Source organism: Pogona vitticeps, chromosome 3, assembly GCF_051106095.1.
Source record: "Pogona vitticeps strain Pit_001003342236 chromosome 3, PviZW2.1, whole genome shotgun sequence".
NCBI lineage: Eukaryota > Metazoa > Chordata > Lepidosauria > Squamata > Agamidae > Pogona > Pogona vitticeps.
Window position 1 is genome coordinate 96662930 of NC_135785.1, and position 72089 is coordinate 96735018.

Consider the following 72089-nt stretch of genomic DNA (forward strand, 5'->3'; position numbering starts at 1 on the left):
GATCCGCAGCAGTTTATTTGGAGGATTCACACCAGCTCAGGGTGCGTGTGGCGCAGCTGTTAGGTCCAATGGTTGTTGGCGCTTCGATCTCCCCCCCCCCACTGCACCATTCTGCTTACTCCAGGGATCGGAGTTTCTAACATCTGGGTGGTGCTTCATGCGAATAGCGCCACCGGTGTGGGAGATCATGGAACAAAGAAAGGCTAATTGCCTTAGAGAAAGAACAAAGGAGTTGACAACTGATGTCCAAGGCAGCGGAGCCCACAGACAACGGCCCGAGAGCTCTTTTATTTACTTAGCATGATTTACATAGTATGTTGTGTGTGAGAGAGATAGGATACTGATAGGACCAACAGTTAACAAGGAGAAGCTGGCTTGAGGTCCGTGGGTGGTCAAATTGCGGCCAGCCGGGTTCTTGCTGTCTTTTAAGACCGCAAGAACTTGGGGCCAGGGAGTCGCTCATTTGTTGCTTAAGGGGGCTTTTGAGACCCCTACAGTTTAACCTGATTCCGCACTACGGCAGGCCCTCCTTTGCCAAAGGATGGCAACATTGATTATGACTAATAAAGTGTGGTCCGTGTTTTAATCCATAATTCTTGTCTCGCGTCTTTATTCCTGGGTTGGGAGGGCAATGTGCTGTGTTTTAAACAGTTCTATTGATCTAGATCCAGGCAAGGAAGCCTGTGCCCTTCCAAATGTTGTAAAAGTATGAGTCCCACCCCTCCTGCCTGTCAGTTATACTGTCTGAGGCCGATGGAAAATTAACTCCAGTAGCACCCGAAGGGGCACAGTTTTCCCTCTCCTGATCTGGAAGCTAGTTCTGAAAAATCACATATGGAATTCACCACAGAAAAGAGGAGTGTTTTACATTTGGATGCGTTTTTTTTTTTTTTTTCTTCAATTCTACACTCTGTAAGACAATCATCTTCTTGTGGGAGTTCTTAAATAAACTCTTCAAAGAAATATTTTATTAAGCCCTTTCTTCTAGCAATTAATCTGTGGCAACTTGGTTGTAATACGTATCCTGCCTTATCACCAGAAATAATATTTCTTGACTCTCACTCGAGTTTTGTTGATTCTTACTAACCTGGCAAATCTAATTAATTTTGCAATCGGCATTTTGTTAAGCAGATGCCAGATTTGAACATATTTTTAGCTTAATGAACCTGCTCCAGCCAGACGAAATAGCTGTAATGAAAGCTCGGCTATTATCAAAGCTAGACTTCCAAGTGATCCATCCAAATTAGTAGCTTTATATTTTTTTAAGGATATCAAAGCATTTTCAAAGCACTACTGGGACAGTTCTTACTAAGATGAATAAAAATGGTACTGAAAGTTCAGTGTATCTGACTGAAATAAAGAAATTCACATGGGGTTGAAAATGACCTTGTTTCATGAGCTTCTCTGCCCCATTCTGCTTTGAAGACTTTAAGTGTCTGCTTTAAAATATTTGGGTTGGGGAGTTGTCATTTAGCTTTACAAGCTTTACAAACACCTCAGCCCTGTGAAGTAATGTAACAAAGTAACTTTTTCAAGCCCTAATCCAGACAGCAACAAGTATTTTCAGAGCTGATTGATTTTAATGGGACAGAATGGTACTCTCTCGCACTGAATTCAACGGAGTTTAAGCATCCTTCATTTCGTCTTCCTTGTATATATAGCTGTGAGTGAAATACTAAAGTTGAAAGAAGTGAGGAGTCTTTTTCTGTGTCAGATACCATTCCACATTTATGTTATTTATTTTATGAAGAATATTTGAACCCAGTTTGCTAATGATGCAAAACAGGAAAGGATGGCAAGAAGAAAGAAAAACAAAGCTCAAAGTGACCTCAATAAATTAGAGTAATAGGCTGGGAACTCAAAAGTGGACATATGTAAGGGATCACACAAAGCTAATGCATACACTAAAATGGGGAATTAGGTCTGTAAAGCAGCTAGAAGCTATAATGGATCAGAAGCTGAACAAAAGAGCACCATGGTGCTGCAAAAATAAAGGAGGGGTGATGCCATCTCACAGTGAACTGACCTGAATTTTATGTTTCACAATGATGATGATGGTGGTGGTGGTGATGATGATGATGATGATGTGGTGCTGTCAAGTCAATTCTGACTTCCCAGGGTCTTCTAGGTAAGAAATACACAGAAGTAGTACACCATTTCATTCTTGGGGGGGGGGAGTCTTGGGGCCGTGCAACTTGCCCAAAGCAACACAGGCTGGCTTTTCTCCCAGAGGGCACAATGGAGAATCAAACTCTCCACCTCTGACTCAACACTGAGCATTGGACAGGCATTTCCATTCTGATCACATGTTAATGAAATGAGTGTTCAGAAAAGGGTGAAAACAATGGATAAGGGAGAAACCACTGGATACCAATCTGGGTGAGTCACCAGCAAGGTGTTGGAATGCCTGAGGTTGGTACTGAGAAAGTGAAAAATTAAGAACATTGTTCTGATCACTATGTCCTGCCATTGCCCCACTAAGAGGCTTCGGGCAGTGTAGGATTAATCGTTGTTGTTTTTCCTTTCAAAGTGTCTTGTGTGCCACAAACCAGGCAGCATGTTCTGTCTTGTGGCCATAATACTGCATTCTAAGCACTAAGACACACAAAAGCTGCAGTTCTTGCTTCACAGCTAGGCTTTATTTCGACGGCCATGTTGGTACCATCATAGCATGAGGTCAGATGGCCTTCTCACTGAGGTACTTGGTGGGCTTTTTCTCGCGAAATGTATCATCCTGGGCAGTTCTCCAAATCTTTCCATACAATCATTTCTCAATGGAATTTCCTGCTACCTCAGCAACGTTTCATGGCTTCCCATGAAAATGAGAAGCCATGTATTGTTCGTTAGTTTTTCAGCTGTTTTTTGTGGAAGAAACTGCCAACTTCTGTACAGCTTAAAGCCCTTTCATGGGAATCTAGTACAGGAAAGCTACTGTTCCATACAGGAATTGTAGTAATTCTGCAGAGATTGATGTTTCCTCTGGGAGAAAGGATTTTTATAATGATAAAGAAATTCCACATGATTTTTCAGGTGGGAAAAAAATCTCATGCAGCAAAATATTGCTGCAAGAAGGAAAGAAGAATATGTTTCTCACTAAGAGCAAGGGGCTGCAAAATTCATACTCCTAGTTTTAGCCTCCTTGGTTAGAGATTTTTTTAAAATTATTTTGACAGTAATGTTTGGGCCTAATGAGAGGTTCTGATCTTATGGGCCACCAGTGGTCTACAGGAGATAAACATATGCTGGTCTTTCACAACTATGTTGTTGTCTGCTTTATTTCCTGGGCAAATTTGAAGGAGCATGGGTGGCTTTTGCAGCCTTGATTGTGCTAGCAGAGGAATCAGTCAAGAAATGCAAAAATACAGTGTAGAGAGTTTGGGGTTTTTATCTGGCTCATCCGAACATTGCATAGAGCCACGAGGAGCTATTTAAAGGTGACAAAGTTCATCTATGGTGTCTCAATTCTATTTGTTGAGGCATTGATTCATATGAATATGAATTAATAAATGAGTGATTTTTGAATGAATTTGCTGATTCGTTTTTTAATTCATGCCCATCTCTAGTCATTTTCTGTTAAACAAAGATTTGCAACCTTTCCCCACCATCATATCTCTTCTCTCTTGAATCCAAAAGAAGCTACACCACCCAAGAAGGACACTCCCGTCATCAGCTTATACCTCTAAGGGTGACAATAATTAAGTTGTTTTTTAAAAGTCTCTCCAAATTTAGTGCCGCTTTAGCTAAATGATTCAGCACTACCTCTGGGAATCTTCAGCAGCCATCTTTGCTTCCAGTCTGTTGAGTGTGCAGCCTTCCCATAGCAACTGCTGGGACTCTACCCACAGAAACTCATCTTCTTCCAGTGTTGTGGCTTTAAAAAAATCAGACACAGTGAATGAAAGTTAGTTAGAAAGCAGGAGATCAGTGATGGAGAGAAGACACCCCTTCTCTCCCTCTCCTTCCCTTAACATTTCCCTCTGCTGTCCAGTGAATAAGCCTTATCCCTTATTTAAATTAAATTCAAATGGAATATGTCTTAAAGGTCTGGGGTGGGTGCAGACAAAGAGGCAAGCCAATGAAACAAAAGAGGGAGGAATATCTTGCCTGGGCTCAGATACTATTTCACTCCTGGCTGGGGAATGAGTGAAACTGCATAAAGGGGGCAGGGAAGAAGGTGGTAACAGGGTTAATGGGTAATAGGAGACATACATGAGAAATGTTGCTAATTTCAGCTTTACGTGTGGATAATCGACACACCAATTCCTGTGGTAAATAAACATTTGCATGTAAACAATATCAGCAAATACAACAGGTTCAAGCTGCATAGGAACTGTGCATAAACTTGGGATATATGTATCTTTCTGCCTGATCCTGGTATGAAACTTGTCTGGTTCAATAATACATATTGGGCGGGGGAGCTATTCTCCCATTTTACACAAACTGATGCCATTGTCACAGCATCTAACATCTGTCATGGCCAGTTTTCTATTGATTCCTTTTCACTTCCTATTTCAAACAGTTATCTACCAGAAACCATTTTATAACAGGCTTTTTGAATGGGCAGAAACCTGAAGAAAGAAAGAGAAAAAGAGAATTGTTCGATGGACAGATCTATATCTGAATTGAGAGTATTATAGTGCCAGCACACCTGAGAGAAAGAGACAGTGCTTCCTCGTTTTATTGCATTTTACTAAATGAAGAAAAACATTTGAAGCACAATCCAACAAGAAGTTCCACATCAGTCTCTCTGAGTTGTGCAAAAGCACTTAACATCACTTCATGGATCTAGCGTTTAGCTAGATCAGTTGATAATGTACATATAGATAGATACAGACCTACAGAAATGCTATATTCTGGAACACAATACTGTATTTGGTAAACCAGACGAAAAGAAAGCTTCCTGATGAGATGTACCCGAAGAGTAGAGCTATCCAGAAACCATTTCAGACAGAATGCTTAGTTCCAACACAGAATGGCATATGATGTCTCACGTCACTAAACAAATGTAACTGTAAATGCAAATGAGAATTTTATGGCATGATCTAGACCGGAGATGTGTGCTGCCTTTGGGGAAGAAGTGTCAAAATGGAGTGAGGTTGTGATATTTGTTCTTTATTGGCGCAGATAGAGGGTGATTCAAGAACCCACAGCCATGCTCAGCTCGGTTAGAACACCGCTAGAAATAATGGAAATTTGTTCCAGTGTTTTGGGGCTTTTAAATGCTAATATTTGAACAAAAAAAATACTTGGTGCCAGTTGCTATAGCAAAAGAAGGAAGTACCAGAGTACTTGAAATATGGCATTGTCTCCAATTACTGAGCTTTGTTACACACCTAGGAATGGCAAGGATTGAACCTTGCTTCTTTGACTGACAGTATTCTACAATTGTCTTGCCACCACCATTTTCTGTTTTCTTTTAATTATAAGGTTTGCGGCTGGGTTCTATTTGAAGAACTATTTTTCTCTTGTTGTAGGTGTCTGTGTCACTCCAGTTCTGGCTCATCTCCACCTGTTGCCCATGGTGTCCCAGATCAGGTTCAAGGTTTTGACACTCACATACAAAGCCCTCCACGGCATGTTGCTTGTCTGAGCATCACTCTTTAATATCATCTGCCCGACCCACAAGATCATCCCAGTTGAGGCTCCTCCTGGTGGCCACCCCAAGGGAGGCCCATAAATCCTCAACACGACCTACAGCCTTCTTTGTGGTGGCTCCAACTTTATGGAACCAGCTTCCGGAGGAGCTCCAACTAGCCCCCCCATGGGCTTTCGGGAAGCAAGTAAAGACATTGCTTTTCAGGGAGGCTTTCCACACCAACCCCAGCTGACCACCTTCTCCCCTTTTTTCTTTCCCCTCTCTTCTTCCCTCTCCTCTTTTCCTCCATCTACTCTGGGATTTGTCAGTGCTATCTGTGTTTTTTAAGGGTTATTGCTGTTTGCTGTTAGACATCCTTCAGTCTCAAGAGACTATGGTAATGTGCTCTGAATAGAGGACTTGGAACAGAGCCTAGTGTGGCTGAGAAGGCAAACTTGAGAGTGACAATCCCTTCCACACTGAAGACAAATACAATCTATCCCCTGTCCAGCTCCCTGATTTTCTGGTTTAAGGACTGCCTCTTTGCCTTGGCCTGCTGGACAAGTGTCTCTTCAAAATGGGAAAGGCCATGATGCACCACCTGCCTCCAGGCTAAACAAAGTTTCCCATCTGCTCAGGTCCATTCCTAAGGCCTTCAGATCCCACTTGCAAATATCCTTGTATCGCAGCTGTGGGCTCCCTCTGGGGCGATTTCCCTGCACTAATTCTCCATACAGGAGATCTTTTGGAATCCGACCATCAGCCATTCTCATGACATGCCCGAGCCAACGTAGATGTCACTGTTTCAGTAATGTATACAGTGGTGCCTCAACTTACGAACTGAATCCGTTCCAGAAGATGGGATGTAACTCGAATTGGTCGTAAGTCAAAGCACCATTTCCCATAGGAATGCACTGAAACCCCATTAATCCATTCCAGCTGGGAAAAAACCCCAAAAAACAAAACAACACTGCAAGCCCCATTGGAACACGCTGGGGCCAAATAAAAAAATCACCAAAACCCCCACAAAACAAAGCAAAAAGCGTGCTGCTTATATACCGCCCCATAGCGCTTCAAGCACTTTCTGGGCGGTTTACAAGTTAATTATGCAGGCAACACATTGCCCCCCCAGCGAGCTGTGTACTCATTTTACTGACCTCGACGGCTGCAAAAAACACACACACACACAAAGTATGTACTCACTCAGAAGCAGAAACCAAGGCAGTCTGAAGCCTCCCTGCAAACGCACACTCTCTAACCGTTGGGGCAAAAGAGCTACAAAGCAGCAGCCTCTTCGCCACCGACAGTTAGCACTTTGAATTCCCTGCTTTTTTCCCTGCCTTTATTCCAGTCGGAACTCGAAACTCCAGTCGCAAGTTCAAGCAAAATCGTGCGGCCGGAGCTGGTCGTAACACAAAATGGTTGTAAGTAGGGACCTTCATAAGTCGAGGCACCACTGTACATGCTACAAATTCCAGCTCGTTCTAGGACTACAGTACTCTGTTTGGAACTTTGTCCTGCCAGGTGATATCAAAAATGCATCGGAGACAACGCATATGGAACATGTTCAACTTCCTCTCCTGCTGTGCACAGAGGGTCCAGGACCCCCTGCAGTACAGAAGTGTACTCAGAACACAGGCTCTATAGACCTGGATCTTGGTATATGCTGTCAGCTTCTTGTTAAGCCATACTCTCTTTGTGCGTCTAGAGAACATGTACCTGCTTTGCCAATGCATTTGTCCAGCTTGAGAAGAAGGAAAACTCCGATTTCAAACCTCCACTGCCTTGTGGCTATATCCACTGATAAAAAAGTATTCAGGAGTTAACCTCAAGGCAAAATCCAGAGCTGGGGTCCTAGAGGCAGCTCGTGCCATTCTGGCAACTCCTGTGGTGTCACTGGAACCAGTTGTACTGGCTCTTGTGTTTGCATTGGTCTATTTCAGTGACGTGGAGTGGGAGGATTTGCTGCTTGGGTAACAGCCTATCCTCCATATTATTTTACCCAGGCTTCGTGCTCTGCAGAGGACACTCCAGCTTTACATATAGCATTGAAATAACAAGAATAACAAGAAGTATCAGTTACTGGTTATAAGTCTTTGCTCGATTGGTGTAGAGCATGATGACAGGGGCTACTTCCAATGGTGGGAGAGGTCATTGCACCTCACTAGGTAGCTGCCACCCACTTTAAGCTGGGCAGCCCCCAGCCAGTAAGGTTTAGGGTGAAAGCCGACAAACAGATAGATAATCCTCCAACAATCATAAGAAAACTTCTGCCCTAAAGTTGGGCACCTGGAATGTTCAGAGAATGACCCCTGGCTTTTCTGACGAACTGCAGGAAATAGATGATGCATGCAAGACAGCTGTCATCGACATGGCTTATTGCTATTCGTTCTAATATTTCTTTTTTATTTTTGTTTTCTATTTTACAAGTTGTAACCTGCCCAGAGTAATGCTGTGACACTAATGGGAGCGGGATACAAATTGAAGGAAGGAAGGAAGGAAGGAAGGAAGGAAGGAAGGAAGGAAGGAAGGAAGGAAGGAAGGAAGGAAGGAAGGAAGGAAGGAACCGACCGACCGACCGACCGACCAAATAAATAAATAAATAAATAAATAACTAAATAAATAAATAAATAAATAAACAAACAAACAAACAAACAAACAAACAAACAAACAAATAAATAAATAAATAAATATTCAACTACAAATTGGATCAGATGGGATTCACTCACCCCAATCTAGACAGTCTTAGTGATACTAGAAAACAAAACCATTTGAGAAGCTAATGAAAGCTAGATACAGTATTTCATTGACGTAATCGTATACAAACAAGCTATCTCAAAACAGAAACAACTAGTTAATGTATTGAAGCTACATTTATACTAATGCAACAAAATTATTTCCTGTAATTTTATTTTCAAAAGCTACTTTTAAATGACACTCAAAGAAAAACTGGAGGCATTTTGACTGGGCATTTTGAAATGCTGTGGTATTATTTTATCAGCTCTTCCTGCCAAGGGGGAGCATTGTTTGTTTGGTCTTTCTTATTTTAATTAAATGTTTTCAAGATGCTGACAGGATGGGTCGATGAACTGAAGCCCTAAGGGCTGGAGTTCAAAAATGAGACAGCCTGTCTAGCCTTGAGCAAGCTGCACAGTCCCCAGATCACCTCCAGAAGAAGGGAATGGGAAACTACTTCTAAGTACTCTGTATCCTGAAATCCTTGGAAAGCTTTATCATGTGTTGGAATTGACAGTACATAATTATAACAGCACAAAATGGAAACTTGCCGTGTGTGTGTGTGTGTGTGTGTGTGTGTGTGTGTGTGTGTGTGTCTTTGTGTGTGTGTGTCTGTGTCTGTGTCTGTGTGTGTGTGTCACTGGTAAAACCTCTACTTGACTATCTCAAATATCTTGAAATCCTGACTGGATTCCATCAAGTCATGTGTAACTTGATGGAATATAACAACAATAACAGTTTAAAAGGGAGCACACATATGTTGTATCATGTTTTCAGTAGAAGGACCTCTGCAAATAAGCAATTGGCATGATAGTTTTCACTGTTAGAAAGTTTTTATGAAGGTTACATTCTAGATGAATAAAGAAGTAAAGGCCAGCAAAAATAGTGAGCCCTAAAATCATTAAAAGCCAAACTATTTCTGTTTTTGAATGAGTAGACAGAGTATTGGAAAAAGATCAGGATGTAGGGTTGTTACCATACTCTACTAGATATATCTGCCATGTGGTTATCTCACACAATGCAAACTTTCATCCCATTACATATAGCACAGGAGAAGAATTCTGACTGTGAATGCAGTGGGAACAAAAGGTTTAATCCCCCTTCTGCCCATGCCATTGCTTTGATCCAACTTGTTGCCTTTCACAGGAGAAGCAACTGTGGATGCTGACTGTGGAACAAATGTCTCATCTGCTTGGAAGACAGAGTAGGGAGTCTGGAGTCAAGGTGGTTGAAGGGAGGTCTTAGCGGATCGCGCAGGGGACAGAGGGAAGGAAATCTCAAAGAAATGGTGAGTAGAGAAAAATAAAGCACATTCAAGGGAAGGACAAAGATGTCCTTGTGAAGACTTTCCGCAATCCTTCAAGTCACAACTGTCATGGATTACATCACGAGCTAATGATATTCCATTCATTTCAAAAGGCTGAAAATATACAGTATATCCACAATTCTGCCATGTATTGTGATTATTGTTATATCTTGAATTATGTTCTAATAATTTTTTGTGGTTTTAGTCAGCTTCTTCTTTTTTCAATAACCGATGAGCCACCTTGAGTCCCTTAACTGGGAGAAATTTGGTGGTTTACAAATGATAATAATAAATCAAGAATAAATAATAGCCACTTCAACTGAAAAGGGAATTAAAAGGAGAGCAGCCAGATACAACTGAGCAATGAGCAGAAAATCCACCAAATGATATGTCCTACCTCTGTCCCTGTAAAAGGGCCCAGCCTCCAGCATGAAAAACATATTCACAGGGAAATAGTTACTATGAGTGCTGAGTCACAGGAGACTTGTAATCTGCAAAAGAAGTCATTGTTTATTGCTTAATTAGTGGTAGCTGTTCCTTTTTTACTTTCAGCATCATTTCTGAAGACGTCTACCTGCATTAAAAAGAAAGATGAAGACGATGAGTCAAAGCTAGCTAACATTTTCCATGTTGCAGGGCTTGTAGCAGCATGCCACAACTTCACAGCCCTACTCTACCTCCGGGCTTTTAAATGCTCTCTTATCCCCTTTTGGTGCCCTAGATGTTAAATGGAGATGATCCCTGACATATACTATAAACTGGTCAACTAAAACTGCCCATCTGTAAAATTCCTTCTCCATCTGCAATTCCACTGCACTAAAGGCTTTATGTAATGGCTTGTCCAAGCTATAAACACTTTGAAATGGCCAAGTAATCCACATTCATTCAGCATGAGCCTTTTTTTCTTTTTCTTTTTTTGAGCCTGGAGGTTAATGCTAGTGCTGGCACTTTAGTATAGGTGACAGATAGTAGTCTCCTGTGGAAAATATTGCATTCAAATGGTTGTGTGCTTTATTTTTATCCTCTTCTACAGTTTCTTCCCTGTTCTTATTGGATGGAAGACTGAATATTGTTTTATTTGCATCCACAGCATTTACATTGCCGTATATTTCACAGAAGGACAAATTCTAGTGTTGGTCTGCCCTTATTTACATATAACCCCCATTATTTTTTTAAACAGAGGTAATGCACTTGAGTTTATAGGTAACTTAACTAAATTAAGTTACCTGGGTTACCTGAGTTTTCTAACGCACTGACTCTCCACTCTCAAAAATATATTTTTTAAATTAAAGGGACATATAAGCAAATGATATAACTTGTGGAAGTAACAAAAGGTGGCTTGCCAGAAAAAGTATTGGTACAGCCATGCACAAAGGACACCACTCTAATTGTTGCACGATGAATCTCAAAACAACGACAAAAGTAGAAGCCTCCCAGTGGGCAGGATTTCATGTGGAGATAGCACAGAGGGAGACAAAAAGATTCAACAATGACCATATGTCATCTGACTACACACACACACACACAAAAAAAACCCCAATAAGGAAGAACTGGGAAACATTTTGCTAGTGTGACCATGGCCTAAAGTTGGGAAATGTTATGTCAATTTATTTTCCCCATAACCTAAGAGGGTGTGGTAGGAGGGGACCCTGTCATTGAAATACCTATAGATATAAAGATATATCCATAATTTGACATCAAATCTAGGGATTCTTAGCAGCAACCTTTATCCCCATCAATCCTTATGATGACAGATTACAGATTTGGAGTCTACTGGAGGATCACAATTTTGGCATCCCATCTGTCTCTAGCATGACAAATGTGCAAGGCATAACATGCATTCAGACAGGCCAAAATTCATAGTCCATGTATTACAGTGGTGCCCCGCATGACGACGATAATCTGTTCTATCAAAATCGCTGTACAGCAAAATCGTCGTCATGCGAAAGAAACAACCCCATTGGAATGCATTGAAAACTGGTTAATGCATTCCAATGGGGAAATACCTCATCGTCCAGCAAAGATCGCCCATAGAGAACTGCCAATCAGCTGTTTAAAATTGCTGTTTTGCGAAGCTTCTGTCTGGAAAACAGCCATTTTGCAAAGGGAAGCCAGCCATTTTGCGAAGGGAAGCCATTTTGCGGAGCCGGAAAAAACATCATTTTGTGAACAAACAATTCATGAAGCAGGGACATAATCAACATAAAGCGAAAAAAACCATAGGAACCATCGTTTTGCGATCGCTATAGCGATAGCAAAAAAGTCATCGTTAAGCGATTTCATCGTCATGTGGGGTCATCGTAATGCGGGGCACCACTGTATGTGTAAAGCACTTTTAAATATAAATGGAAATAATAAATGCCAGCTTTTATCCATGTGATTCACAACTCATTATGTATTTTATTATATAAATTGTGCTAGAAACCAATTTATAGCCCTCATGTACCACATTAAGAAAATAGGATGAAACCACACTGAAAATGTACTATAGTTGTTTGCAGTGAATGTGTAATCCAGATCATGATTTTCATGTTTTATTATGATAAAATGGGACACAGACATTATCACCTGATAAGAGTTGAAACAGAATTTTACAGGCAAGGTTATTTTTACACTAACTAAACCTGCCATCTCTCTTTCTCTTTTCTAATAATACAGTATTGTGATTTGTTGGTGGAGACGAGAGGGAAAACATCTGAAAGCAGCAGGCATAAGGATGACTGCTGTACAAAGCTGGTCAACGGCTTACTCAGTAATGCAGTTTATTTTAAGAAGACGCTGTCATTTCAAGCAGATCAGTCATACAAATAAGGCTGTGCCTCAAGTCCAAAGTCGTTGGTGCCACACCTGTTACAAAGCTCCTAAGAGACTGCCCCGAGAGTGGCAGGAGATATCTATTGAAATAAACAGACCCAGCATCAGCACCTTGGCCAGCTGAACATGATAGGTCTCAACAAGGGCAAACCCTACTTGCTAGAGCTCCTTTCTTCATTGAGAGCACCTGCTTCAGATATTCCTTCCCCCCAACACTTTAAAATTATTATCCTTAAAAATGGTGCTCATTCGCAAGTCGTTATGTGTAGCATCAATGGAACAGATGGAACTCTTCATTGTTTCTTTGTTCCTAATAGCATTATCATTTAAATAAGTTTTTTTAAAAAAAAACTCATATGTTCAGGTTATTTGTTTCCTTTTTTTCCAAGTTGGCAAATAGTTACTCTTTGTTCGTTTTTACGCTTTAATATATAAGGAACACAGAAGCAGTTGTAAAGCGCAGAATGGTAGTGGGACGGAGAGTGAGAGAGGAAAGAGCAACACCCGTTGTGTGCTTTAAGAAGGGTGAGGCAACTGGTGCTGAAATTTAGGAGGTACAGACTTTTGCTGCTGGAAAGATGTAAACCTGCGCACTGCTGTTTACTGCTAGAAGGACATGAACCCATCCATTTTGAGCACATATGCTGCCTTTTAACAGTTCTGCCCTGGGCAGAAGGAAACTCAACACAGACAGGTTCAACATGGAACCAATACAGCTGCCACACACCCAGACAGAAGTTGCTAGTTATGGTTCTGGCATCATGGCCATCTTGAGAAGCGCGATAATTAATCAATAGTCTACAGTGACCTCATTGTACCACTGCTTAGGATTCTCCTGATGGCAAAAAATCAAATTGGAATCTGTTCTCACTTGAGATGGGGATGAATATAAAAATGAATCGCTGTTTTTGATGAATATAGCCGATTTGTCATATATTTGTCGATCTGTATTCATCAAATTTTAAGTCCCGACAAATACGATTTGACAAATATTTTCTTGGTTTTATTCGTCAAACTGTTGATTTGTCTATATTTGTTACCCTTTTTGGGGCCTCTCTATGCCATCTCTGAGCTTGGTGGTGCCAATCAGAAGCTCTGGCCAATCAGGAGATCCTGGACTGGCATGTCAAGCAGCCAATAGCACTGCTGAAAGGGCTATGAGGGTGTACCTTTTACAAAGGCTTTATAAGCTTTTCTCCTGCAACCATTTCCCACTTCTGTTCTGATTCTCTCGAGAATGAGAACAGTTGCAGTTGCTGGTGCCATTCTTGTGGCTGTGCTTTCATTTATGTAGCAGCAAAGCAAACACTTCTTATTTATTTTATTTCATTTATCCCAGAACTTTACTGGGAATTTGGGGAGGGATTTCTTTAGCAGATTTCAGTTAGCTTAGGCTACTTCTTTTCTGGAGGCTTATGACACAAAGGCCTATGACCAATTTCTTGAGGTAGTGAAAAGCTCAGCCTAATTGTTCATACCCAAAGGATGCAGAACCAATTGCCTCCAAGGTCTAACATCAGAAGTAGTCAGCCAAATGAATATTCATTTTACACTATTTGAATGAAATCCTTTGAGCAGAGACATTATTCTGGATGGGCAGGAATTAATTTCTCCAGTCTCAGAAATGAAAAGAAATAATTGGGTAAAACTCATAGAAGAAATAAGCACGTCGTGGAACAGTCAAAAGGCCTTGCGATTATTAAACTCTCTTAAAAAAGACCGCCAAGGCCTCACTCATGCACACATTCCAGCCAATCAAATAGCTCATCAGCTCCTCATTAATGGCAGATCTCAAAATCACAGTAGGAAACCAGAACTTGAAACAAACAACTGCAGACCAATGACCTTACAATTGGAAAATGTTATTTATAGCTACAAATATGGCAAGGCAGCAGGCCTGGATGACATCTGTGGAGAACAGAGAGAATATTTTCATACAGTAACAAAAAGTGTCCCCGCCACTCCCCTGACCACTGTCTTAACTCTCTCTGAAGATCCCCAAACCTTTGTCAAAGACATGTCTTAAAACCTGGTACAGAACTCACAAACCAAACATTTCAGGATTATCTCACTTTCACCTTTACAAAGTACAGAAAAGAATTATTTTTCACCATCTAATGGAGGATTTGGACCTGGGAAGGCTGACTTTAGACCTAGGAAGAACTGTACAGCATAAATTCTACATCTAATGCAAGATATTGAGGACAGCTTTGAAACTCGGAAGATCACAGGGATAGGTTTCATTGACCTCTCAGCCACCCATGACATCATTCATCATCAAGTACTACTTCAAAAATTCTATAATCTAACCAAAGATTGAAAAGCTAACTAAAGAAATAGTAACCTTTTTTGCAGAATTGCAGATCATTAACTTTCAAGAACAATGCAGCTGATTTTTATTGTTGTCGTTAATTTTCAAGGACAATGCACCCAAAAGAGTGGCCTGCTCGAGGGTAGTGGACTTGCTCTTATTTTGTTCAACATCTACACCAACAACCAACCACTTCCTTAAGGCACTAAAAGATTTATTTATGCTGATAATCTCACACTTGCTCCTCAATCAGACAGCTTTTAGATGGTAGAACATCTTCTAAAAGATACATTAAAATAAATCAATCTACACAAAACCATACTAAGACTCAGATATGTATCTTACCTCTGAGAAACAGTAGGCATCTCAAGAACTTCAGGTGACCTGGAAGGGTGTTCAAATAGATAATGGAGTCACCACCAAATACCTAAGGGTTAATTTGGATTGTACAATGACTTATAAGTGGCACTGCCAAATCACAAAAGGCCTCTGTGAGGATCAATGTTCTTTGAAGGCTTTGGGGTACACAACTACAAGCACTAAGAAATACAACCTTGGCCCTTTGCAACTCTGCAAGTAAATGCGACAGCGCAGTGTGCTACAGTTCAGCCCATGCAAAACAGATAAACAAGGCATTCAGTACTATGTCTCCCTCTCAATGTTCTTGTTGCTGTACTTGTTGCTACTGCAATTCGTGGGTAAGAGTTTAAATTCAGCCATTTTAATGATGACAGAATTTGAAAAAGGGGGGAGCGATAGGGGGAGATAATGATACTGTATTTTAACAGAGTTATTACTATCAATTGTATCAATAAACTTGAGAATCTCTCTTATGTACAATTAAAAGAAAAAAGAAAAAGCTGTAGAGTTGTTTGGATGCCTGAAACCAACCTCTATGAATAAAATCAATTGCTGAGCAGGCTTTGCACTCACTAATGTATGAAAAAAAGGTAGCAGCTAACAGTAAAAGACTGAAAGCATGTACATCGAATGCATGTGCACTTTTTGGCTGCTATCCCACCCTCCTAGATTAAAATCAAGGAAAAGTTTGTTCAGAACATCTGTGACTCTCAGAAAAAAACCTGTAGAATGGCAGGACTATAATGTGAGAAGAAAAAAAAATCTCTTAATATGGATCGAACCCCAGGGAATATAACCCCCTGCCAAATGGAGAACTGGGTTACAGTACTTGGATGTAGCTTAATATTTTTATTTATTTATTTATTTTCTTTATATCCCGCCTATCTAGTCAATTAAGACCACTCTAGGTGGCTTACAAGAAAATATAACAATATAATTAAAAACAATTTTATATAAGGGGAAAAACTTTGGACAAGATGGGACAGACACTAGGAAAAGGAGATGGGGGGGAAATCAGGAATTGGCTGAGGGGAAGGCCTGCCGAAACATCAGTGTTTTTAGTTGTTTTTTAGGCTACAGATTGGAGTTGGCAGAACCAAGGTGAACTGAAGAAAAGGAGGTTTTTGCACTGACACAGTTCAGAGCCCAGAGAAGAACAGGCAACCTCCCACCTATGTCAGTGTCCTCTGTGCTCCTCATCATGTACTATGGAAGAATTGTTTGCTGCTCTTCATGTTGCCTGAACAAAATTGTCTGGCATATCTGTTAATTGCACTGTGGTGCTTTTGGCATGAAGAAAGATGAAAAAAAGCAACCCTTTTCTGAGACATCAGGGCTGGCACCTAAAGTTGGGTGTGGTGCAGTGGGTCATGGTGATGTCCCAAAGGCTGGCCTTGTGATGTCAAAGATGTTGGACTGAAACATGTCAGGATGGTTTGTGAGTCAGCTGGTTGTGGCAATGGGCTCATAGGGAATTTGGGTAAATGAGCGCACAATCTGGGTAAAATCAAGCTAATAAGAAAATATGGCAACCCAGAGCAAGGATGGGGGGGGGGGGACTGATGCCAGTGCAGACAGCAAAATGTATGCAGAAGTTGTAGTGGTTGCCATGATTTCCCCTCAGTTTTGTTTCATGTATAATCTTACCTATGGCATGAAATGACATGTGAGGAGATTTTTCCAGGTCATATGCTGCAGCTGAGTGTGGAAAGCTCACCACCAGCACTTGCAATTTATTTTTCAGACCAAGCTGCCAAGGCTTGTGCAACACCAAGACTGATGAATCACAACCCTGACACTCCATTGCCTCCCTTAAACTCAAGTTCATCCACCCGCAATATCTATCCCTAATTCCCTCCTCTGACTTCTGAGGGCAACAGTGCTTGAAAGCAGAATACACTTTCAAACACCTTCAAACTGCACCAGAGATCTTTGGCATCCATTGAGAACAGATAAAAAGGCACCCAAAGTTTAAAGCCATCTCATGCCCAACAATCCAGCCTCCCCTCCCCACACCAAGCACCACTCTGCCTCTTTCTCTAGACACCAGCAGCGAGTTGAGATCTGAGCCTCCATCCTGAGACCCAGCAAGCCCATTACTGAGTCACAGAATGTTAGGAATCCATCTTCCCATATAGAAATGGTGTGTCACAGCAGACCTTTGCCTATTTTATTCTTTGTTCTCTCATCTAAGAATGAAAGGCTTCAAAGGTTTTCTCTTCAATGAGTGATATTCCAAGAGTTCTTGTGAATTGTGTGCATTTCAGGACTTGCAAGAGTTGATGTTTTTGCTTTTGTTTTTGGCCAAGGATTAGCAAGCCTTTGTTACATGTTTAATTCTAAGCATGCTGACTTGGAAGTTAATACCGTTAAAATCAATAGAGTCTACAGTACATCAGCATGTTAAAGTGCAATCCAGCGCATTTCTCTTTGCACAACTGAACCTGTACCCAAAGTTCACAAACAGAAAAAAAAACCCTCATCTCCTGTGCAAGATCAAGGTGTTGTCTTCTCATGTTTCTGCGGTATATGGAACATATATTGTACTTTGTGCATAGCTCATGTGAAACATAGATGTATTTTTCAATTTATGAAGCTAAAGGTGCAGAGGGAAACACACATAGAGAGACAGGGAGATGGAGAGAAAACACACAAATGCAAACTACTTTTATCATGCAACAATGAAACGTACAAAAAGCACTCTCAACATTGCATAGTTTCGCCCTGAAGCTGACCCCATCCCCATCTTTCTATGACAAAGTATTTGTTTTTCATTGGCCCATTTACCAGACACATCTGTATTTAAATCCCTACCAGTCATCTGCCACTAACCTATACCTTTGCTCTGCTTGTAGAAGCAAACACCATGCATTATTTAACCCAGAGTACGTGAAATCTTAGAAACTAGTTGCTTTTATTTGGCAAAAGCTTTGTGGGCTATGATACATATACCTTCATACCAAGCAAAGCTTGGCATCGTTCTTTAAGATGCCACAAAGTTCTGCTTGTTTTTGCTGCAACAGACTGACACGGCTATCTCCCTGCTCAATATATTTTCATAGTATATGCACTTCTGCTACCAAAATATAGACACTTCTTGGGGGGGAGGGGAGTCAGTCATATGAATAGTTCTTACTTACTGTTGATCTGTGTGATTTGCAAGTCTCTTTAATACAGTTAAAGCCTTGGGCCAAGTTCTGGTATAAGTTTTGGTCAATGACATCATGTTGCTATAGTGAAACAGCAGACATCATAATGTTTAAGACAGAGAGAGAGAGATGTCATGATGCCAGTACTATTCTGGGGCATAGGAGCATTTTTTTTCCCTAAAGGCCCATGGGCAAAAGGAAAGATTAATGCTATTTCAGTCACCCAGGGAAGAACTTGGTGATGGAAATCCTGTTGCTTTAATTTATACCCCACAAGGCTGATGACATAACAAACCATGACCGGTTTTTTAGAAATTAAACATTTTCAATCCTCTTCCTTCCCAAAGGTACTGTGTCTTGGTTGGGAGTCCTTTCGTCATAGGGAAACAACTGGAGAATGTGGGAAAGGGGAGAGAAGGCTTTAATTACCAAACATTCTCATCTTTGATAAATTCTTCTTACTGGTGGTGATTTTTGTCAATTAAAAACTCCCTCCAATTGTGGTCCCCCAGTAGGTTCCCCACCATGAAAGGGATCCCAATGGAGGCTCAGGACTGTTGGGGAGATAAATCTGTTTGTTTTAATTTCTGAAAAACTGCCATAGCTGACAACATAATCAGCATTCTGTGGCATAAATTAAAGCAACAGGATTCCAGCCACTGTATTTTTTTTAAGCCAAAAAGAGGCATCTCTAGAAATCATATATTTTCTGGTGCCTCAGATCATGAATCAGTCTCATTAAGTAGCATGTTCCATTGATCAGGGTCTTACATAAAGAGTCTTTCTCAGGACTGGTACTTAAAGTCCTATTTAGTTATAGATGGTGGGGGTTTGGCTAAGGTATTTTGCATGCCAGTTATGTATTCATCAACTGAGTTACAGCCTCATCTGAGAGATGTATGAAAAATGTACTGCTTGGACCACAAAATCTCTCAGGGAAGGGATGAACAACCACAGTCTCCAGATGTTTGTGGTCTACTCAGCCATAGTCAACATAGCGATGGCATTATGGAAGCTGAAAATCGTGAGATCTAAGAGTCACATTTGCCCACTCTTGTCTTTGAGGAACACACTTTTCTGTGTACAGTATCTCAGCCCAGTCTCTCTTACACACTGGCAGAATTGCAAACAAGAGTTCACAGCTGTGTGCTTTCATAACGCAAACCATTTTACACCACAGTTCAGTAGCTACTAATGAGCAAGAGCTTTTGAGGGTATGTTTTATTTATGACTGTAGCCTAGGTATCACAAATTAAATGAAAATATATGTTAGCGCAGTTTTAACAAATCTCTGTTCCTTGTCTCTCTGAAAAATAACTGACGTTCATTGTTTTTCTGTTTTTCTTTTGTTCTTTTATTATTTTTAAGAATGCAAAACTAGCCTTTTACAAAAGAAACACAACTAGAAATGCATTGGAGAGTTTGAACCTCAATTCAGTTATCTACTACAAATTGGCTGTAATTTTGTAACTAAACTCTGCCTATATTTTTTGTCCTGCAAAAAGAAACAATTTTTATTTCTATTACCGTATTTACTGATGAGAAATTTTTCAGCCAACTGTTTGAAAATGACTACATAAAGCATATTGGTTGTGTCTCTAGAGATATAGTTCTGAACTCCCACTTATCTCTTCTTAGTTTCATTGCTTTCTTGATGTGCATTTAAACCTGCCCCTGAGTTAGGTTACTGTCAGTAGTGTTATCTGTACTTTCTGAATAGCTGTTGTGATATTCGCAGACTACATTGATCAGGAACTGTCTGGGCTTGAACATTGTTACATTAAGACAGATAATGGTTGTAATGGAGAATAGATCTTTTTGCCTTAGACATTTCTGTACTTTTCCACTGGTGCTTGTTCACAAGGGAGAACTTTGAAAGTTTGCCCATAAGGCAAAAAAATAAAGAATTTCTGGAAGCAATCTGGAGATGGATATCTATTTATTAAAAAAAATCAATTCCAATTACAGGCTCATTTATTAGTAAAGCAAAGTATAATCCTCATGCCAGAAGCCAGGGAAAACTCATGAAAACAACATGCAGTAATTACTGTATAACATCTGTGTACATCCTGTCCCCCTGTTAAACGTAGGCATTAACTACAGTATTAGGAACATATTTACAGGAGTGAATAGTCAACCTAGTATAAGCTAACTTCCTAGGTTGATGTCTTCTTCCACTTCCCTAGTATCTGAAAGAAAGGAGAAGTACAGCTGTGTATGTTCAACATGCTGATAGCCCTGCACTCCAGACCTCTTGATTACTTCCTCCAAGAGCTTCTTAAAAGCATTAATAAGTGTTAAAAACCAGATGGAACCATGCAAAGCCAGGTATCAAAATCAAATCAAACCAAACAAGATTTACCTCCAGTCACATCATGGCCAAGTAGTCCAGAAAGGAACCATGCCCAGCAGTACTCAAAAGAACCTGGAAAACTCAAAGGAAGCAATTTGCCCTCTCTGTTGCCTGGTACAGTTTGCTGATGAAGGTAGCAGCAGCATCCTCTGTAAAACCAGACCAAAAATCAGATTTAAAAATACAGTCTTATTCAAGAGAAACTTAGAGCCAAAATGCCCATATTTGTTTAAGAACATTGTCAAGAAACATAGATTTCTATCTGCCCTATCACCTAAGAATCTGTCCTTGCCACCTTGGAGAAGTCGAAGACATCACTCACTACCTTTTGAGATGTCCATATTACCACTCCCCTAGATCAAGGTTTTTGGCAAGTTCTCTGACTTCCATCCAAGACAGACCTAATCTCGCCCAGGTCTGTTGGCTCCTGGCTGACATTAACGCCAATACCACCTTAAACGTGGCAAACTTTGCCTTGGCTGCAATTAACATTCGAGCTCGCTTGTTCCCTGTACATTTGTCTCTTTGATTCCTACTTACGCCTTATTGTATTTTCTTTTTTAATTAACTATCTCACCTGCTGCTTATTATTTTATTTTAACGTATTTTAATGACTTATAGTTGATAAATAAACACTTCCTATCTGACAAAGGGGATTCATTGTGGCTACTGCAGTAACAGCTAGGAGACAGCTAGGACTGTAATTGGCAATCGGATTCATTTCCATGAGCTGAATGAGAAAGCAATTTTTAATGCTTTCTCTAAGACTTTCTAGAAATAATTTGTGCAGTTTGTGCACATTTACGGAAATATGTACAATTGCACATTCCCAGAAACTGTACATTTCAAGAAAAGTGCAACAATTAAACCTATGATAATTTTTGCGTCATGCATGGATGATTAAAAATGGAAGCACTGGATGAGTTGTTTGATCATTTATGAATAATTTGCCTATTATTTTGTGGGGGTTTTTTGCGTATGTGTTCAAGTTCAAGAAGCTACACACATTTTGTGCTATTCTACACAACAATGAGAAAAAAGTTTTGTTGTTCCAGGCTTACATGGGACACAGGAACTTGGGTGTGTGTGTGTTGATGTGGTTTGCCAAGACATTTTATCATATCTAAACAACCTGTCTCAATGAAAAAATAAGATATTAATGACCATTCTTCATGTCACAAACGTCTAATGACATCATCAACCACACTGGGTTTTTAGAAATATAAAAATCCCAATTCTCTCATGGAAGTCCCAAGTTCCCAAGGAATCCTTTTTATTGTGGGAAAGCCTTTGGGAGCTGCAAGACAGAGGAGAGTCCTTACCTTCTAAATCAGTGGTCCTTAACCTTGGGTAACCCAGGTGTTCTTGGACTGCAATTCCCAGATGCCTTCACCACCAGCTATGCTGGTTGAGGGCTTCTGGGATTTGCAGTCCAAGAACGCCTGGGTTACCGAAGGTTAAGAACCACTGTTCTAAATATCACCACCTCCAGAATGATGTTGGAAATTAACACCCATCCTGCAGCCCCCAACAACTTCCCCATAATGGAAGGCATTCCATGGGAGCATTAGAATCTTCAGATGGGGAATCAGATGGGGAAATCGGAAATATTTTTATTTGTGAAAAATCTCTGCAGCTAAAGATGCCTCAGTTTTATGTGGCATAGCAGTACAAACGGGATTTCAGTCTGAGTGTCCCAGTCACTCCACTGGGCCAATCCACCTCTGACTGACTTAATGTGTCAAGATGAACATGTATTGAACAAGCATGTGGTAGACCTTCAAGGATGCCGTTTGTGTCCTCAATATGAACAATCTGAAAAGTATCTATATGAACTTAATATGGAGAAATGGCAGGAAGATCCAGTGAAATATTGTACATAATTGATTTTATGTACAAACTACTTTGACAACTAGTCACAGCAAGTCACTGAGGGCTCCTCAGATCTCTGCATGTAATGAAATCACTACACAAAATGGCAACGCTAAATACTAGATGGATCCAACCTGTGTGGAAATTCAGCCTCATTGTCACAGAGCAGTCCCTCAAATGAGCTACAGCCTGTGGTTAGACATCTTGCTTGCTCTAAACAGCAGGAAAACTATTGTCTTATTTTGTACTCTTAAAAAAAGACTTGGGAGCCAGAATGGCTCTAAAATCACTCTTCCGGACAGCATTTGCATTTAGTTTTTAGAATCCCTACTCTGAGCAAAAGGAGCAGGATATGCATGTCTCCCTTGGCAGCTGGTTGCTAAAAGAGAGGAATAGGAGCTTAGCTATGAGTGCTGCCATGGGATACTTGACAGCAGCGTGGAGCATGGGGTTCAGTGAGGCTTGTGGACAATTTTAAAAATGGCAGACTACCGGCAAACGAAATTGGATTGTTCAAAATGTAAGGGACAATGATCAATGTGCTGGACAGTCTAATAAGGTTTCCAAGCTCTGACTTTCCCCAGGTGACTTGAAGGAGTCAAATATAACTGGATGGAACAATACATCATGCCAACATCTGACACAGATTTGTCAAACTTGTGTGTGTGTTTAGTCGTTTAGTCGTGTCCGACTCTTCGTGACCCCATGGACCAGAGCACGCCAGGCCCTCCTGTCTTCTACTGCCTCCCGGAGTTGTGTCAGGTTCATGTTGGTTGCTTCGCAGACACTGTCCAGCCATCTCATCCTTGGTCGTCCCCTTCTCCTCTTGCCATCACACCTTCCTAACATCAAGGTTTTTTCCAAGGACTCTTTTCTTCTCATGAGATGGCCAAAGTACTGGAGCCTCAGCTTCAGGATCTGTCCTTCAAGTGAGCATTCAGGGTTGATTTCCTTTAGAACTGATAGGTTTGTTCTCCTTGCAGTCCAGGGGATTCTCAAGAGCCTCCTCCAGCACCACAATTCAAAGGCATCAGTTCTTCGGCGGTCTGCTTTCTTTATGGTCCAGCTCTCACTTCCATACATCACGACAGGAAAAACCATAGCTTTGACTATTCGGACTTTTGTTGGCAAGGTGATGTCTCTGCTTTTCAAGATGCTGTCAAGATTTGTCATCACTTTCCTCCCAAGAAGAAGGCGCCTTTTAATTTCAGGGCTGCTGTCTCCATCTGAAGTAATCATGGAGCCCAGGAAGATAAAATTTGACACTGCCTCCATATCTTCCCCTTCTATTTCCCAGGAGGTGATGGGACCAGTGGCCATGATCTTAGTTTTTTTGATGTTGAGTTTCAGACCGTTTTTTGCACTCTCCTCTTTCACTCTCATTACAAGGTTCTTTAATTCCTCCTCACTTTCTGCCATCAGAGTGGTATCATCTGCATATCGGAGGTTGTTGATATTTCTTCCGGCAATCTTAATTCCGGCTTGGGCTTCTTCCAGTCCAGCCTTCCGCATGATGTATTCTGCATATAAGTTAAATAAGCTGGGGGACAATATACAGCCTTGCCGTACTCCTTTCCCAATTTTGAACCACTCAGTTGTTCCATGACCAGTTCTAACTGTTGCTTCCTGTCCCACATATAGGTTTCTCAGGAGACAGATAAAGTGGTCAGGCACTCCCATTTCTTTAAGAACTTGCCATAGTTTGCTGTGGTCCACACAGTCAAAGGCTTTCGCATAGTCAATGAAGCAGAAGTAGATATTTTTCTGGAACTCTCTGGCTTTCTCCATAATCCAGTGCAAGTTAGCAATTTGGTCTCGAGTTCCTCTGCCTCTTCGGAATCCAGCTTGTACTTCTGGGAGTTCTCGGTCCACATACTGCTGAAGCCTACCTTGGAGGATTTTGAGCATAACCTTGCTAGCGTGCGAAATGAGTGCAATTGTACGGTAGTTGGAGCATTCTTTGGCACTGCCTTTCTTTGGGATTGGGACGTAGACTGATCTTTTCCAATCCTCTGGCCACTGTTGAGTTTTCCAAACTTGCTGGCATATTGAATGTAGCACCTTAACAGCATCATCTTTCAAGATTTTAAATAGTTCAACTGGAATGCCATCACCTCCACTGGCCTTGTTGTTAGCCAGGCTTTCTAAGGCCCACTTGACTTCGCTCTCCAGGATGTCTGGCTCAAGGTCAGCAACTACATTGTCTGGGTTGTCCAGGATATCCAAATCTTTCTGATATAATTCCTCTGTGTATTCTTGCCACCTCTTCTTGACGTCTTCTGCTTCTGTTAGGTCCCTCCCATTTTTGTCTTTTATCATGTTCATCTTTGTCAAACTTACCCAATCTGAAACCATATCTTTATCCTATGCCCTTAATAGTCACATGGCAATAAAGATCATGACATGCACCTTCTTTCCATCTACCCATTTAGAAGCATAAGAACAATACTTGGCTTCTTCTAAATAATAATTATGCAATTCATCCATATACTGTATTTTGGAAATAAAAACCTTAAGGTATGTGTTTCAGGAACGTAACTACAGCCTATCAAAGCTGCCATGCTGCAAGAGAAATTAACCAAGGTATGAGCTGTTTTTCTGACCAGTTATAAAAAGTCTGCAATTTGGAAGCCCCCAGAAGCCTATTAATATTGTGTTACTTATACAAAAAGTGTCACACTCCCTTTGGGTGGGTTTTTCTTTTTTAAAATACCTTAGTAATGACCATAATTATTCAAAGCTGTTCCACAAAATGTGGAATTAGGTTTCAAATCTTTTCAGGGTGTAAAATAAAATAGCAATTAAACTTTATTCTGCTCTTTGAAACGTCAGGAGTTAAGGCATGTGGAAATTCCTGCCAAAAACACAAGGTCAGAAGTGCATTATGAGTCATAAAGTCCTTTAATGGGAGTTCCTTTTTTGTCCATAAATTCCTTGATTATCTTCTGAGAAGGGGAAATGAATTAAAGAACACTCCTAATAGCTGTCCAGCAGCAGGTTTTTATACCAAAATACAGGGAGAACATGCACAGGTTCAACCAATATGATTATTGCCAAAAGTAATGCTTTTATACTATCCTCTGGCACTATCCTCTCTGCGCATCTATCCTGCATGTAGCTGTTGTTGGTTTAGTAGACACTGGAGCCCTATACATATCAATGTTATAATTAAGGTTGATAACAAGTTTCCATGTAATGTTTCCCATAGAAACAAATGTTAGGAACTGAAGGGGCTTTTCTCCCAATTATAGCAACATTTTTATTGTGGCTATTATTCACTGATGCTGCCTCTCAATCCTACTATCACTCAGTCTGCCTCATAGTTGTGCCACTTTCTAAGACTCTGTACCTTTTATTGAAGTAGGAAATGTGAAATAGTTATTTTGGGGTCAACAGTGTAGTTTTTTCCCATCCCATCACTTAGGTAGGACTAGTTTTACTGGAATATGTCTGACCCTGGAATGTGTTTCGGGGGATGGGTGGGATTTGATCAGCACACCAATGTCATAGAGTGGACAGTTTATGAGTTACATCTTGTAGTATTCAGGAACTATCTCTCCATTGATAGCTTCCTTTCTTTTGTGAGTTGGGAGGTTTTCCTCAAAACTCTTTAGGAGAAATTGGTCTGCTTTGAACTAGGTTGGCCATATGTCCTCCTTTAAAGAGAACGGTCTTCCGTTTGAAAAGCTGTCCTCTTTTTTTGTAATGCATGTCCTCTTTTTTTTTTGATGACACGTAACTGGCCACTCTTTTCCCTAAGTAGGTTTCCCTGGCCAAGCAGGGAAAGTAGAGGCTTTGACTGGTAGATGCATCTAATCAAATAAATAAATAACATGATTCAGGGGGTGGTTGTTTTGTAAGAAAAGACATAAACCACACACATTGAGACTGATGGATATAGGAAGGATATAGCATGGCATGTCAGTTTGAAGTTCAGATATGAAAAAAGTCACAGGAGCAGAGAATCTGAAAAAACTGTTGAGACCGTTCCTCTGAAAAAATGTATTGGCCAGATATTTCACAAAAACTCCAGTGAGAACTGTTTATTTGCTTTCTATACATATCCATCTTCAGTAAGCTGCAGAAAATACAAGGCATAGGCCTTTTAGAGAGGCTGTATCTGGTTTATTTGTTTGATTTATATTCAATCTTCATCTCAATGCTGTGGCCCAAGGTAATTGCTTAGTCACAATTTTGTGCAGTATCATAAGCAGTAGCATATTTCCCCTTAAATTATACTAATAATGTTGCGACAAGAAAGATTTTATTAAAAATGCAAGAGGTCATACCTTTATTATTCTATTATTAAGGAAAAAACAGCAAGCTTTCGTGAACAAAGTCCACTTGTTCAGGCAAGCCATGCACCGATTTTTCAGAAATATTATTATAAAAGAGAATCCAAAAAAAATTCATGGCAGACGTCTGCCAGACATGCTTCTTAAGATTAGTTCAAATGCTGGCTGCAAACCTCCTGGGGGGAGTGTGATGCCAAATTTCACCCCTGGTAAAATTGGCTGGAAATTTCCACTCACTGTTTGAGAATGGTTTATGTATTTTCTCTGAGGCAGAGAAATTTCTCCATAGAAATATTATAGGTCTTTAACTTACCATGACACCAATGTGGCCATCCTCCCGTCCACGACTACTCCAGCCAGGAACACTTAGTAAGTAAGGGAATGCCACTCCAAGCCCTTTAGTCTATGCCAGTATTTAAGACAGGCGAAATCACTTCTGGAAACTATTGAGGAAAGATGCTGCTCAACCCTGAGCTGAAGGAGACCCTGGAAACCATCCCAGTATCTGCTTCTTAAATTTATTCTGCAGAACCTCAAGATTGGACTTGACTCCCTCCCCCCTTATTTCTGCCCAGAAAGCATGTGAGCCAAAAATTTAGCAGTGAAAGCCTTAAGAGCAGGATTTATTAGCTCTAGCAGAAACAAATATTTTAAGAAGCCCAATAGAACTGACATTGAATAAAGTAATGGCATTTAGGGGCTGCCTCCATGAAGGTTCCTCATTAAAATGCAGGCCGACATAGTTAAATGAATTCACTTGTTCAAGAGCATGTCCATCAAGTGGCCAATTATACTTAGAGGCTCTCTTCCCAAAAGCCATAATCTTAGTTTTTGAATAATTGATGGCTAAATGCTCATCTTTACAAAACTGCCCAAATCTGGTTAACATTCGAGGCCAGTTTTATTCAGAGATAGCAAAACCAATTGATCAGCATAAAGCAAAATCAAGATTTGCCATTGTCAACAGCTGGAAGAAAAAAAAGGAAGGGGGAGCCATTTCAGGGATCAGATCATTAATATAAAGACTAAATAGAAAAGGCACGAGAATGCAGCCGTGTTTTACCACCTTGGCTGATACGAATTTGTTGAGATAAAGCATCTTGTAAGACAGTTCTCACCTGCTATATGAGGGTTCTTAGTAATTTTACTGATCAAATTATACACGATGAAGGCCTGTTCTATTGTGCTTATGCTCTTTCTAAAACCTGCTTATTCCTCAGAGATGATACATTTGTTACTATCCCATTTACACGGTTTATTCAAAAGATATCATACATAAAATTTGGAGGCCACATCAAGAAGAGTAATAGGTCTATAGTGATAGGGATGTGATTGATCACAACGGCACTGGTTCACCAACTTGGCGGGAGATTACCTGTGCAATTGAATTTCTCTGTTAGTCCTTCTCGACATCTCAGCGGCCTTCGATACCGTCGACCATGGTATCCTCCTGGGGAGGCTCTCCGAGCTGGGAATTGGTGGCCTGGCGCTTGCCTGGCTCCGTTCCTTCTTGGAGGACCGTCCCCAGAGAGTACAGCTTGGGGAGAGTGTCTCGGCCCCGTGAAGCCTCAATTGTGGGGTTCCACAGGGGTCGATTATCTCCCCAATGCTGTTTAATATCTTTATGAGGCCGCTGGGTGGGGTCATCAGGGGATGTGGAGCGTTGTGTCATCAGTATGCGGATGACACCCAGCTCTACATCTCCTTTACTCCAACTGCAGGTGATGCCGTCCTGTCCCTCCAGCGCTGCCTGGGGACCGTACTGGAATGGATGCAGGAGAACGGGCTGAGGCTGAACCCGGACAAGACGGAGGTCTTGAGGGTGGGTGCCCCCACTGTTGGCAGCTTGGGTGACTCCCTCTCGTTTGGGGGGGTGACTCTTGCTGCAAAGAATGGGGTTCGCAGTCTGGGGATCCACCTGGACCCGGCGCTCTCCATGGAGACTCACGTGGCGTCCGTGGTCCGCACCGCCTTTTTTCATCTTTGGCGGATAGCCCGGCTGCGACCCTATCTCGATGTGGGGGCGCTCACCACCCTGGTCCATGCGCTCGTAATCTCAAGATTAGACCACTGTAACGCGCTCTACGTGGGGCTACCTTTGAGGCTGACGCAGAAACTCCAAGTGGTGCAGAATGCGGCGGCCAGACTCCTAAGTGGAGCTCGAAGATACCATCACATTTCTCCTATTCTGGCCGCGCTGCATTGGCTGCCCATTCAGTTCCGCGTTGACTTCAAAGTTCTGACGCTTACGTTTAAAGCCCTAAACGGTTTAGGGCCTCGATACTTGGCGGAACGCTTACTCCCACCCAGTTCTACCCGTGTCACCCGAGCGAGTCAGGAGGTGAGGCTGAGGAGCCTGACGCCGAGGGAGGCCCGGAAGGAAAAGACAAGAAACCGGGCCTTCTCGGCGGTGGCTCCTCGCCTCTGGAACAACTTACCTCCTGACATTCGCGCAGCTCCCTCGCTGGGTATTTTCAAGAAACAACTGAAAACATGGATGTTTAGGCAGGCCTTCCCCCTTTCTACCTAACACTTTCTTTTTCTGTTATAATATATCCCGTTTCTTGCCATCTTTGGGGAAAAAATTTTTTTATTCTATCTTAATTTATGTAAATTATTATTTGTGATGTGGTTTGTTATATGTTTCTTTTTTAAATGCATGTTGTAAGCCGCCTAGAGTGGTCACAATTGACTAGATAGGCGGGGTATAAATGAAATAAATAAATAAATAAATAAATAAATATAACTATATACATTGGCTAAACTGTGGGACTGCCACTCAGTATCAATGGTGAACACCTCAGAGGGAATCATATCTTCTCTGAAGGCCTTGCCATTATTTAGGGTGAGATCAAGGCTCCAATACCTGCAGGAGAGGCCATTCAGGGAAATTAAGTGGAATCTCATTTGTGTTCTGTGTATATGATAATAAACATGTGCTATCCAGTCAGTTCTGACTTATGGCAACTCTTTTTCAGGATTTTCTTGGGACAGAGAACTCAAAAGTGGTTTACCATTGCCTCACTGGGCTATCCAGCCAGCCTGTGTATGTATAGCATTCCCGGAAATGCAGCTAAGATGGAAAACCCATATTTCAGGTGGAATTGGGTTAGCAAGTGCCAAAGCTAAATGAGAGAACCCTCTATCAGTTTCCAGAATTTTGGTTCATTCCTCTCAATAAGGGCATGTCCTAAGGATTATTAATGAAAAAGAATTTATGTTCTCTCCAGTGGTGTTGCAAATAAGAAGTGGCTTCATCAACACTGGTACATTTCACCTGTCTTGTCAGTTTGCTCAGGTCCTAGACTTGCAAACCCTATCAGATCAGGATTGTAGGGCACCAGGGATTTTGTCTGAATAGGTAATCAAATAAGGCTTGTGCATATATATTCTGTCTTGATATAGCTCACAAATATTCCAAGTCCCATTGGGAACATGCTGTCATAGCTCTTGAAATTTATCTGTACCCTATATTTACCTTATACTGAAATCAGTTTTGAGGGACCATTTACATTGTTTCTTTCCCTGGCACTTTACGGTCTGCTTAACCCCCAGATTGCATTTCTTGAAATTTTAAGATCAGTCTAAGAGGGAGATGGTCACTATCAGGTCTATCATCTGTTGCTAAAAACTGCACTTAGAGAATGATGGAGGATGACTCTAGTATGTAGACAACCACCTTGACTCCTTTTTCAGTTAAATGCATGTAAAAACTTTTTGAGTGATCTAAATGAGTACCCTCAAGACATATAAGATAGAATGTACAAATCAGGTAAGAAATTGGCCATACTTAATATTCTCATCGTGAGAAGCTCAAGGTGTGTTTGTATCCCCTCCAAACTCAAGTCTTAGGGCTTTTCCCCACCATTATTTAATAATTGTTTCCCATTCTAGCATTGAAATTACTACAAATTAAAGAAGAGTGTTAGGATATGTATTCTAGAAGGCTAGGTGTTAGGATACTTGGTAAGGAGAATATCAAATAAATCATCCTGCTTAACCTAAATCTCTGTTGAAGAACCAACAGGTCTTGGTGGGAGATAAACTTGAACACAAATCAAAGAACCTGGTTTGCAACTTTGGATAGTCAAAACCTGCCAATAATTGGAATTTAAGTCAGCTGTCTCTATTCTCTCCATCTCTAGTGTGGAAGAGATTGAGGTAGCCTAATCTCCACTACCTCAAATTAAAGAGGAAATTTTCTGGGCAGAATGATCTCATGTCCTAAATCTCTGCAGACTTAAAGATTTTTTCTTCAGAAGCCAGATTTCTAATTGTGATATTTGCATATATTTACATAAATTAGCACATGCAAATTTGATGCAAAATGTCTTCCTTTTTTGTGAAGAATGTCCTTATTTTTGGCATTCCTTGTTCTGTCTTTCCTCCTTTTTGGTGATGTCTGTCCCCATTTTTGGCGATGGAGCAGTGCCCCCCTTTGTATATGACTGCAAAGCATAAGGTCGTGGTTGGCTACTTGTTTTGTTGGTTTAAATGGTCTTTTTTATTTTTATCTTTTGTTAAATATGTTGCTAGGCAACAATTAGTTAACTTGTTCAGGAAAAAAAATAGAATGTCTTCCCTCGTAATAGATGGCTGGATGTCCTTACATTTCATAAAGCAGAAAAATTCTCCAAAGGGGGAAAAACTGCAGTTTAAAGCAAAAGTTGTCTTAAAGCTGTACCACCAAATGCAAGAAAATGCAGACCACAGATCAACCTCTCCACCTTTACTGAAATCATTGATACCCCCTTCTTGTACCTTACCATCTATCGCAAGTAAAGAGAAGAGGTGAGCTCTGCTCTTTGATTTTTCTAAAGGGAAAAAATCCTTTTACCTAGGACTAAGCCAAATAAATGCAGCCAAGCATCCAGCCCCCATAGACAGGTACAGTGAACAGGACAAGTAAATATTGCATATGACGTAAATCGTAAGGATTATGACAAGAATATGCTGCTGATTTGCTGTTTGTTGATACAGATGGTATGAAAAATGGTGTCTTTCATTTCAGCTCTCCCATACCACTAGTGACACCCTCGCAAGGGGTCAGGTGCCTAGTGGGATTATGCCACAGTGTTTATTGGGAGTTGAAGTTCAGGTATCGAAACATATATCCATGTGCCCATGCTTGGGCGATGAGGATGGGAAGAGTGTTCTGTAGTCTAGATCAATTCTGTTGTCTAAATCACTGGTTCTTAACCTTGGGTTACTCAGGAGTTTTGGACTGCAACTCCCAGAAGCCTTCACCACCAACTGTGCTGACTGGGGTTTCTGGGAGTTGCAGTTCAAAGGCATCTGAGTAACAAAGGTTAAGAACCACTGGTCTAAATTCTCAGCCACGGCCATAAATACAATATGAAAGAAATATGGGCCAGATCCGGATTGTATAAATAGCATAATGACCCTTAAAAGATAGCATGTGAAGAATTGTTTCCAGACTGTGGCCCCCTTCAAATATGCTAGGACGCCCCAAGGGGCCCTATAGCCTCTGTTGATAATGGCTGGTCTAAATTATAGCTTCAGCCATAACTGCTTGCTTTAAGAAGGATTTTTCCACCTCTTTTGAGAATAATTTTGCCAGACAGCTCCCTTTTAAACCTTTGCTTAGGTGTACAATTGGAGCAGTTGAAAAAAGTATGGCTGTGTGGGAAGATAAAAGATAAACATACACCATAAGTAAATTTTGTCAAATTCTTTTTCTGTCTATATGCAAAAAGCAAAAAAAAAAAAAAAAAAAAAAAAAAAATCAATGTGTGCTACTTATATACCACATCATAGTGCTCAAAGCACTCTTTGGGGGATTTCCAATTTAATTATGCAGGCTGCACACTGCCCCTTCCCCCAGTGAGCTGGGTACTCAATTTAGCAACCTTGGAAGGATGGAAGGATGAGTCAATCTCAAGGTGGCTACCTGAGCCCAGGATCATAAGCAGAGTCTTCACTGATGTACAGTACCGCAGTTGAACCATTGCACCACGAGGCAAGTCAAAACTACTCTGCCTCAAGTCATACCATTGTTCTGTCTGGGCCATGCATTTACTGTGACTCATAGTAGAGATCTAGAAGCACGCCCCATAAGTTCCTTTCAGTTTGAAGTGCTAGGGTCTGAAAAGGGGAATTTCAAAGACAGAGATTCAAAGCAGGTGCTCTACTACTCAAGTAGGCCCTTTCCTCAAGAACAAGTACCCTTCATCAACATATTTCCATGACATAATAAACTCAAAATATGCAAGTAGCATTAAGCTAACAATAAATATTAAAATGGGCTGAGAAAATTAAAACTATTTTGCCTTAAGGACAGCAAAGTGTTGGCGCTAAGCAAGCCATTCTGGAGAGGGAGTTCCACAAACAGACCGGACACCTAACTCTGCTGCTACCTCCCTTTTTCACTGCCCAGCCAACCTCTGACAGCAGGGCACCTGGAGGACAGAATTTGCAAATCAATGATCTTAGTATTTAGACAGGTTGATCTGAGGTGATGCTTTTTTTAAAGACAGCAACTATTGCAAATGAAGAGAGCTAAAAGAAGATCTTGCCTCAAAAGCAAAACACAATCTGTTTACCCAGATATGTTAAAAAAATCTCCCCATGAAGTCTTTTTAAATCACAACATGCTGTATTTTATTACAGAATGAAAATTCTTAAATATGTATCACGCATATGTTCATCATACTGTCTTTTATGCAGAGGTTCTCCAACATGCAGCCATCTGCCAACAAATTCTAGAAAACTATGACTTCCTGCTTTAATTACAAAGGGAACTCCATATGATTGCTGCTAATGAAAGAATCTGACTGCTTGCATTTATCTGGTCCACTGTGTTTCAAACTGTATTCCCAGGAATCCTGGAGTCTCTTAGAAACTTGTCCGTATCCCTGCACTAAGAAGATTGATTATGGCAGGCAAGCTGGCCTGGAAGATGGCTCTCTCACTATTCCTAATTGCCCATAAAATGCATAGCCACTGGGGAGCAATGTGCTGTAGGATGGTCATGTTCAGTGCATGCATTAACTAAATGTCCTCTCTTGAATGCTTACTATTTAAAGACAAATTGGATTTCTGTGGAAGAGAGGTATAGCTTTCTTGGCTGACCCATCAATATGGAATGAGTTCTAGGCCTGTGTAATACTTTCTGATGTTTCATAATTCCATTAATTTTTATTATTTCAATGTATAATTCTAATTTGTTCATCAGAGTAGTATTCTACTGTCTTTATGTATCCTCTTGAACACTTTACTCAAAAAGCTTCCTTTTGTCTGAGACAGTGAGATAGTAAGGAGCCAGCAAATTAGAACATGACACACCTGATAGGTTCTCTTTGTAATCAAAGGGTGTAAGAGCTTCAGAACTCCTGAAGTTGCAGATTATTTTCCTAAGTGGGACACTAGAGACAGAGAGACAAGCTCTCTGTGTGTCTAAGATTTTTACCATGGCTGCCCGAATTCCTATTTCTTCACCTTTGAATCCTGCACTCTAGATGATTCCACAAAGGGCTCTTCCTAGGATAAATTAATTCTAGCTTATTGTGAAGTCCTGGCTTATTTTCAAGGTAGTATGTTCATTAATCTTTGTTATGGCAAAGCAAAAACTTCCCTTTTTGTTGTCTTATCATGGGGTGCAAATCTTTCAAATGTACTGATTATGCTGAACTGCACAGTCAGATATACTGGCCAATATCCTATTGCTTAGTTACTAAATCTCACTAGAGGAGGCCCAAGTCCTCTAGTGGGATTTAGTAACTCCTTCATGGGTTCCATTGATTCAATCTGGTCTACTCTACCCTTTAGATCAGTAAGTCACAGTTAGAGGCCCATTTGAATCAGCCTTGTTACCTGGCTGATTGCCTCTCCCTCAAACATCTACCTGTCCCACCCATTCCTCTTATATTGGGAGGATCCAAGTGGCCATCCGAAGAGAGGCCAGGAAATCAGTCACTCAAAACTGGGCCTTCTCCATGGTGGCCACTTCACTTTGGAACTCCCTGCCACCAGAGGTGTGATCGGCCCAACCCCTCCTGGGTTTTAGGAGGCAACTGAAGACCTCGTTGTTTTGTCAAGCCTTTCAATAGTTTGCCCCTAATTAAGTAATCTTATGTATCCCTTCTGCCACCAGCCTGCCATTAATTTTCACTGTTGATCACTCAATCAATCACTCTTACAGAAATGTTGAGTCATCAAATCCTCATTGATTCAATGGGCCTACTCTAGCATGATTTACTATGCTAAGCAACAGGAGTTTTTCCACTGTGCTGCAGTGGTACGTGTCATATTTGTCAATTATGTTACCACACCATTACGCAGCTGTGTTGCACATTGGGGGGGGGAACACCCTATGGATGCTGACATTTGTTCTGATACTAAGGAACCCTGTGGCCTCCCCTGTATACAGAGAGAGCATAAAGACGAAAACATATCCTTTACTCTCTCTTGCTTACTTTCTCTCATGTCTGCCATCTTCTCAATTCCCAGTGTAATTCTTCACTCCTTTTACTTTCTCAGAAGCCAAGCAATTATTGTGCAGCCTTTGCAGCTGGCAGTCATACTCTATTCATCTTCCTCTCTATTCTCTTCTCTGAGACAGCTTGTATAGTTAATTATTAAAATGTCTTTTTGTTATGTTTTCCTCAATAAAACTTGACTTCTGGGGAAGTTCTGGTCTCATCTTTTTTGCAAAGTAGCACTCCACTAATTTTCCTGAACAATCTAAGTTACTCATGCTGTTTTCCTTTGAATCTTTAAGACTGTTCATTTCTTAACTAGGCCTGTCATGTACATAATACCCTGTGCTCCAGCAAGGCCCATGGTCACAGTGGGAAACTGGTTCCATAGCATTATGATGTATACCTCGCAACTGGCAGTCTGAGCACCCCCTCCCAAATCGATCATGTTCTGTCAAAGCTTGTTCCCTGAACACTGAGTAGTTGTCTGCAGGTATGTATACAGCCAAGCATTTTTAACAAGTGTGTCATATTCATTCATTCATTCATTCATTCATTCATTCATTCATTCATTCATTCATTCATTCATTCAACATTTTTGCTTAAGCGGGCTTTCCCAGTTGCTGCCAGATTTCACCAGTGTGAATTGCTTCTGAATTTTGGCCATGGTATAGGTTAGGGGGTAATCTGTTCTGGCCAAAGAAAAAAAATAACAACCATAACAAAAAAGAAAATATGTACTGTACAGTAACCAGAGCAAGTCATGACAGCCGCCGCCAAGGGCTTCCCTGGCTTCCCCACTGCTGTAATGGCAGTGGGGAACCCTGGGAGCTGGGGAAGCCAGGGAAGCTGGGGCTGGGGAAGCTTTTGGTGGAGGCTGTAACAGCGGTGGGGAATCCCGGAAGCTGGGGAAGCTGGGGCGAGGAAGCCAAGGAAGCTTTTGGCGGATGCTGGCAGGGAATCCTGGGAGGCGGGGAAGCCTTCGGCGGAGGCTGTAACAGTGGTGGGGAATCCCAGGAGGTGGGCAGGGTGGGGAAGCCAGGGGCGAGGAAGCCAGGGAAGCCTTCAGCAGAGGCTGTAACGGTGGCAGGGAACCCCAGGAGGCTGAGCCCAGCCAGGATGGTCTGGCGGCTTGCCTCCAGGTGGAGGTGGCAGCAGTGGTGGGGAAGCCCAGGAGGCTGAGCCTCCATTTTCCTAACTGTTGGGGTGAAGAAGCAGTCTCTTCGCCACCAAATTTTTGAATTTCCCGCCCTTTCCCCCTAACTTTTTTGTTCTGTAACTTGATCCCCCGGCCGCAAGTCGAAGCAAAATTTTGTGGCTGGAGCTTTTCACATCTCGAAAATTTCACAAGTAGGGACGCCCGTAAGTCGAGGCCTCACTGTACTTAGTTTAATCTATTTGTGGCTTCTAGCCATGATAGCAAAATCAACTTCCATAGGCACAGACAGTATACTTCTTTGTACCAGCTACTGGAACTTAACAACAAAGGGTGGATATGACCATTATCATGTCCTGTTGTGAATTTTCCATGGTATCTGTCTGCTCTTTGTCAGCATACAGATTTGACAGGTAACTTAACTAAATTAAATAGCACTTTCACTCATAGACTTGGTGTATTTTTTTAAAAAAAGACATACACAAGAAAAACACATTAAAACTCAAGAAGGATTGCCACTTATACAACATAAGGCTGCTAAGAGCACATTGAAGTGTCATAGCTGCCAGCTCCTGTCTTAGTAAGATCTACTTGCATTTTTAATATGGATTTGTTAACAGCAGTTAACCAGGTCCTCAAACTGAGAAAAGAAACAATTTTGTAACAATCACGGCTTAGCTTCCAATGTCATTCAGCAGCCTGGAATGGTGGTGTGTTAGGTCATGCTGCTTCCCCATTAAACATTAATCGGGAACACGGCAGGGCTGAGAACACCAATGCTCCAGCAGTATGGAATGCAATTAAATGGGATCATCGCAGGCTGCCCCTTTAATTGTTTCCATTTCTATACCCAAACAGCAATCTAGATATTCCTAATACCACCTGTTCACATAAAAATAGAAATAATTTATAAATAACTGGAATCAAATATATCCCCACAGGACATTGGGTGATATTAGTAGCAATGAATTATGATATAATCAGCCTGTGTTAAAATGATCAAGTGATATTTTAGACAGGTTCTTCAGTTCATCGGGTGTATAATATCAAGGTCATTTTTAATGGCTGGAATAATAGACACAATTTTATGCTAGAGATCATAGAAATAATTAATACTGATATTCTACAGCTGGAGGAATAGAGAGGGGCATTGTACAGTGGTCAAACATATGGTCTGCATGCATAAGATCTTGGGTTTAGAATCCATGTCTCAAATGGTAGGCATGAGAAAGATTCTCAATGAAAAATTCAAGGAGGTGCTTTCAAACAAAGGAGACCATTCAAGCTAGATTGACCAGTGATTGAGCTGAGTCAAAATCTGTTCCATGCTCTACCAGTGGTCCCCAACCTTGGGCCTCCAGATGTTCTTAGACTACAACTTCCAGAAACCTTCACCACCACCTCTGCTGGTCAGGATTTCTGGGACTTGACGTTCAAGAATATCTGGAGGCCCAAGATTGGGGACCACTGCTCTAAACAACAGGCTTGTGGATTATTTAAGGATCCCTTCCTTTTAAAAACAAAAAGATGGAATAGCATGGATTTAAGAATAACTAGTTTATAGATTAACATTTCTGAATTTATTTTCAAAGTTATTATTTTTTTAAAAAAATGAATTTTAGCTCCTCAATCTAAAAATGCCCCCATAAAGAATGTAACGCTTGTAGTTATTCATACTCGGCAAGTAAAGAATACTCTGATGCAGTGAAGTCAAACACAGGTTTGCTCTGAACGATTCAAAAACCATGTTTGACCCCAGTTTTTGAGGGAGGCAATACATTAAGTTCAAGACCCATTTCATAACTTTGCTGCTTTGAAAAATGGTAGCTGGAGTTCTAAATTTGCCCTCCACTTTCTTTCCCTCAGTTGGAGATTCTAAAGAGATTACTTTAGGGTAATTTTTTATCTTCCTAATATTTCATCTCCTTTCTGTTGGAAGGACTGTGCCCTTTTTTCAGTCTTTTCTGTAAGGAGAATGCTTATAATGACAGATTCATTGGCTATAGAAACGTGAACAGTCAGCTGTTCATTAAACTAAGCATCAGTGGAAAAAGTCAGCTTAGTCCCAAAAGGGATGAGCAAAGAACTGGAGGAAAGATTTGTAGAGTTTCACTTCCTTTGCTTGCCAGCAGGTTATGAAGGCGCAAGTCAGAGTGAACTACAGTCGACGGGAAATTTAGAATTTTTATTGATTCGAGCGTTTCATCACTAAACAATGAAGGAGTTTCTTTCCTCCAAACAATTTCGGCACATGAGCATTTGACAGACATGCTCCTTATACTGGAATTTTTGTTTTGTTGTGCTTTGCTTCTTGCTTTTATGGCACAGCAAAATTCAAAAAAAAAAAAAAAAGCAGAGCAACCTGAAAGCTTGGCATATTTATTTCAATTTGCACTTTCTTGGATTATAGTCTACTTCACAGACACACAGAGCACAATAGTTAGGCCTAAAGATAGACATGAACAAAAAGAAATGAACCAGGAAGTTTGGGTTGGTTCAAATTCATCAAAAGTGACAAACCAAAACTAACTGAACCAACACACTTTTTAAACAATTTTTGTACATTTGGTTCATTTGTCCATTCCCCATTGCCCTGGACAGCCTGCTCCTATCAGTCAGAAGCACTAAGCAACCCTAGGAGGGACCTAAAGACTACTGGAGCCAAACATGTGGCTGAAAGGCCTCTGGGGGAATTGCTTGTTCTTATTTATAAGGCGGATTCTCAGGAGCCATTTTCACCTCTGAGCCACTTTTGCTAGACAGAGGAACCCTTCACCCTTGGAAGCAGGTTAGCTCAAACCTCCAGAAGCATATTGCTTCCCTTGTCAGGCAAGTAATCCAAATAAAACAAACTGGCTAAATATGAATTCTTTGCAGTACCTATACAGTACATTCTTTACGACACCATATCAATTTAAATATTCAAACATTACAGAGTCCATTCACGTCCAAAATTTAAATCTATTGGGAAGCCGAGAGGTCTTGTTCAAGTATGTGTAGCTCATACTCTAGAAGACTCGGATCAGGATTTTAAGTCCCACATGTTTCTTTATGTCAGATTTTTTTTACAGTATTTCAGTTCTTTTACTGATATTTTAAGAGGTCCCTGCTAACACAGCTGCTCCCATGAAAACCTTATTTCACTTTCTTTCTCAATGCTGGGGCTGTAAGTCTTTCTGACAAGATTGTTCACAACCACACGGACTTGGAGAAAGAAATAATTTATAACTCATTCTGGGCAGTAATACTTTCCTCTCCCAAGTACTGGGTGGCTGGCTGATACCCACTTACAGGCAGCACTCACCCAATCTTAAACAACTATCAACCACAACAGGCTACATAACACAGATACAAAGATGGAAACAAAGCAAAGTGCCCAGCTTAATACACCACCCCATACTACTCAAAGCACTCTCTGGGCAGTTTTACAAATTGTTAATAATGCAGGCCACACATTACTCCCACACCACCCCCAGTGAGCTGGGTACTCAACAAGGCCCTGTTGTCTCAGTTTCTGTCACACAGTTCAGTACTGAATGTCAACATACATCAGAGAGAAGAGAAGCTTTAAAGCCTTTAAAGAGAGAACAACCAGTTAATTAGAACAAAGTAATTACGTACATGTATACTCAACATTTATTTAATTTTATCTGATCTGGATCCAATTTGACTTTGAACCCAATCTGGATTGATCTCAGTTGGCCATGCTTGATTTGGAATTTAGCTGTATTGGTTGCACAGTCCTATTACAGTGGTGCCTCGCTTAACGATTGCCTCGCTTAATGAGAAAATCGCTGTATGATTAGGTTTTTGCGGTCGGAAAACAATTGTTTAAATGGGGTTTTTCTGCTTTGCGATGATCAGTTCCCTGCTTTGGTAACCGATTTTCGCTTTACGACGATCAGCAAACAGCTGATTGTCGGGTTTCAAAATGGCTGAAGAAAATGGCTCCCCGCTGTTTTTAGGACTGATTTTTCGCTATACAGGGAGCAGAAAATGGCCGCCCTATGGAGGATCTTCGCTGGATGAGCAGGTATTCAGCCCATCGGAATGTATTGAACGGTATTCAATGCGTTTCAATGGGGGGGTTTATTTCGTTTGATGAGGCTTTCGCTCTACAGCGATTTCGCTGGAATGAATTAACGTTGTCAAGCGAGGAACCACTGTATCTACTAGGAACTTAACTGAAAGCTCGGTTGCCAATTTAACTTTCAAAAGTACTTTTTCTAGTAGTAGCCCTGATTATTTGAACTTGTTATAAGACACACTAGATTTCTGCAAGCTATAATGGTTTTGTTTGTTTGTTCATTTTTGTATGGATGGAAGTTGACAACTTCTGAGACATCTGACAGCTTCTCTTCCCCTACAAGTTGCATTATATTTCCTCTGCACACCAATAATGTGCCCTCCCTTATTTTCTAACATCCATTTGGCTCAAGCTAATGCATTCTCTACTTTATTTCTATCTTTCACTTCCATCTTTGTGTCACCTTCCCACACATCTAAATACTTTCTCCCCGATATCTGTCAAGCCATCCCTCCTTTCCAGTTTCACATAATTTTCTTAAACTTTCCAGTTTCATATGATTTTCTGAACTACCATAGATGCTGATATTGACATTCTTTGCCCATTGCTCTTTTTATACTTGCTATCAGGTCAGCTCTCCATTTTGTGACAATTAGACAAAAACACAGAGTAGGATCAAGTCTGTTTTCTGTTCCATACTGTATCTCTTGTCCTTGATTAGCATTAAAATAACCTATTACTATTTATTATAGGAAGAAAGAATGTTGTGTAGCCTTCTTAACAGTGAAGTGTAATTTCTCAGTTATCTAAATATTCAGTCACATCATATCCCATGTTACTTCTACTGGAACATATATAACACCAATCAGTCTAATTTATCTTGACTGATGTGCTATCACTGAATTATGTACTTCATTGGGAAATGGTTCACTAGCTGACTCACTGAGATGAAATTAACTGAAGGTTTATCATCTGAGCATGATGAACAAGCTAAGGGAAAACTGCACTCTCTCTTGTCAACTGCCTTCAATGGCTAACATATCAAAGGGAAATTATATACTGCCTGAAGTAGTTATATTGGATGGGTGTGGGGAGGCAAAGGCAAACATCCAGTGCACAGTGCACTATGGAATACTTGATCACAAAGAAGTGCTCGCACAAACAGGAGAGGTGGGGGTAAAAAACTCAGCAAATACAAGTATAAATACTTTTCTAGACTTCATTACTTGAGCCTGCAAGTGAAGAGGTTGTGTTACATCTTGGGGGGGGGGGAGACTCATTGTACACTGAAAATAATACATCAGGATGAAGACCTCGCTAAGCCATCTCATTCATCTCAGATGTGAGACACCATGAAGAGGTCAACTAGTGCTACAAAGTTATCAAATACAAGCCAAACTAACCTTCAAATGTCATGCTGTCAGGGGATTCTGAGCTTGAACCATGTACAGTGGTGCCTCAATTAGCGATTGCTTCGTTTAACGGTGAAATCACTTAGCAATGACTTTTTCGGAGCGATCTTGCGCTCTGTTTAACGATGGTTCCTATGCACAATTTTCGCATAGTGATGTTTGGGACCATGCTTCGCATAGCGATGACAGTTTGGGTCCCCCTGTTTCGCTTAACAATGGTTTTGACAGCCTCATGTTGGCTGTTTTTTAAATGTTGAAAATGTTTTAAAATGTTTAGAATGCTTGAAATCATAAGTGCACTTAATAAACCCTTTGTTAAACTAATTTGACTTTGTTCTGACTCTTTTTAAATTTGTTGTATTTTTTCCCCCATTGAGATGCATTGAATAGGTTTAAATGCATTTCAATTGGGGAACTGCGTTTCGCTTAGCGATGTTTTCCCATAGCGATGATTTTTTTGGAACCAATTAAAATCGTTAAGCGAGGCACCACTGTATTTCTTTTTCGAGTCTAATCAAGTAGCAGTACAAGTCTACCAAATGATTATCCAGAATTGAGGAGTCCTTCTCCCAACAGCAACCTACTGCTTTCCTAAGTGTGTCCATGCTGGTTCATTTGAGATTTCATCGTCTTCTCTGAACAATAGATTGGATAGGGAGCAAAAGAGAGAGCCAAATGAGGAACAGGTGCAGCTTTGGTACTATGGCAAAAACTGATCTAGAAGCAAGAGTAGATTACAGGACCATGGAGAGCAGCCAGGCCCTTAGAATTACTGACATCAAATTACCTCAGAGCTGCTAGCAGCAATTGTTCACTGTAAAGCAGAAGTGTTTGTCTGAACTCTCCATTCTCTCAGGTACTGTATTCAACTGTTAAAAGATTATCGACTTTCTCTTGTGGGAGTGGAGGTTGGATTAATGTGGACCTGTTCAGGAGAACTTCTCAGGGACTCCAGTGTTCATCAGAGGAGTCCAAAGCTGACTCTTCTAAACTATGGAGCAACTGCACCTCCACATTCCCAATTCAGCAGTGTAGCTTGAGCTGAAGGAGGGAGAGCAAATGGGACTTGTTTTTTTCCTTATACTATAGCAGACAAGGCAGCACCAGTCCATATTAGGATTATGGTGGAGGGGAGGGCTGAAGCTCCCCGATCAGGCTTCTGAACAGGATGAAGGGGTTGCACTAACAACCTGAGAAATAAAATGCTTGCAATCAGTGGATAACTAACACACTAATATCATCTGTAGTTTGAGTCTAAGTGACGTTTGGTTTGTTTCCTTCAGCTTCAAACTGACTCCTGTAAGGAAGAACAACTTTTATTTTCATTTTGTTTTATTTTATTACAACCTATTTTTTCAGATATATCTGATGAGTCTCAAGAAGTGGATTTTACTTATGAAAGTTCACATTGGTATAGTTTTTTTTAAAAATCTTACATATACCTGAATCTTTTTATTTTTGTGTTGTTGCTGGTGGTGGTGGTAGTGGCACATACCAACACATCTGTTTTTGTGAAAATCTGCATGAAGAAAACATTATCTGAAAGAATGGAAAACATTCAATAACCATCCCCAACTGCTTCATTCACATTTGCACCTACATCACCATTTTTTAATGTGCCTCATCATTTCTTTGTTTCCGCACAATTAAATCTGTGGCTGTTTCACAGACATTTAAATATGTAAGAAAATCCTCACATTTTATTGGGCTTCTAAAATATTCCCAAAAAGAAATGTAGCTGAGACAGAATATTTCATGCTTTGCTCATTCACTATATATCACTGTATATTTGATTACTGATCTCCTCTGATTTAGGGAAGAATATATTCACAGATACATCATCATAATCTAATCTGTTTGTGGTACACAGTGTCTGATTTATACTTTAATACTTTCTGAATGATGTGTTTTAATTACAATATCATCATGTCTTGCATTTATTTAAATGCTAAAAATCCTAACTGCTTTCCAGCAAAAGATCTTGGCAAATTCCTTCTTCCCCTATTAATAATGAAACCAAACCAAAAGCAGTAAAATAACCGGACTGAAATTTGACAGGAAAAACAGAATGGGAGAGAATCCAAGATGATGCAAAGGAAATGCCATTTTGGCCTCCTTGGATTCATTTATATCTAATCTATCACTGGCTTAAGAACCCCATCAAATGCAACTAAGATACTGAACTATTTTTTAGCAATAATAGCTGGTCCTATCAGTGTCAATCTGATTATTTAGTAATTTAATTAACAGTAATCACATACTGCCAAGTCAACTATGACTTATCATGACCTTTCCCAGGGTTTTCTTGTAGAATACTCAGAAGTCATTTAGCATTCCCTTCTTTGAGGGGCCCCTGGGACTGTGCAGCTTGCCCAAGCTTAAACAGGCTGTCTCTTCTCCTGGGACACACACAGTAGGGAATCAAACTCCCAACCACCAATTCCCAAACAAGCAAATAAGTAATTTAATTACACAAATACAACTCTTCCTGGAGTAAGCACAGACTTCTAACCCACCCACAGAACAAGTAGATCCACTGGGAACACAAGCAGAGGTGCTCCTCATTCTTCCCCCCTCTCTGTGGCTTTGCCTCTATGACGTTGCCTAGCATATATTTCCAGCAGCTATATCAAAAGCAAATGCAAAGTATTTCACTATGTCAAATAGGCACTGAGATGAGAGCATGGTCTTAACATGCTTAGTTATGCCACCAAACTAAGTACATCACAACAATGATTCCAGTGAATATTCCAGAAAACATAAATGTGTGCCAGGCTTAGCAAGTCTAGAAAGATGTGCACTATCTATGGTCTGACCAGAACCCATGCCAATTGAGAACAAAAATGGCTGGTGGCAGAATCAGTGGATCAAAACAACAATAGCATTTTCATTTCACTAATCCCAGTGATGAACAAGAAAAAGCAAATGGGAGATGCTTGTACGCAGCAACATTAATTGCCTCCTTTCAGAAAAATAAGTATGTTTCTCTAGTTGTAGAGGCAAAAATACAAGACAACAGTAACTGTAATGTAGACATATGGAACTATGTAGGCACTATTCCAAATGGCTGAGTATAAATTATTAATGTTTCTTCAAGGTTTTTCTGTCTCTGGGTGCCAAAATAAAATAAAATAAATAGAATAAAATAAAATATTAAAAGTATGTAGTGTGATGGTTGTTCTGGGTTTTCCAGGCTGTTTGGTTGTGTTTTTACGGTCTTCACCAGTCTCTGTGGCCGGCATCTTCAGAGGACAGGAGCCAGAACTCTTGTCTGTAGTATGTAGTGTGTTGGGGGGAAGAACATGGTAAACATGATAATATCCACATCGACATGCATGAACACACACTACTCTGTTTCCCTGAAAATAAGACCTAATCTGAAAATAAGCCTTAGTGTGATTTTTCAGGATGCTCGTAATATAAACCCAACTCCAAAAATAAGCCCCAGTTAAGTGAAACCCTACCCTCCACCACTGTGCAGCAGCCATAAGATGACATGACTATTTGAATAAATGTAGATTATTGTACATGAAAAATAAAACATCCCGTGAAAATAAGCCCTGATGCATTTTTGGAGCAAAAAATAAATAAATAAGATAAGACCCTGTCTTATTTTTGGGGAAACACAGTAGCATCAGTCCTGCTATTCAGTTACATGCATGATGTCTTAAATCTCAAAGTTCCTGTTTAGTTGTAGTCATAGCAATCAATATTGAGTAATGACAATTAGTGTTTAACACAAATCCCCCATGTACATTAAAGGATGCATTCAGTCTGCTTAGTAAAATCCAAATGAATTTAATGATTGGAATGTACTTCTAGATATATACAGTACTCATATATCTGCATTGTGTATGGAAAACTTTGTGTGTCAATCTTTCTGGTTACATGGGGAGTCCTGTTACAACAAGTTACTACTCCCAGAAATCCTGGCCAGCACAGCTAGTGGTGAAGGATTCTGGGAGTTTTAGTCCAAGAACATCTGGAGACCCAAGGTTGGGAGCCACTGCTGTAGATGATATTGGAATACAATCCCTCCCTTTTGGTAGTATCTGTAAATCATTTAAAGAGTCACATGTTCCTTACCCCCGAATTAGGTATGAACAGCCTGCATAGATACATAATGGGATTAACACTATCCTTTCTCCACAGCCATTTTGATTAGGGCTGGCAATAGCTGAAGAACACACAAAAGATATGCTTCCTTGTTGTTTTCATTGCCAATCAACTGAGATGCAAAGAGGAAGCAGATAAATTAGATGGCAAGCAGGAGGACCTGCAGGCAATATGAAAGTTTTCCAAGGGCTCTATTTAGCCATGGGTTGCTGGTATATACTCTAAATGCACAACTCATTTCACAATGTGACTCAAAGATTGCATTTTCCAGTGCTATACACCCATCCAAACATATCTGCACAGTGCAGATACAGTCTCTTGAGGTCATATAGATGTGAAAAAGAATTAAAGTAGAGAAGGGAGAAAAAAATAAAGAGAATTTCTGTATTTTCCTTTCTAGCATTCAGCTTGTATTTTCTACACCTTGATTAAATCCATTATCTAGCTCATGTATATCTGAAATACAGGGAAATTGCATCAAGTATAACATGCAAAATACTTTCCAGGTGCTCAAAAGTTATAGATGTTGTTCCCAAAGGCCTCTTCTCCCTCCTCCCAACTGTATGTAAGCATCCAGTTAAGAATGTACTCTTTCTTGAGTAGGAAGTAATTTCAAATATCTTGTTCCAGTTTCACTAAAGATAAACATAGAAGTCAATGTAATTTGGGGCTTCTCAGACAGGACTTCCCTGTCTAAAAAAATTGAAATTGAGCAAATGATCAGCTGTAAAGCATTGCAATATAAATAGCTATAATAAATACATGATTCAAGCAGGCCAGCCCTTGAATGATGATGATTGATTGACTGATTGATTGACTGACTGACTGACTGATTGATTGATTGATTGATTGATTGATTGATTGATTGATTGATTGATTGATTGATTGATTGATTGATTGATTGATTGATTTTCTTTATATCCCACTTTTCTCCCAGAACTGGGACTCAGTATCACATGGCTCTTTTTGCCTTCAGTCGCAGGAAAATAAACTGTTGTATTTTGGAGCACAAAGAGGAACACAAGTGGCAACCTGTTATTAACTAGTTGAAACTCACCAATGCCATTTATGCTGCTGCACTTATGCTGGAAGAACTAACAGGATTTTGGCTCTTGTGTACTTAAAGGGAGGTCCTTTCCATTCTTTCTTTGGTAGGATGTTATTCATTTTTTTAGAGCAGAGCTGTGTGACAGAAGCAGAGAAAATAGGGTTAAACAAGGAAATACATAGATCATTGTGGCATCCACCCTAAGTTATGCATTAGAAGTTATACATTATTCATAAGTTGTATAATGTGGTTGTGAGGTGAAGCCAAAGGGGCTGCTGAAGAGGCAGAGCCTGGGAGAGCAGTTTAATCAGTCAGAGTCAGAGAGAGTGAGAAAAGGGATAGTTTTGGGAGTTTTGAGGCAGAGAGTGTTTAAGGAGTGATTAGGCAGTGATTAGGCAGAGTGTGACTTGTGTTAACTAATATAGAAGTGATTAAAGAAAAATATTAAAGCTTTGTGGAACTTTAAGAATGTGCTTAAGAATTATTCCTGAAACCAAGTGTAATCAATAACCCTGTTTCTGTTAAAGTGTCAGTACTGGATGGACCTCAGTCTTTCAAAAGAAAAATAAGTTGATAAAGAGATCAACTGGTGGCAGCGTGTCAAGAAGCGTGTTGAGATACCTTTGTGAGCTCTGGGTTTGATGAAACACAAATGCTGCAATCATCATCTCTTGTGCCACCAGGACTTGCAAACAAGAGAAGTGAACAATTAGCTGAGACATTTATACCACTGACTGGGGATTAAATGTTCACTTATTTTGTTCTCATAATAAGTCTTCTCTCCACTGTCTGAGATTAAGCTATTTTTAATGCATTTTTCCAATTTCAGCACTTTTGTGAAAAATTCACAGATATGAATTAATTGTTTTACAAAAAAAAAAACACCCCACCTTGTGCTTGGTATAAGCAAAAAAGTTTTTTAACACAAGTTAATTCTTTTTCTTAGTGCTGCTGCTTGATAATAAATGTGCTACTTCTTTCACTCTTGTGCAGGAGCAGAAAATTCCATAGATATTGTTCAATTTGTTTTTTTTTCTACTGTGTCTCAGTGGTTGCAAAACCAAATTTGTCAAGAATAGCAAGATTTGCAAAGATTTGTTACATCTATAACCCAAGCCATGATCCTTATTTACTCAGGTTAGCTGATAATAGTTTGCAAGAGTTGCCTGCTTCTTCTCTCATTTTTGATGCCATTAGCCATGATATCTGTCTGGGCTGCCTCAATGGGATTTTCATTTCTTCAAATTACTTTGCCCACTCTCTAATCCAACTATCTAATAAATGCCAGAGGAAGAGGGGATGCATCACCATAAGAAAAAAGATAGAAGATGGGTCAGAAGATGGAAAATTTGCAAAAGCATTGCATATATTAATGTATTTCTACAGAGGGAAATTTAATGATAACTACTATAACAATACAGCTCACCATAGCGAAGAAGACAGCTATATATACATCTGCTAAATCTGCTATCCAACTCATTGGTAGAAACTGCTTTGAATTCATAAAGCATCAGATTCAACTCCATTATTTCCACAAATGACAGAGGGTGGGGGAGGAATCCCACATGAAATTCCAGAAAGCTATTGTCAGTCAGTGTTGATGATACTGGTCTAAGTAGACCAACGAGCTGATGCAATAAAGGACAGATTCTTATGGTCCAGTGTCACTGCTGATTGACAACTTTGAGGCTCCACTACTCCCCTCTTATCTTAAATGGGATAGTCCTTCAAACAGAAATCTGGGTTCTGTTCTGTGTTGTGAGGGTGGTGGTGGAGGGATTTAGAAAGACTATAAAGATATTCATCTCCATATAATTCCTCTTGATTCATTGCACTGGCTTGCCTCGGTACTGCCCTCTGGCAGTTGGTTGCCGTGGCAACACTCAGTGATTCTCCAAGGATCAGCATTCCATAGAACCAACTACAAACTGCCATGCAACAAGAGGGCTTGTAAAGTGACATCCTCTCCCCAGCCTCCTAGAGCAGCTTATTTGAGAAGTCAATTTGCTCTTTTTTTTTAAAAAGGAAGCTCAAAGAAAAAATGGAACTGTCACATCTTCGTGCATTGAAAGCAGATATATTGGTAACGCTGTTCAACTGGTATAAGAAAATAATAATAATATAATCAAACACCCCTACGGCTTGAACTAAAAGTTTTAGCTGATGGGAAGCTAATGATGAAAGCAGCAGCACTATGTATCCTCCACAATCATGTCTTCCTGTCCCCATAATATTCTGTGAGGTAAAATGTGTGATGCGGCATTCTCATTTTCCCATTCCTATAAGTAGCAGTGGAAGAAGGAGGGAAGGGATGGAGAAACATACAGGCAGTGGCATGGCTTCACACAAAATGCCTTTCTAAACATTACTGCAAGTTGGTGATATTACGTGCTCTCAAGTCACATTTTACTTACGGTAACCCTAATAAAGGGCTTCCATGGTATGTAACATATCTGAGGACCACATCAGTTGTGGTACTGGCTATACATCAGCCTTAATGTATTGTTCCTGCATATTACTCATGGTATTAAGGTTGCTGAAGAGTTTTGATGGGAAAGCTTGAAAGATACGTGTTTAAAAGTATTACAAATAACGCTTCCATAGGATTTTCACTTAGCCTCTAAATTTTATAACCAAATTAATGTAAGAGACTTTTAATAAGTTTATATGGAGAGGTGATATAATATACAGTGGTGCCTCACTAGACAGTTACCCCGCATGACAGTTTTTTCGCTAGACATTGGCTTTTTGCGATCGCTATAGCGATTCGCAAAACAGTGATTCCTATGGGGTAATTTCGCTGGACAATGTTTGGTCCCTGCTTCACAAACTGATTTTTGCTAGACGACGGTTTTGACAGCTCCCTTCGTGCTCGCAAAACAGGTGTTTTCAGGAGCTAAGCTTCACAAGACAGCGATTTAAACAGCTGATTGGCAGTTCGCAAAGCTGCTTTCCTATGGCCGATCTTCACTAGACAACGACGATTCGTCCCCATTGGAACGCATTAAACAGGTTTCAATGCATTCCAATGGGGAAATGCTTTTCGCTAGACAATGATTTTGCTAAACAGCGATTTCAGTGGAATGGATTATCATCGTCTACCAAGGCACCACTGTATTCTAGAGCAGTGGTTCTTAACCCTTTTGAAAGAAATGCCCCCTTAAGCCATTGAGGAAGTTATCATCGCCCCCCTCCCTGAGGTGATGATATCTTATTATTTATTTATTTATTTATTTATTTATTTATTTATTTATTTATTTATTTATTTATTTATTTATTTATTTATTTATTTATTTATTTATTTTTATTCCTTCCTTCCTTCCTTCCTTCATTTATTTATGACACTTAAATCCAATGACCTCTGAAAACAAAATTCAATTCCAAGAAAATGAAATGCCCCCCAAAAAGTAACATTTAATGATTTAGTTGCAAGCAAGTTTTAAGACGCAAAAAGAAATATAAAAAGGGCATAAAAAGAAATCACAATGCAGGAACTAAAAATTTCAAGACGAAAACTCTGAAACTAAATTAAGATTGGAGGAACAGGTTTGGCTTGCTCCAGTGCCCCCCTACCGCCCCCCTTCTGCTCCAGCGCCCCCACACCGCCCCTTTTCATTCTACCGCCCCCCTGAAAAATTAAATCGCCCCCTGGGGGGCATTATCGCGCAGGTTAAGAACCACTGTTCTAGAGCACAAGTATTCAAGAGGGAACTGAGAGACTGAGCAATTAGTTTTCTCATTGTAGGCCTACTGATTATATATAACTCTACATCCAACTAATATGGATAATTTAGACTGATGGGCCAACATTAGATACAGAATCTATGGTCTAGCAAATTAAAGAATATACACTTTTGATCTAAGTATACCTTCTTGGAATTACAGCACTAGGTATAGAAAAACTACTGTAGAAGGTTCTTTTTCCTCAGCCTATTCAGTTAAAGGTTAAAGAATTACTATTTTAATTTAAAAAGTGTGCTGCTTATATACCGACCCATGGTGCTTCAAGCACTCTCTGGGCGGTTTACAAGTTAATTATTCAGGCTACACATTGCCCCCCCCCCAGCAAGCTGGGTACTCATTTTACGGACCTCTGAAGGATAGAAGGCTGAGTCAACCTTGAGCCGGCTACCTGGGATTGAACCCCAGATTGTGAGCACAGTTTTGACTGCAGTACAGCGGTTTAACCACTGCACCATGAGGCAAATCTCTTTTAAATCTTATTTCTTTTACAGTAGCCTTATTTTTTTCTTTTGTAATTTTTTTTTCAAGGCAACCTTTTAAAATCTATTTATTATTCTGTACTGTCACTACAGTTCCAACTTATTCAAAAATGTTTAAAAATGTTATGTGATCTAGTAAGCATACTGTATTTCATATTTCATGATTCTCAGTAGAACTTGTTAAAAACCATTCCTGATCTTGGTTTATTGCCTGGGAAGGCAGTGAGAATATTAGTCTCCCTAATTAGAGATTTTTTGGAAACAGACAATGCAATGGAATTTAAGAAGGTGTGAGTAATGCTCTGAATTAGGGGTGCCTCATAGACAGGGATAAGGGGGAACCCCTCTGCTCCGGTCAGGAGTTATCTATACTTTGAATGTTACTGTTTCTCCTTCATTGTAGGCTGGTTCTACTTTCAGGTTCTCCTGCATGGCAAATCTATCTTCTAGTACCACTGGTTACTTCAAGAGAATCACATAAGTGTTCTGGAATGTTCATTCTCATTATTACACACAATGACCAATCTCATCTGTCAGCTGAAAAAAAAAGAGGTTAACCCGTGCTTCTATTCAAATATGGGCCAAAACTACAATCCCCAGAAAAACCGGATAAAATTCACAATTACTGTTGTAGCACATGATGCCAAACTATGTAGTGGTCCAGAATGGTGCCCAATCCAGTTCTTTTCTGTTCCTGTTTATTTTACTTTTTTACAGATACATCACAGTCTCAGGTGGTACAAGACCACACCTTTTTGCTCACCAGTTGCCTGCCTGCTGTTTCCACATTCACTCATTTTACCATCCCTCGTTGATATCCCCTCAAAACTCCAGACAACCTCTCCCAGGAGTTTTTTGTATATGAGGAATAGCATGGGAGATGGGGCAGAACTTTATGGTGGAACACAGGCCAAAATCCAGGGCATTGGACTAGAGTTTCCTAGCATTGCTTTCTGAGATTGCCCATCCAAGTAGGACTCATGCCACTGCAAAACAATCCCTCTGACTCCCATCGCAAAGGTAACCCAGAATGATATCATGGGCAATGGTATCATAAGCCACTGAAAGGTCCAGCAGAACTAAGAAAGGCACATTTCCACAGTCCAGTTTCTGCCACAGATCATTCACCAAGGTGATTTAAAGCTGTCAGCAACATACTCTCTAATTTTCTGCCCCACTGGGAGGGGCTCTGCCTCTCGCACATGCGACTTCACCCCTGGATGCACACACAACTCTGCACCCCCATGCATGGGGTTCTGTTACACCTGGAACCAAAGGGGCTGAAAATGATTGCTGCATGGAGGAGGAAGAAAGCTGTGTGGAGGGAGGTGGAGTCTTGCACACGCACACAACCGTGCACCTTAGAGGGAACCATGGCTGTCTCCATGCCTTAACCTGACCTGAAGCCAAACTGAAATGTATCTAGAGAATCAAGGAGCCTCCATTTTAGGCATGAATTTTACTTCATATGTTTTTTTAAAAAGGTTTTTGCCATGACATACATTTCTCCCTAATAGATGTATCATCTTTTCCCTTTCCTTTCCTTTTTGTGTTGTTGTATTGCATTGCAAAATTCCAAGAAGGGCAAATACTGAAAGGTAAGTGTGCATACTGTATTGAGTTGCAAATTGGATCAAACTGTGAACTGAATGAACTGAAAGACATTCTCCCTCACTCCTTGCTGTCAGTCACATAGCCTATGTGAGACATGCCCAGATTTTCATGGAAAGTAAGTCCACAGGCTTCTAGGAATGTCATAGGCAAAGCTGCGTCCTGACATCAAATAAATATTGGCAGGGTTATGAAGGAAGATTATGAGGCCCGATGAAACTGGATAGTTTAAGTGACAGCTAGAAGAGTAAGGTGAAAAGAAGCATGCTATATTTTTAAAATAAAAATGTGTAATCTTATTTATAAAGATGAGCAGGAAAAGTATTTCTTGCTCTAAATAGATTCATTGAATATACAGTATCTTGATTTAGAACTTGAACTGCTTGGATTGCTGTGTGTCAGCTCCTTGTTGTCAATCATTTCTGCTTTATAGAACTATGTGGTATGTGATTGATAGAGCTTGACGCAACACATCAGAATTGCAAAGAGTAAATAAAGCTAGAGGGTTAAAAAGGAAAGGGTGAAACATACGTATTATATCAACAAAATCAAACTTTTTTTCATTTAATAGGTAACCTAAAAAAGTTATATATGTATACAAATTTAGAGCTTTAAAATGTCAGTATAAAATAGTGCGGCTCCTTAAATCTGATAATAGATCTATGAATAAGAAAGAAAGAAAGAAAGAAAGAAAGAAAGAAAGAAAGAAAGAAAGAAAGAAAGAAAGAAAGAAAGAAAGAAAGAAAGAAAGAAAGAAAGAAAGAAAGAAAGAAAGAAAGAGGGAGGGAGGGAGGGAGGAAGGGAGGAAGGAAGGAAGGAAGGAAGGAAGGAAGGAAGGAAGGAAGGAAGGAAGGAAGGAAGGAAGGAAGGAAGGAAGGAAGGAAGGAAGGAAGGAATGGACACGCTACAGATCAGCCTCATGGAGACAACCACCTGACCCAATAGTGGCTAATCCAGAGCCTTCCTAAATGAGGAGAATGTTTTCTATGGTATTGGAGTATTCTAGCACACTTGGTGAGGTAGTCATATATGTACTATTTCATAACTTTATACTGAATACAGGTGCATTTCAAACTTTTGTATCTCATGACCCCCCTTTTTTAAAAATGTAATCTGCAGACATGGGGACAAATATAAAACTGAATCACGATATTCAATGAATACCACTGATTTGTCAGATATTTCCCCCTTAGTAAAAAGACAGGGGAAGCCTAAGACAAGGGATCCCCCCTCACACACGGTCTTTGCAAACAGCAGACGTGATCGCTTCAGTCAGGCGTCCCCAGTCTATGGGGGCATAGAAAGACAGGGGAAGGCTGAACCAAGGGATTTCCCTCCCCCCCCCCATCTTTGGAGGTGCCAGGAGAGCAGGAGGAGGCAGCAGGACTAAGTAAGTGGCAGAGGGAAGGGGGAGCAGGCTGTGGGGTCAGGGGCTTCAGCTTTTTTTTTTTAGATAGCCCCATGGGGTGTCTTAAAAAAAGACTCAATGAATCAACAAATTGATTTGTGGTTCATTGGTTCCGAAAGGGGGAAACTGTGGGTTGACAACCCACAAACCAAGACAAACCACCATTTTGGTGGTTCATCCCCATCTCTAGTAATCAGATCTCAAGGTGCTCTTGAAAATTTAAGGTCAATAAATATTCCCTGAGTTTAGCCTGCTCCCCTTCCCTGACACCACAAATGAATTTCCTCATATTCATGTTTTAAGAATCAGATTTGCAAATTAATCCTGCATTTACCTCCTAGTGACAAATCACACACAACTGCACACACACACAAAAAGTTCAATGCAAGATAAGTAGGTGCAAAAATGTATGCACTCTGACAAACAGATATATCTCAGTATGTTGATCATATTGTCCAGTTTGATTTTCAGATACAGTATATTGTGCTACTACAAAAACAGGAGGAAATGTTTCCAGAAAAATAAGGACAGTGACATGTTCTATCTAGTTCATCATACTAAAGAAAATTTGTTTACTTGGAACTCTTTAAGAAATAATGAGAACCTAGTCTTCAGATTTATATGAGCTGATTGCACATCAGTCTTAATGATAGCCAAACATAGATCCATGAAGGAATTCAGAAAACATTTAACTATATCCAGTGTGGTGTAGTGGATAGAATAATGCACTGAGATTCAGGAGACCTGGATTTGAATCCCAACTCGGCCATGGAAACTCACTAGGAGTTTGAATTGGTAAAACAACTCCTTGAACACCTCACTTAACTTTGAAAACACTATTAGAGTCACTATAAGTCAGTTGTGACTGGACCTTATATAACAACTAATACAAAAAGAGTGGGACAGGTCTATCCCCAAAATAATAGGAGTGACCCAAACTCCCTTGATATCTAAGAAAGAAACAACGCCGTCATTGCTGTTTCCAACAACTTTCCAACCAACCCCCAATTCCATAACTTGTTCTGGAAGAAAAGGGGGGACTGTCACAGGAAAAGTCACCACTTGATGCAGGACAGATGGGGGAATAAGAGGGCTGGAGTTGCAGGGCTCAGGATCCTTGTCAATCACATTGTATGAAGAGGAGACAGTGGAGGAGGCAGCCGGGCACTGGACTCCACCTTCTGTGACTCAGAAGTGCTTTATGTGGCAGAAATATGTTCCAGTAATACCGAATACTGGGGGAAAGTTACTGGCTTTTAAAAATTATACTTTTGTCTGAATATGAATCTTTAACAAGGATTGGTTATATGCTAAACCTCAAATCCACCTTTGTTCAGTATCAGAAAGTACATAAAAATTATTTCAGCTCATCATTACTAATGTCCATAGCCTAATCTACCTAGAGTAGACCTGGGGAACCAAGGGAAGAGATCCCATTTTTCTGGCCAAGTGACATCACTGAAGTTGGTACAACATATGAAAGGGAGGACATTATACATCACTCTGAGCTCCTTGAATGAGGTTCCAGACCAGGTCAGAACGCTATCAACAGAATTAAGCAAGGTGCTTCATCCAAACTCTTTGCACCAGACTTAAATAAAGCTGTATGACCTGAACAAGGACACCCACAATGAATATAACTGTGATAGAGAAAATCTTAGTATACACATAGAAGTTTGTTTGATCCTCACATGTTTACATGCATGAATGTGAGCAGAGACAAATCATACATAAACGAAAGTACACACATCCAATAAGTCAGCAAATCAACTCCAAAATGATAGTTCTAATCTAATTTTGCATGAGCAAATTTGTATGTGCATCATTCTTTTTATTCATTTGTTTGCTTTCTCACTACAACTTTTTTAATTTCACACCTTAGTTGTTTGGATTTTTACTGTTGGAAGAAAGCTAAATTACATACGCTATTTTCCAATTTGGCTGCACAATTCTGAAAACAGCCACCTGACATCAAATACTATCATTTCAACAGTATTGTACTATCCACCATGTCTAGATATGTTCATGAACATATGCATTTTTGTTCCAACATGATTTACAATACATCTTTTCTTCTCTGATATTTTATTTAAGCAAGAAGGGGAAAGCCTTTTTTTTCTTTTCTTTTTTTCTTTTAGCATTTTTCTTTAACACTAGATTTAAGTCAATCTCTCTAATGCCTATGGCTATATAATCTAAATCAGTGGTCCCCAACCTTGGGCCTCCAGATGTTCTTGGACTTCAACTCCCAGAAATCCTGGCCAGAAGAGGTGGTGGTGAAGACTTCTGGGAGTTGTAGTCCAAGAACATCTGGTGGCCCAAAGGTTGGGGACCACTGATCTAAATAGTTTTCTAGTTGATAGTATTTTTTACACAAGCAGCAAGATTAGTAGCTTGGTAAGTCGTGTGTCAGTGTGGTATGTTATTTGAGTTATTTTCGTCATACATATGGGCCACAAAGTCAATACTTCCATGTATTTACGTATTTTCTAGAACAAGCAACACATTAATGTGATATATTTTAGTACTATAGTACTGTCTTCCTTTTTTTCATAAAATCTGTTTGCTTAGAACAAAAAGAGAAAGAGAAGGTGCATTCATTTTCTACACCCCATCCCTCATACTTAATTCTGGTAAGCTAGACCTTATCATACCACAAATGGGGACACACAGCCATGTGGTCCATGTGTCAAGGTTAGCTTGCACTTTTATTAGACCACCATAATTTCCTTGAAAAGGAAGCTTTCACCTTTGCAGGACCCTTGATCATTCAAGGCAATCGCTGTGACTAGATCCTGCAGCCATAGGACATGACGTTAGATTTCAGTTTCATGGTGAACTCTGCCAGCTTGGAAAATCAGCATGAGTTGTGGAAGTACCAGGTTTCATTCCAGGATATGACAAAGTTGCTCAGTAACCTTCAAACTACTGCCAACCAGGCACATGAGCCGATAGGGTTTCCACCCCCACCCCCTTCAAGGAACAAACTTGTATGTGAGCTTTCATGGCCATAACCTCTTGATCAGCATGGATTTACAAGGTTGGGTGGAAGAGAGATGGGGAAAAGGAGAAGGAGCTGATTATTTCCCATCGTTCTTCCCCCTGCCATTTGAACCCAAGCTCACATACAATTTTCTACCTTTTGGATTTTGAACATTGTTATTGATTAATGTGGCCAAGTTCTGTGTTGTTGGCTCATCAGGTCTTCTCAACCATGACACACATTCTTGCTGGTCTGTCTCCCAATATCTCTATAAGACAATAACAACACTATGGTACCCTTATGTACAATCAGGTATTTCTGACTTTTCTTTATCATATTGAACAAGGCTCCCCACAGATGTTTGTGAAACACCTTCTGAGCACCATCTTTAAATTGTTTCCCAGAGTCTCCCTTTTTTGCCCCATTTCTTGTTCCACATATGTAACTTCCTTGTTTGTTGTTCTTACCCCCACTATGTTTCCCAACTTCTATTTTGTGAACCATTTTCTTGGGTTCAGGAAGGGAGCAGGGGGGGGACACCTGGTGTGTTATAGAATCTTGCAGTACCCTGGCTTGGAAGGACCTGCTGTGAGTGAAAATTGCCAGGGCCATGTGGCTCATTTCCATCACAGCAGGTGTCATGAGGAAAGCAAAATGGGACCCTGGTGTTTCTTCTCACGCTGCAGCGATTGGACCCAGTTGTTAGCTGACAACTACTGTTAACAGCCTCAGCTCTACTCATGAAAAGAAGTCACTTTTCCCCCCAACTGACTTAGAAGTGGGTGGGGGGAATTGCTGCCTAAAGCTACACATACTGAGCTCAGCATGGTCTTTTCAAGGATGTTCAGCAATATGTATCTCCTAATGCATCCAGATTTCTCAGCAAGGCTCCTTCAGCTCACTGTAGCCTAGGATATCAGGTTTGACTCAAGAAGGTTGACACATCAAGAGAAAGCTGTAGGCTTAAACAGTGTTCATTTATGGAAGCATGGCTCCTGTGAAATTTGTCAGAATCACAGTAGGCCTTAAAATAACCAAACTAATAGCTTCCCTAGTCTAATTTGTCCCTCCGCTTCCTCCTCCTCCTTGGCTTGCCTCCTGAATGGAGCAGAAGCGATTGTGGGGCTGACATATGTATGCAAAGCAATCTTTGGGATCTGCTTGAGAGGGGGTGGAGAGAGTGGGGAAAAGGCCAGGAAGCACTGCATTGGGGACCTTCCATGGTGATCCAAAGCTTCCCCTATTCTTTCCAAGATGAGTACTAGAATGTGGTATAAAATTATATAGTGTGTACAAAATCCTGTTGAGCAAGTCATTTCAGACAATGGGGCTTAAGTGAGCAACATCATTACGCAGTTGTTACATTACCCAATCCTCAACTGCTTAATTGGACTTGTACTTCTCTTACACTTTATTATCACTCAAATGGTCTAGCAGCCAATGTAAAATCATTTTGGGTTCAGTTTCCTTTCTTCCTCTCTCTTTTTTAATGCAACCAAATGTATCTGTATCAGATCTACACAACCTATGACCTATCAAACCAACCATACCATATTATCTATGTGCCATAGCCTTGGACCATTGAGTTAACTGACTTTGTTGTCCATCTTGGACTGCAGAAGAATAAAACCAGTATTCGAGTGGACAGGGGAGACATCACACCCCCTAACCTTCTGTAAAAATGCTGTTGCATTGTTCTGCTCTTCAGTATATTACAGAGAGGATATGGTGTAGTTAAAGTTAAAGGTCAGGACTGGAGAGCTTGCAGATTTCATTCAAGTCCTTCAACTTTCCCTCCAACTGTTACCAAACACCTACCAGGTTGCTGGAAATGACTTGTTAGCAGGATTCAGGTTAGCGGATCATAATTTGTAGCAGCTTTCCTTTCTGGTGTTGCAGAGTTATGAATTTCTAGTAGAACTCTTTTTGCTATGCAGTAGAAGTACAGAGACCCACAGAAGAGAACAGATACAAGTTCCCCAGAGTCCACCCTTTTCTCATTAACTGGCACATTAACTCATTAACTGGCACAATTTCAATAATTCACTCTGAGACATTTGTAGTAGAAAAAATAAAAATGTGTCTTTACTCAGTTGCTTGAAATTAGAGCCTTTATCAAAAACCATCTTCCCTTCCAACGTTAACACATTGTTTATACAGACTCCTGATTAAAGAAACTTTTCAGGACTGTCACATACATTCTTCAGTTTCTGATGTGGCATGAAACACATGACCTACACAAACTTCAATTATAAAAAAGTTCGGAAGGAACTTGACTGTTTTAATGTTTAATCTGTACTCTGTATAGGAAATTTAGCGATACTGTGGTAAACAGAATCTGTGACACAGATGGTTTACCTGATTGTCTTCCTAAAGGATGGTTCAGATACCTTTCACAACACGTGGCTTTGGAGGAGATGAGAAACATGATCACTGAGTCAACTTACAGCATACATACCTTTTTCTAAATTTTGTGTTTCCAGATGAATCAAAACTTATTCATTCCTCCAGTGTGCCCTTTATAACATGGTCACATCAATGTCTAATTTCAAATCTCTCCATTTCCATGTTGACTGCAGCAGTATTGAAATTAAGCCTAATTAAGTATGCTTATAGATTCACATTGATGGTTATGTATAACTACATGTTCCCCACAGCTATTTGTTCAGGGCATTCTTCGTATCATTTGAATCACTAATTATGCAAAGTATAGTTTGTCTGCTTCTGCTTCTGCATACATCTAGATATCTAGATATATTTAGATGTAAGTACATATGGCCTACAGGATTTTCAATATTAAATTAAGGTCTCAAGATGTTTTTGACGTGCAATTTTGTTTCCTTCCTTTGAATCGGAACTCCCACTTGAAATTTCATTTTCAAGTGATGTGAACAGACAATTTCAGGAAGCAGACAAACTGGTAATGGAGTACCACCAAGATATATCTAACTATATGTGGTGTGTGAAACGAGTTGCCAAAGAACTGCATTGTACTCAGCTGGAAAACTTAGTAAAAAAGCACCAAATAATTTATTAAAGAAATAAATATTAACATGAGAAAATGCAATCTCCCTAATCTTCACTGCTGGCAAGGACTGACCAACACTTTTTGGGTTGTAGTCCTCCAAACTTCCAGTTTGGTTTGCAAAGACACAGCAAACTGGCAGTGGAAATTAATTCAATACTGATGAAGAATAGCATCTTCACCTTTTGTTGTTGTTTAGTTGTTAAGTCATGTCCGACTCTTCGTGACCCCATGGACCAGAGCACACCAGGCCCTCCTGTCTTCCACTGTCTCCCGGAGTCGGGTCAAATTCATGTTGGTAGCTTCGATGACACTGTCCAACCATCTCATCCTCTGTTGTCCCCTTCTACTCTTGCCTTCACTCTTTCCCAACATCAGGGGCTTTTCCAGGGAGTCTTCTCTTCTCATCATATGGCCAAAGTATTGGAGCCGCAGCTTCAGGATCTGTCCTTCTAGTGAGAACTCGGAGTTGATTTCCTTCAGAATTGATAGGTTTGTTCTCTCTGCTGTCCAGGGGAAACTCAAAAATCAAATTATTATGCAACACAAACCTTCTGACAGGTAATCTTTCAAAAATCTTCCGGAATCATTTGAGCCAAAGTTTACATTCTGACTAGATGTAGCAAATCTACATGTCTTTAAATGATTAACTAATCAATACCTAACATACAAGTCCCGCTGAACATGCACTTTCTCAGTGGTTTTGCAGTTAATGAGTTAATACACAAATCCTGTTTTGCTTTTGTTTTTTTTTGTATATATGTCTCACACCTTACTAAGCCTCACTATTAGTGGTGTCTTGAATAGAGTGATGGACTACAACTCAGGAGACCTGAGTTTGAATCCCTGCTCAGCTGCAGAAAATCACTGAAAGGATAGAACTGATAGAATTACTCCTTAAATATCTAACTTACCTTACTATTAAGGTCACAATCGATTGGTTCCAACTTGATAGCACATAACACACACATTATAGCCAGAGCTCAAGATTTCCATTTATAAGATACCAATAACTGAGCTGACAATACAATATTGCCAGTCCTTTGTATTTTTACACCTATACCTGTTCTTATTCATCTCCAGCACTTTAGATAAATAGTACTCTAACAGCAGTTCCTATCTAGTTATTACAGACTTTCCTGTAGTTTTCAGCAATACTTGTCCCAAATCTATGGTGCTCGACAAAAATCTGAAATAATTCTGATTATGTCCTAGATTTCAATACAATTCCCAACTGAAGGGTACTTGTTGAATGAGCTACTGAATGGTAAGTCAGTGCCTATGTCTCATTGATTAAATGGACCTGCTCTAGTTAGGACTAGCAATTGTATATTTAGGTACCTGTAATCATGAGGGATGTGATGGTGCTGCGGGTTAAACCACAGAAGCCTCTGTGCTGCAAGGTCAGAACACCAGCAGTTATAAGATTGAATCCACACAACGGAGTGAGCTCCTGTTGCTTGTCCCAGCTCCTGCCAACCTAGCAGTTCGAAGGCATGCAAATACAAGTAGATAAATAGGTACCACCATGGCGTTCCATGTTTAGTTGTGCTGGCCATGTGACCATGGAAACTGTATACGGACAAACACTGGCTCTACGGCTTGGAAACAGGGATGAGCACCACCCCCTAGAGTTGGACACGACTGGACTAAATGTCAAGGGGAACCTTTACCTTTTCCTTACCTGTCATCATAAGAGTTAAGAGATGCTATCTAGCCTTGTTACTTACTTTAGTTATCTGTAGGACAGGCTTACATAGAGAAGCAGGAGTCAGTACTTCCTCTGCTACTCCTTAAAAGACAGAATCTACAACTTGGCCACTGGAATATCAGCCACCATAAGGAAATGGCTAGGGAGACCCTCTATCATTTTATTTCCCATGGTTACTGCTGCTCCTAGTTGCTACTGATGTAACAATAATTCAAGAGTAGGGAGGGAACCAATGAGAAGCCTGCTAAGACAATAACCAATAAGCACCAATAATCCACCAATTCAGTTTGGAGTAGTGTTACTGTCTCAAATGAATAAACTACATACATAGGCATCCTTCAGTCTTGAGAGACTATGGTAACATGCTCTGAATCGAGGAGTGTCCTCTCCAGAGCATGAAGCCCGGGTAAGGTAATATGGAGGATAAGCTGTTACCCAAGCAGCAGATCCCCCCTCTCCACATTGCTGAAATGGTCCAATGGAAAGGCAAGAGCCAATACAACTGGTTCCAGCAATGTCGCGGGAGTTGGCAGAATGACACATGCTGCCTTCGGGACTCCAGCTCCGGATTTTGCCTCTAGGTTAACTCCTGAAGCCTTTTCCATGAGTGGATATAGCCACAAGGCAGTGGAGGTTTGAAATCGGAGTTTTCCTTCTCCTAGATGGGCTGCCTTCCATGGCTGACGAGCCCCAACTACCCGGCCCCAGGAATTCTCAAATTCTATCTCTGGCCTTAATATGGTAAATAGGAAAGCCAATTAGATTTGCATAAGCCTGGGAGGCAGGAAAGTTTTAAGGGTCAGATCATACTTTCACAAATGAATAAAACAGTTGGGCAAAATGGCAGTCATACAAAAGTAAGGCCATTAGCTGAAGAGGAGATGCTGATCCTTGCATCCACATCTTCGACAAGCTAGGACCCCAGTACACTACTCCAGGGAGGCAGTGAGAATGGGAATCCTACCACTGTCTTATTCTAAGAGACAGCATGCAAGCTTGAACATTGAGTTACAGCTTCATATGAAATGTACAGACTCCTCATTATTAGAAAGCTCCCCATAATGTGTCTTTCTTTTGCCTGCTTTGTCAAATGGGAAGTTTGTGCTTTAGTCTGACTTCCTGAATCAAAAGATTACTGCTAGCAGAATATCTCAAGCATAAATTTTGTCACTACTGATTACTACAAACATTTCCCTGTGGTGTTAACAAAGCTTGTTCTGTTTTGTGGCCATAATTCTCAGAATCTGTAGCCTGGCATCCAAACTGTTCTTACCCCATATTTTATTCCACACTCAATTACCCATGCTTCCGCCTACTGACTCCTATGTACATTTTCCTGTGGAGCTCTTGGGTGTATAACCCAGTCCTATCCCCTTTCAAAAATTTTGTTTTCTTTCAGTAGCATTTGGTTCTTGTATAATGTGTGAAATATTCTGATGACTGACAGTAATAATTTTGAGGTCTGGTCTAAACAGAACCTCATAAATACGTATTCAGTAAAAGGAAATACTGTAAGGCACCAAGGAACTGATATGAAGCTGCATTGAAAATTATGATGTTAAATAGGTGTAGCAAATATTCTCTTAAGCCAAAGTATGCACATCTTAACCGTAGCCCTAACTTTTACTCTATTCTTAAGTGTCCTGCACAAGTAGTATTCAGTTGCTTTGCATTAGTCAGTTCCTCACTCGAAAGACTACTGAGAACCTTAAAAGTCGAAGAGACTACCATGGATTTTTAGTTTTGTCCCCTTATGTAAACTGCTAACAGCTAGGTGGGGGAAGACATGCCAAAGGACAGATGATCCCATCACTTATCACCAACATCTTCCCAAAGGATAAACATCATTATTACAGTAATAAGACAACACGAATACGTTGAACCAAGGGCAATAGTTCAACATGTAACTGGCCCATGAACAACTCCATGCTCCCATCATGGCTGTAACAGATCACAAGACATTCATGTGATTGACAAAACAAGCAATGACATGGCCGGCCCCAATAGTTCATAATTCTGTTAGTGCTGATTAGACCTATTGATTAAATTGGCTGCTCTGATGAGACTTCACTACAGTGCCTACATGGACTCTTGAACTATGGGCATGACTAGCTGCTGTGACCTTTGCACTTTGATAAGTGCTGTCTGTACATGTGTAATGGGCAGAGATCACTAGCAGACAATGTTGGGGTTGAGAGCTAGAAGCTGTGTTGCCATGGAGGATGGGTGCTTGGCTACTCTGGCCACCATCTTCTGGCATTAGATGATCATGGAAGGGTAATGCATGTGTTCTGCATGCTCACAAGTTCCTGCATGCCCACAAGTTCCCTGTTCTGTACCTAGTCTTGCACTGGTTGATAGAAGGGTTGTGCAATCAACAAGGATCTGCCAGTATGGGGAAAAATTTCTGCAATTTCCCTTAAGCAATGAACTGGATACTAGCCTCTTATACCTACAAGTATCACTTTGCTTTCTACTTTGCTGCTGGAGTGCCTAAGAATGTAACAATAATTACACTGGCATATTCTGGGTGTTAGTGTCCACCAATTAGCGCTCTGGAACAGTATCATTGCAACATAAGACTCATCGCCAAATGTTAATTCAGTTAGCAGGCTAAATTTTGAAAGCCATCCAAAAGCTCAAGTACCACTTAGTGCTCCTCAGACACATGAAAAGCACTTGGGCACCATCTAGCCATTAGTTCTCAACTTCCATCTAAAAGCTGTGACTCCACAAAGTCCCACTCTTTAAGCACCTAGTCCAAAGCAAGTGCATTGAAGATGCTTTGATGGAATCACTCAACTTCAAGAATTATGAGGATGATTGCTCAAGAATGCACAATGACCAAAGAGGGAATTAACTGTGAAGAGGAGCCAACGGATGAGAAAAATACCTCTTCTTGGACCATTTAGATCAGTGGTTCTTAACCTTTGTTACTCAGATGCTTTTGAACTGCAACTCCCAGAAACCCCAGCCAGCACAGTTGGTGGTGAAGGCTTCTGGGAGTTGCAGTCCAAAACTCCTGAGTAACCCAAGGTTAAGAACCAGTGATTTAGATGAATGGCTATGAAACACGGAAATAGGTTTTTGCTTATTTTTACCAATATGGCATTAGATGACAAGGGCCCATCTTGTCCAAATTCTTTCCTGTGTATCTTGTGACATAATAAAGATAACTGACTGAAATCCTGGCTTTCAGTGCTGCTAAAATAATGATGCTAAACACTTTCTCATTTGGTTCAATCCAGTCAGCTTCTGCAAGAATTATTCTTGAGTAGGTATGTTTATGATGTTAATGAGAACATACCTGGCCTCTGTAACCCTGTTTGCGCATAGTTTGATCATTAATGATGTATTCCATATTTTTCTGGAAATTTTACTGAATTTTTCCTTTGGCTATATAGCCATCAAGGGTGGAAAATCTTGCCTTGTGAGCAGAGCTGCTTTCTTTCATGACAGGTGCTCCAACAAATGCCAGTCTGTATTATTAGCCTGGGCACTGGAAACAATGGAAGGAATGGGCATCTTTTCCAAACCAGGTTTACTGTGTCATACACACTTGATCTATCTTTGTGTGCATATAAATGACTGTATGCACCTTTGACTTCTGTATCTCGCTCACTATGCACCAGTTGGAACAAGGGTAATAATGGAACACAGTTAATACCAGCTAGATGCATTCCCATCATCATCCTTGGGTACTGGAGTACTTAGCAAGGCAGCAGGGGCACCCAGCAGAATGCTTCTGGTTAGGATCAACCAGACTGAGACAGCAAAGATGTAGGTAACAAAACAATGGAAATAGAATGGATAGCACCATTTCTATGGGTATGAAGCCTGCAACCTCTCAATTTTGGAAACAAGTGGGGGGGCACATTCTTTTCTAATCACAGCAAGATTTTTCTGTGAAAGATTCCCTCCTCCTCACCCCTGACCTCTTGTGGGAAATCTGGCAAGTTTCCTCTGGTCATTTTCTCTGAAAGAAATGACAGCTGCCCAGGTGACAATTCCTCCAGAGAACTGCATCTCTTCTGTAATGGATTCTCGATGGAAAGGGCAGAAGGAAGTCCCAAGCTGCACAAGATAGCTACAGTTGCTGAGCAGAATCACATTTCTTTCAGTGCAAGATTCACCTCAAAAAGGCAGAAAAAAATACAAAGCTGCACAGGATTGTTACAATTCTGGGAGTACAGCACCAAACTAGTTCAGTCTGCCCTTAGATGTGCAAATCACCTCTCCCACCTGCTGCTTCTTGTGACGCATCGGATAAAATTTCTTAGTAGCCTTGTCAGTCCCTAATGCAGCCTGTCAGCTTTAGTGTTATTAGTGTGAACATTGCAAAATAATAATTGTGTTGCTTCCTATATTACCATGATTACAATTATGACTGTGATTACAATTACAATTAAAGTTAAGATTAGATTTAGGCTTAATAAGAGAGCAGCATAAAACTTGAAATTGCCTCTAAAATTCTCAGCTGCAATAAAACACTGTTTCATTTTTTAAAAGTATCTTTTAAATGTACCTTCATTAGCTGATTTTTAAAGTAATTCCTTATAAGTAACTACATTACTTGTTACTGAGTTACTGTACTTCCAAGTTCTGGGTCAGCCTTCTTACCAAATGCTCATTTGAGCCAGGGCTCAGAATTGAACTATGTGAAACCATAAGGCTGGAAAAGATTTGCTTCCCATTTCTACACATCAGGGGAACAAAAAAAAAATAGCAGTTTGGAGCACCCTCCTTGTAAATGTATAGGACAGAACCTTATTGCCAGATCAAATATACTGTACGTCCAGGAACAAAATCAGCATCTTGTTAATGAATGGCGCTATGGTACTGTTTGTTTCCCTACGTTGTAATATTTCTATGTATATATCCGGCTATAAGTTTCACATTCTTTGATACTTAAGCAAATGTGGGGGGGTGGGGCGGGGACTTAGAATGGAACTGGGCCTCTTTGAAACTTTGATCCAGATGGCCTTCTCTGTAAAGATAAGAAACTAGAAGAGTGAACTTTGACATGGATACACAAAAAATGCCTAGAGAATGCAGGCTGAATAGAGAACTATAGCTAATGCCTATAAGTTCCATATCTTCTCTGACCATTTTTTAAGGCTACATGTCTTCTTGACATATTTCTAGCTTTGGTGTTATCTCTTGATTGGAGAAAAACTCTTTCTGATGTGAATTAGAGGAACTAGGGGTGGCGACAGATTGGTGGTCATTGAATAAACTAGAATCAAGATATAAAAAAGATAAAAACATGGGCTTTTTCGAGGGTGAAGTCCAGGTGGATAAATTATGGATTCATACTGATGAGAAAATAATAAAGAAAATGTATACATACTTTTTGGTATATGAGCTGGAGGATGAGAGGGTAAAGGAGATGATGATAAAATGGGCAACTAACCTCGGTTATAATGTTGATATTGATCACTGGACAATGATGTGGAAAGATTGTTATAAAATGATTAAGCCGGTAAACTTAAGAGAAAATATCCTCAAAATGTTTTACAGATGGCACCACACCCCTGCAAAACTGGCAAAAATGTCAGAGGGTAGCAGCAATATTTGTTGGAAATGTAAAAAAAAGTAGGAACGTATTATCATATGTGGTGGACATGTGAAAAAGCCAGGGGTTATTGGTTACAGCTGTGGGAAATAATAAAAGGAATCACACAAAAGAAAGTAAATTTCAAACCTGAGATAGCACTACTAAATATTATGCGAGAAATTACTGACAAGAAAATCAAATATTGTTTGATGTACATATTTATAGTGGCTAGGTTACTCTGGGCCCAAAAATGGAAAAGTGAAGACATGCCTACAATGGAGGAGTTCCTGAAGAAGCTGTTGGACATCACAGAACTAGATACACTCTCAGAAGCACTATGAGAACAACCAAGGACTATGTAAAACAAAGTTGGATCCTAATATATGTTTGGGCCCAGGGACAGATCTGAGGATAGGGCAAATTGATTGATGTGTGTGTTTTTTTCCTTCAATGCTCTCTGGAAACTTGGGAAATTTGGGACTCAATGAGGTCTGAATCTCTGTCCTCAAGGGGGAGGGGTGATTTTTTTCTTTTTTTCTCTCATTTTTTTCTCTTTCTTCTACTTTATCTTATATTGCACATTTGTTTGTAGCTGATAGATTTATATGTTCAAATTAAATAAAAATGATATTTTAAAAAATGATGCAAGGGGATAACATGGAAATGAACCTCCATATATTAGCTTTTACTTTGTTTGTTTTTAACCCTCTGTTTATTTTGTTAATTTCCTGGCTTTCTGTCTCTCTGTTTCTTTGAATACATGAGTTCACTACCTTGCATTTTGCATCCATCCTTCTGATTTCCTCTCAGGCCATGGGCTATAGTGGTTGGTTAAAATCCATAACAAGTGGGCACTCTTAATTTATGCAATTTCCATTCCCCTGTAGGATTTCAGTCATGGGGATAGTGCTCCAAAGTGTATAGGCTATACAGAAAGATTAAAAGGTTGACTCTTTTTTAAAAAAAATTAGAATGAAAGGAAAGGAAACCAAATGGTGCACTCATGATAGGTGTTTTTGAAACTATAAATTATATAAGTAGAGTGATCAGAGGCATTTCCTCCAACCCTCTTTTTCTATAACAATTGACCATGGGGTTGCCAACAAAATCCAGCTGATCTGGCTGGATACAAAGATGTACTTCTTTATTGAACACGAAATAATGTGTACACTAAGATGCAAAACATAGTTTAGCAGGGTATAGAAATGGGGTTGATAATTTCTTGAGGATTAGTGTTATTATTTGGTGTTATACATGTAACAGCTATATTTGAAGTGGAGAACCTCTGGCCCTCTAGAACAGTGGTCTGCAACTGCAGGCCTCCAGATGTTCTTGGACTACAACTCCCAGAAGCCTTTATCACCACCTCTGCTGGCCAGGATTTCTGGGAGTTGAAGTCCAAGAACATCTGGAGGCCCAAGATTGGGGACTACTGCTCTCGAATTCTACTCTGTAGTCTGCAATCCCCTGCATTGGACCTGTTAGATGGCCCAAAGAAGCCAAATGGCTAGGCTAGATGACCCTGAGTCACCTACAGCCAAATAATAAAAGTCCAAGCATGTGGAGGGTGTTTTTCCATCCTACAGAGTAATTGCAACCGGTCTTCATATATTCATGTGTAGGGGGAGGATTTCTATGACATGTCATATTTCTTTCTGCAACCTGTGTTTGAGCTTATGGGTGGGTTTGGACATGTTTATGAGTAATCTGGTGAGAAAGGCCAGATTACTCATAAACGTGTTTGAAGTTGCTTATGGGTTTCAATGTAGGTTGCAGAGAAAATGTGAAATGTTATAGAAATCCTCCCCCTACTTATGCGATTAAACAGAATCGTTCAGAAAGTTGCTTCCTGGTAGGATTTAATCTTTTAAAAATTTTGTGAGTAAATTAAATAACTATCCTGAAGCCTCCTATGGGATGAAAAAAAGATATTTTAATTCTAGCTATTGCCATATAATATCTCATGTCCACTGCAAAATCATGTTCTTCATAGAGAAAGATCTGCATCTCTTGAGTGGATAGTCTTACCCCAGTATTTATGCAATTTAATCATCACACAGTGAGATTGTTTTGAGACCAGATTTTGAAAACAGCTCCATCTCTTTTCCACACATACAGTGTGCAATCGAGACTGATGAAATTACTTAAAACCCAACAGTTCTTAAAATCTGGCCTGTATATTGATGCTTCATTATCTGCTTCAGAACAGACTTAAGGAAGTCTGTTCTGAAGTGCCCAATAAATATGTAAACCTCCAAACTATCTGAGGGGGAAGTAACATTAAAATGAATTGAAATCAAGGAACAGATGCAGACAGAGCTGAAATTAGCTGGTGTTAAAAATTAAGGAAAGAAAAGTAGGGGAGAAGAAAAGAGACTGTCATCTAAACGTGAGAGAAAGAAGCAATTGTGAACCAAATCACCACTAATGTCAGTCTCTCAAAGTACACACCTGTTCTCTCCACCCACCCCTGCTGAGTACATGGAAAAACCAATTTCAAAAGACTGTAGTGAATGCAAAAATTACAGACCCATCCATCACCATTATTCCCTCTATAGAAACAACTGCTGAAAGGAGAAGAGAATAAGCACAATAAACCTTTTTTATGATATGAAAAGACACATTTTCTCTAGACTCAGAGTATGTGCTGAATCATCAAGGGCAACAATAACCTGGAATTGGCAAGTAATGTTTCAATGCCATGAGGCCCATATTTAGGAGGTGTTACCTCTTATACAACATAACAATCTGGCCTGGATGGATATTACAAAATAAACTCTTTTTTTGTGTAAGTTTGGGCAAATGTGTAACACATACAACTGTTGCAACACTCCACACAACTGCAGGATAAAAACAGATGAGGGAGAAAACCACCTCAAGCCACTCCACTTTTAATTGCCATTCTGCATTCCTGATGGAAGACCATGGCTGAGAGCCTGTTGCATAGTGTAGTAAGCCGTAACTAGAGAAGAGACATTGAATCAGTTAGGATTTGATGACTCAGCTCCTCCACAAGTTCCATTGATTCAATGGGCCTACTCTAGTTACAACTCACTATCCTAAGCAAGAAAAATTCAGTCATTAAGTTGGATTCAAATTAACTATGAGTGGAATTCTTCACATGGGATGCTGGCATAGGCAAAGACAATTCATACTTGTTTCTCCTTTCTCCTACTTCCCCCCCACACACACACACACACACAATTTATTTCAAACAATTGAGGTGTCCCCCAGAATCATGTGGGGAGTTGGAATCAGAGCTGCAGAGAAAAGGGGGCTGGCAAAAAATATGTTTCACCCCTTCCTCCAGGATCTTCATTTGTATGAGCAGAAGGAATCCTCATTTCTAGAGTCAATCCTGCACTGAGTTTTTTTTAAAAGAAGAAGAAGATAAAAGCTAGTCTTTGTTGATCAATGCACCATTAGAATGACAAATGTTTTAGCTATAGAACCAGTGTGATGGTAATATGAAAACAAAATGGCTATAAAACGCAGATCAGTCCATTTTCAAAGGAAAAGCTGTGTTAGTCTGTGCAAGCATATTGAACAAAACAAAAACAAAAAGCAAGAGGCACTTATACTGAGTTCTGGGGCATTTTCTGACCCCCATAAGTATTCTCAACTGTTTAGAATTACCATTTGATTTAGCATTCTGCTTAGCACTATGGTTACCAGAGAACTTGATGGATCCATCTTCTACTCCTTAACCCCCAGTTCTGAATGGGGCCAACATCCTGACGATCAGCATATGTCAGCTGGTATTTTCATCATCATCATCATCATCATCATCATCATCATCATCATCATCATCATGGGTTGTCAAGTTGATTCTGACTTACAGCGACCCTTTCCAGGGTTTTCTAGGTAGATAATACACCAAAGTGTTTTACCATTTCCTTCTTCTGGAGGCACCCTAGGACTGTGTAGCTTGGCCAGAACTACACAGGCCAGTTTACTTCCCCAGTGGCACACTGGAGAGTCACACTCCCAAACTCTAGCTCTGCAGCCAGATACCTTTAGATTTTTATTTTTGTACCAATACATTGCATTGGTGGGGGCAAAAGAAATGTATCCAATGGCAACAAGCAATAGCTTTGTTGGCACAATTTTTGCCCTGGCATTGTAGGCAGTGTTTCTAACTCTACAGGTGCACTGTTCTAGAATGCATTACTCACAGGTCTAATCCTTAAAACATTCAGCAACCAAACCTGATTCTGGAGGAATATACCAAACCTGGTATATGAAGGTTAATACAAAAAATTTCCACAGATCAAAACTGGCAGCAATCTCAGACTCCACCTTTTCAAGTGCAGGGCTCACTGGACTTGCTGCCCCTCTCACATCAAAGTGTGGGAACTTACTTGTGTAAGTAACACAACATTTTGAAATTTTGCTTAAATTCCTCTAGCTGTGCAGCAGGGATTCACTGAGAAGAAAAGCTTCAAGTTGTCCAGAGTAGTCCACCCCTTTTCTCATTAACTGGCATTTACTGTTTCAATAATTCATTTGAAGACATTAGTAGGAGAGAAAAAAATAAAAGGTTTGATTACTTACAATTGAACAGATCAGTCAGAAAACTGACAAACATTACTGCTTTCAACCA

General features: G+C 40.2%; 1 long non-coding RNA gene across 1 annotated transcript; it reads right to left on the minus strand.

Moving 5' to 3' along the window:
* Positions 1-1036: 1036 nt before the first annotated feature.
* Positions 1037-28015, minus strand: LOC140705487 (uncharacterized). The gene is made up of 3 exons (XR_012084880.2): positions 27085-28015; positions 20614-20753; positions 1037-3871 (listed from the first exon to the last, which is right to left on the minus strand). It is a non-coding gene; the product is annotated as an uncharacterized LOC140705487 (long non-coding RNA).
* Positions 28016-72089: the final 44074 nt, after the last annotated feature.